At 43.6% G+C, this 70,480-nt stretch overlaps 5 protein-coding genes across 5 annotated transcripts in view; 1 reads left to right on the top strand and 4 right to left on the bottom strand.

The window, feature by feature from the left end:
• Positions 1–822: 822 nt before the first annotated feature.
• Positions 823–27,965, bottom strand: LOC138632158 (xylosyltransferase 1-like). The gene is made up of 11 exons (XM_069717497.1): positions 27,447–27,965; positions 19,621–20,152; positions 17,098–17,264; positions 16,737–16,939; positions 13,263–13,343; positions 12,941–13,157; positions 12,350–12,526; positions 9,136–9,404; positions 6,688–6,883; positions 5,963–6,299; positions 823–4,286 (listed from the first exon to the last, which is right to left on the bottom strand). Exons 1-11 carry the CDS (start codon positions 27,729–27,731, stop codon positions 3,964–3,966), a joined length of 2,787 nt encoding a protein of 928 aa, XP_069573598.1. The 5' UTR covers positions 27,732–27,965; the 3' UTR covers positions 823–3,963.
• A 3,226-nt stretch (positions 27,966–31,191) lies between these two features.
• On the top strand, positions 31,192–37,485 carry LOC138632183 (uncharacterized). Its single transcript, XM_069717531.1, has 3 exons — positions 31,192–31,301; positions 32,601–33,095; positions 35,197–37,485. Exons 2-3 carry the CDS (start codon positions 32,618–32,620, stop codon positions 35,754–35,756), a joined length of 1,038 nt encoding a protein of 345 aa, XP_069573632.1. The 5' UTR covers positions 31,192–31,301; positions 32,601–32,617; the 3' UTR covers positions 35,757–37,485.
• Positions 37,486–39,019: 1,534 nt separating this feature from the next.
• Positions 39,020–41,774, bottom strand: LOC138632155 (zinc finger protein 491-like). Its single transcript, XM_069717493.1, has 2 exons — positions 41,568–41,774; positions 39,020–40,580 (listed from the first exon to the last, which is right to left on the bottom strand). The coding sequence occupies exons 1-2, from the start codon at positions 41,755–41,757 to the stop codon at positions 39,217–39,219; spliced, it is 1,554 nt and encodes a 517-aa protein (XP_069573594.1). The 5' UTR covers positions 41,758–41,774; the 3' UTR covers positions 39,020–39,216.
• A 4,903-nt stretch (positions 41,775–46,677) lies between these two features.
• rab40c (RAB40c, member RAS oncogene family) lies at positions 46,678–57,443 on the bottom strand. The gene is made up of 6 exons (XM_069717468.1): positions 56,094–57,443; positions 49,767–49,827; positions 49,524–49,584; positions 49,361–49,438; positions 47,729–47,951; positions 46,678–46,983 (listed from the first exon to the last, which is right to left on the bottom strand). Exons 1-6 carry the CDS (start codon positions 56,233–56,235, stop codon positions 46,709–46,711), a joined length of 840 nt encoding a protein of 279 aa, XP_069573569.1. The 5' UTR covers positions 56,236–57,443; the 3' UTR covers positions 46,678–46,708.
• A 3,810-nt stretch (positions 57,444–61,253) lies between these two features.
• The window catches only part of pigq (phosphatidylinositol glycan anchor biosynthesis, class Q), a 9,230-nt gene continuing 3 nt past the window's right edge, over positions 61,254–70,480 (bottom strand). Inside the window, 16 exon segments of the mRNA XM_069717529.1 lie at positions 61,254–61,618; positions 62,058–62,119; positions 62,209–62,323; positions 62,968–63,048; positions 63,212–63,323; positions 65,279–65,432; positions 65,563–65,689; positions 66,033–66,153; positions 66,316–66,447; positions 67,332–67,528; positions 67,652–67,844; positions 67,846–67,870; positions 68,422–68,608; positions 68,959–69,150; positions 69,906–69,968; positions 70,417–70,480. The exon segment at positions 70,417–70,480 is cut by the window's right edge and continues 3 nt beyond it. Coding sequence (XP_069573630.1) covers positions 61,466–61,618; positions 62,058–62,119; positions 62,209–62,323; positions 62,968–63,048; positions 63,212–63,323; positions 65,279–65,432; positions 65,563–65,689; positions 66,033–66,153; positions 66,316–66,447; positions 67,332–67,528; positions 67,652–67,844; positions 67,846–67,870; positions 68,422–68,608; positions 68,959–69,111 — 1,812 coding nt within the window. The 5' untranslated portion in view covers positions 69,112–69,150; positions 69,906–69,968; positions 70,417–70,480 and the 3' untranslated portion in view covers positions 61,254–61,465.

Below are 70,480 nucleotides of genomic sequence, written 5' to 3'. Positions count from 1 at the left end.
TTTAATTTTTTTTTACGAAATACTGATTTACATAAATTCACTCATTACTATGAAAATGTGTTTATTTATTTGGAGCAACAACAGGAAATAATTTGAATTTGTTATTTGGTGTAACTTTCCTAAAGTTTTTACTGTCTTAAGTTTAAAATTTTCACATGAAATCTAAATATTTCCTGAAATCTAAATAGTTGCTTTCTGTTTCATCGGCAGCCGGAACTCGCTGATGTTTTGGTGCTGTACATCACCGTATGAAATAATAAATTAAACTGAAAACTCCCAAACCTGTCTAGAATAAATACTGTTCACTTGCAGACTGTCACAGTTCATTTAGAGCTTTTACCCTCGTGGTTAGAAAACCCCGCCGGTCTCCAGTTTTGGTCCCAAAAAGAATAATTTCCCATTGCATCTTCACATACTGGAATAACTTATCTAAAAATAATACAACTGAACATGGATTGTATGGAGGACAATAAATGACCTATAAATAAACAAATGCAGAATGAAATGCTTAAATACATAAATGCATTTCAAAAATAATATATTTTGGTAGTTAAAAAGGACATAATTAATGTCTTGAACTTAATTCTACATTTCCATAGATCTTTTACAGGATAAAGTGGTTGTAAATAAAGTAATTTTTTTTTCCTTTTTAATTTATCTATGTTAATAAAGAGAAGATCAAACAGGTCAAGGCCACTGTGTGTAGTTAACAGAAGGTTAACATAGCGAGCTTGTATCAAGTAAATTTAATCAGAATCGTTTGCTTACTTCTGGTTCGCCCAGCTGACCAATCAGCTTTAAGACCTCCCACCTAATTAGCATATGCAAAACTCTATCTTCGGAAATGTAGAAATAAAGTCAAAACCAATTCATTTATTATTTATTTGTGTATTGGATTATATATTTATTTATATTTAAGGCATTTTTTGTCTTCCACTGAACACCAAGGATTTGTTACTTTGAAATTACCTTGCACTATTTTGATTTAAAGTCTGAATTTAAAGATGCAGGTGAATCCACAGGTAATGTTAAATAGACACTGAGTTTGAATTTTGAGTGTAGTTAGCTTAGCTTAGCATAAAGGCTCAAAGAACGCAGGTAGCCTAGCTCTCTCAAAAGGTGAGAAAGTCCTTCAACAAGGAACTCTAAAGGTCACAAATGAACATTTATATCATGTCTGTTTAATACTTAAAAACAGAAGTTTAGAAAAAGATAATTTATAGTATTTGTAGGTTACTGTGCTGCTATATTTGTGATGCATTGACTTAAATTGAAAGGTTTTAGAAGGCTAACTGTTTCCTGCCATTTGCAGTCTTTATGCTAAGCTAAGATAACTATAACTTCAGGTTTACCAAATGCCACATTATTAGCCAGTTCAGCTGAAAACAAACAAAAAACTTCTGTCGCATTTCACACAGCTACGCTCAACTTAAATCCAGTTATAACCTAAAACTGATTTTCTCCATGTTAAACTGTTAATCAACAGGTTTAAAATGAATGTTTAGACATAAAGGTACCCGGTGGAGTTGTGGTTTTGTTTATGTTCTGTCCTTCTTTTGGCCAAACAAACATGTCAAATTAATACCCTGCCTGTAAAAACCCTGCCTAGTTTGACAACTGGTCATAAAAACAACACAGACTAGATTTTTGTTATCCTCACTGGTGCGCTCCAGATTAGATGTGAATATTTGCAGAGCCAGTTGTTTGGCGCATGAAAATTTAAAGGTGCATCTTGTGTGGCCTCCTCCCCCGCTGCTAACGCTAAAAACAGTCCAGTAAAATCCTCAAAAAGTAATGCTACTCTGGTATGGAAGGACATCTGGTTCAAAAAGTTAATGCAGCAAGGTTGAATTGCTGTCATTATTTAATTTTTTTTTATATTCTTCAATCATATAGTGCCAACTTCTTTAACTTAAACAATTTCAGATTCATTTTAAAAATCATTTTGAATGTTATATTTTTAAATAGTGTAACACATTAACTTAACCTCACCTGTGGATGATTAAAAAAAAAAAAAAATACCTTAACTGTTTCAGACAATCTCAGAAATGTGGAATAGAAATAATAAAATAATAAACAATCATTTTATCACTGAGGAAGAGGAGGCTGTTTAACGCCGCTGAAGTCCACCGAAAACGGATACAAACATTTACCATTAGCCTTTAGAAACAAAGGCAGACATTTAAAAACAAACCTCAGCTGCTGCACCAAATATCAGCATATCAAATATTAGTCACTGACTAAGAAAAGAAAAGTTTCATAAAAAGTTCTGAAATGCGTCTTTGACACAGTCACGCCTGGTCGTACAGCAGAGAGCAGATTTAAAAACAAAATGGAAAGAGGATGGAAAGAGGAGGTGGATCTCTTCCAGCATCGTGTCATTTCAGGTCTGAAGGTTTCAGACGCGGCACAGAAAGAAAACATGAATCACACAAAGTGCCGCTCGGCGTCAAAGAAAAAAGCCTGTCGATACGCTGACGATACGCTGATTTACTACAGTGGTGGAAAGTAACAGAGTACCTTTACTCAAGTACTGCACGATGAACTTTATACTTCACTACATCTATCTGACAGCTGGAGTTAGTGTTTAGTTTGCAGATTAATATTGGATATAATAAATACAACAGCAATTTATTCAGTAAAAAGTTTTTTTTAATTTTTTTATAGAATTATGCTCAGCCACAGTTAAGAGCAGAATCTGACTTTTTAACAGTTTTACCTTTTAAATATTTTTATAAATTTAGTCATTTTTCATACATTTTTAAAAGGAAAACTGTATAATATAATTTTTTAGGGAAAAAAGCAAATCAGATAGACCGCACTTCACAGTTAAAGCTAATCTGAGTGCATATAGCTAGCCTTTGCTAAAGCTAAGTATTGACATTTTTTTTGTTGCTCGAACATCTGAAAAACTGGGTATGTTTTACTGCATAAATAAAGTAGTAATTCAATATAATTATAACAGGGAGAAGTACCACTCATAGTGCTGTTAAAAGCTAACTAGCCTAGCTTAGCTGCCCTTTTTGTCCAAACAGAGAACAGAATCTGATTTTTCTCAGTTTTACAGAAAATATTTCTTTCTTTCTGTCAGGCAGAATAAACCGATAACTGCAATAATAACCCAACATTATCGACATATAAAAGGCTTAGAGGCTCCTTAGAGATTCTGTATGCAGAACTTTTACTTTTAAAAGTGCATTTCTTGTTATTATATTACAACATTTTACTTTAGTAAAGGATCTGATTACGTCTTCCACCACTGTCTTGACACATCTGCAATAAAATTGAATATATTATTTGCACAAACTCATTGAAACCGACACAGCTCTGTATGAGAACGTCTGTGGTTGCTGATAACTTTTTGGGGGCTAATTATCTATTAAGAACCTTATTGTTTTGTATTGTTTCCCTCAATGTGAGGAAAAGAGGCAGAAATAATGAAATGGAAGACCAGATGGGCCAAAACAGAAAGTCATGACGTTATTTTATTTCCTCAACGCAAGGAGAAAAATCACAATTTGAAAATCTCAAGTAAATGAAAAGAATTTGTTTCTTTTGCTTCTACTGATTCAGAGGTGTAATTTCAGCCGTAATTAAGCCTTTATACGTTTTTTGTTGTTGTTTTTTTTAAACGATGGGCCTAAAAATTAGCAACCACGTCCGTTTTCAGCGTGTGAACATGTGAAGCACCCGAACTCAGGGACACACTCGAACCACAAGAGGTAAAGAGTTCTTCTGACGCGCCTTCAACACACATTCATTCATTCACTCACTGCAACACACAGCTTTGTAGTCCTAAATAAAAGTGACTGCATGAGGACTGAAGGAGAATATTTTCTTCCGAATCTCTTCCTCCCGTCGTTTATTCTTCTGTCGCTCCCACAAATTTTAAATAAATAAATATCAGACATGTCTTCCTTCATTTATTCCCGTCCACTCGTCCTCCCTCAGTCCGTCCGTCTGCTACCTGATCTGTCCGTCCTCTCTGGGCGGAGTCAGTTCAGATTTGGGGTCGGGGCTGCCGGAGCTCCACGCCGTGAGGCGGCAGCGTTGCATGACGGGACAGGCGCTGGGGCCCATGGAGCAGACGTCTGAGGCGGACCAGTGGCCCTCCAGCAGCCCGTCCAGCCAGTTGCGCAGCGGCGCCCCCGTCAGGCCGGCGTTGGCCTCGGCCTCCTCCACCGCGCCGAGGCTCACCGGCAGCCGCAGCACCGGGTTGAGGCCGTGGAAGCTCTGCTCCATGTAGGAGTTCCTGGCCGGGCCGCCGTGCAGCCGCCGAGCGTCCTCTGGATCCCAGAGAGGAAAAGGAGAAACAGGAAAAAGGAAGTTAACAACAGGAAGGGAAATTTCACGTTTAATTTAATGGCAAAATTACAGATCTATCACATATTGCTGCAGTTGCTTTCAAACAAACAACACCAGAGACGTCTCAGTCTGGTTGTTACGTCCACACCACGGTTCTTTACCATCTTTAAACGGACCTGAGTTCATTTAACTGAATCAAACAGGTTCAGATTCAGTCTAAATAAATACATTTTAAAATATTTAATATTCTGTTATCTTAATTATAAAAGGCTTAAATATAATTGTTAATTAGCTCCTCCATACATTTTTTTCATGATTGCGAAGATAAATGTTTGATTTTAGTGACATTTTTTCCCCAAAATTTTGGAGTTCTTTACATATTTTGCAAAACTCTCACGAATAGTCTGCAAAAAAATGTTTTGCATTAACAACTCACTTTTTTCACTTTAACTTTTTTTTGCAGAGAAATTGCAGGAATTTTTTTCTAAAGTCGAAGCCACGTTAATTATTGCGACTGCAAGATTACGATTTTCTGAAGCGACTTTATAACGGATATGTATTAAATATGGAATAATTAATCATCTGGATGGTTGGAAGAGTCTTTTAAAGATCATGCAAACATTTAACATGTTGCATTTTAACATGGCGGCACCAGTTCAAGATACTTACTCGGATCAGATCTCGTCACATGTACCCAGCCAATAAAACCTGCCTGTCTGTTCATGCAGCGGTCTTTACTTGGAGACCCCCCCCCCCCCCACACACACACACACACACAGGAAACAATCCAACAGCTAATTCAGACAGAGGTGACCCTGGGAGTGCATGACAGAGCGACTGGATACCAAAACTATAAATATATGTCTGCATGGTGTTGACAGCTGTGACAGGAGGGGCCTCCGCTCCCTGTAATTCAAGTATTATCTGCTATTGGCACTTGAGCTGCAGGGACCCCTCAGAGATGTCAGACTGTCAACACTGAGTTCTACGGTGACGTTCTGAGACGTCTGAAGGAAAAAAAACAACCTGCAAAACCACCTGAAATGTTGCGCCATGGCAACAGACTCCTCCAACACGACAACCCTCTCCGCGACTTCTTTCTGTTCCACAAAATAAAAGTTCAATCTGAAGGAGTCGTTTGGATGCCGTGGAAAAGATCCGGGGCGGATCGTAGATGGAGATTGACGCGTTTTACATAACGGGGTTTCCAGGGAGCGTCGTGTCGCTGCCCAACAGGACCAGTTTAAAGGGAATGGCAGCTAGATTTAAATCAGGTCGGTTATTGTCTCTACTCTTTTTGATCACACCTCCTACTTTTTCCACACCGTTGAAGTAATTTCATTGTTTGTCAGGTATTTAATGTGCCAAAAAACTCAAATGTTTACGTTATGAACTCTTCCTAGCGGTCTCCTCCGCCACAGCTGTCCAGGAGGAGGTTCAGTTCTTCTCATGTGACCAAGATATTGAGTTTCAGGTCATGTGACAGCAGGTGTAACCTCTGTCTGGTCAAATATGGACCTCTGTGACAGAATCTGACCTTTAACCCCTCTTCTCTGGTGCCCCGAAGACCTTCGTTTAAAAGACGTGGAGGCTTAAATGTTAAATTTGTGCCCTTCGTACTGCTTTCTCGTGTTCGTGTGTGTTTCAGGTCGCCCACCTTGTTGTATCGGCTGCTGCCGGTGGAACTCCAGAGGAGCCACGACGAAGCTGGTCTGGCCCAGCGGGCTCCAGTGGTGCAGGACCCTCAGAGTCCAGACGCCGGGCCTCAGCGGGGAGGTGAGCGGCGGCCGGTAGTGCGTGACCTCGGCGGAGGCGTCCACCAGGATGTCGTAGGTGGCGGCGATGACGTTGGTGGGGTCGATCCACACCACGGTGGCCGTCAGGTTGCTCTGGCTCCGGCTCCAGTGCTGCACGGCCACCGGCTCCTCCTCGGGTCCCAGCAGACCCCCCCAGTTCCTGAAGAGACGCTCCTTCGGGTCCCAGTCCGCCCCCACCTGAGGAGGGAGAAGGTCAGCGGGACTCTTCAGGGTCAGATTGAAAGGGTGCACCGTCAGCTTCTAACACCGATTTATAGTTGATTTCAGAAGTGATTAAATACTGAAGAATACTGAAACGAGACCCGGTACGTCCAAAACTCTGATGTGACTTTGAGCCTCAGACATGATTTCCATCAGACTCGACCTCGTATATTTTTCTATTTAAGCAATTTCCCTGCGGTGATCAATAAAGTTTTTCTGATTCTGGAAGTTAAGGTTACAAGCGTCTTCTTTTATTTAAGCCACTGACGGCGATGCTGTGACGCTCACATGAGAAGTTCAGCTGTAAAACGATCCATATCTCCATTGGATTTAGGATCTGAAGTGCCGTGTGTGCGTGTCTGACCTGGACGTGCTGCAGCCGGTTGGTGCCGTGGGGGGGGCTGGTCAGGGTAAAGTGGTCTTTGTGCGTCACCCAGGTCTCCAGGTTCTCCAGCTGGGTGGAGGCTCGGTTGGTGGCCACGTGACGCACCAGGTAGCCCTGGAACTGGTCCGACAGGAAGTAGAGGTGGACAGACACCGGGAGGCTCAGGGCCACAAACCTGAGAAACAAACACGCGTTGACATCACGTCTAAAATAAACCGAATTCAAGTGAAAAATGTGTTTGATCCAGATGTTAATTATCCCCAGAGGATGAACCACAGATAGATACAAAATATACTTAACTTAAAGTGTAATACTACCGAGGGCCACTGGGGGCAGGCTCCAATGGAAAACATTTGAAACAAACAACTTGATGCTTATAAAAATGGGAGTCTATTGGAGACAGAGTCTTTTTGGAGCCAGCCCCTAGTGGCCCTCATTAGTATTACACTTTAAGGCACTTATGCATTTTCATACCCGGAAGCTACGTCTATTTATAAAAACAGATAAAGATAAACTTTTAGAAGTTTAACGGAATTTGTTGAGCGTTACTGAGTCTCTATTTTTCTTTGTGTGTTTGTGTGCGTGAAGCATCTAATAATCGAATATTTGTCAAATAGAGTGAATCTCAAGCGTATTTTTGCTTGCAATGTCCGTCCCTAAAACAAACTGCCCTCAGACAGGAAGTACCTTCTAACGTAGATCAATAACAATCTGTAACATTTCGGAGTTTCCTGAAAGTTCAAAGTGTTTCCTGTAAAAAATGAGGTTTGTTGAAAACTGCAGGAGGCTTGATATTCTCTGAATCTCAACAAACGGAGGTGGAGAGTTGAAGTCAGTTTGACCTGCAGCAGACGCACAACACAGCAGCAGGAAATGAAGCGGAATGATCCTTTAACCGGAGACAGAAATCTGCACTTTAAACTGTTTGTCGTTGTAGACGATATTCTCAGATGCACGTTGGTGTAGACGTGGTTTTACATGCTGCTGACTGAAATCACAGGTCGGAGGGAACAGACGAGTCCTGTTACCCCCCCCTCCCCCTCCACACACACACACACACACACACACTTTTCCCATAATGCTGCCCCCGCCCATGCTAGCCACCAATCCCCACCCGAACTCCAGCAACAAGTACCTCCTTGTACCTACTACGGGTCTCCACCACACACACACACACACACACACACACACACACACACACACACACACACACACACACACACACACACACACACACACACACACACACACACACACACACACACACACACACACACACACACACACACACACACACACACACACACACACACACACACACACACACACACACACACACACACACACACACACGCTGGAAGCTGGAAAAGTCCAGCCCGTGCAGGAACTGAAGCCTGATTGTACCGTGGGACAGGCTCGCCTTATCTTCATATTTAATTTGGACCAGCGCTGGTGAGTTCAGTGGAAACACACGTTTCATCTGACGGTGACCGAGCGGTTCGTCTCTCTGTTCAGACTGAATCACTCAGGACAGGTGAGGAGACACGTGGACGTGAGTCAGTCCGTTTGGTTCTAACTGAGGGAAAATTAACTGTCGTTGATGTTTAATTCTGGTACAAATACGTTATTCAATGTTTTCACGTGACGTCACATCCTTATAGCAACCAGAGACTGGATATAAAAGGTCCGAAAAATGAGGCCGACACAGAAGTGTCTTAAGCTGCAATACCACCGAGTGCCCCTAGAGGTCGGCTCCAAAAATCTCCGGCTCCATAGACTCCCATTCAACTTTAACAATTCAAGTTCTCCCATTAATTTAGAGGTCAATATATTTTTTATGTTATCTTTATTTTATTAGCTAAAGTCACTCCTTCTTATTAGTTTTCTGGAGATCCATCTGAAAATAATCCCTCATTCATTAGTTTTTTAATTTTATTGTACTCTATTAATCCCCGAGGGGAAATTCTTTTGCTACAGCAGCATCCCGAGGGGGAGCTGCTGCAGCAGGCTGCCACGACCGCGGCGCCAACTAACCTGAGGTGCATGTTTTGGGTGATGGGAGGAAGCCGGAGAACCCGGAGAGAACCCACGCAAGCACAGGGAGAACATGCAAACTCCGCACAGAAAGGCCCAGGACCGGATTCGAACCCAGAACCTTTTTGCTGTGAGGTGACGGTGCTAACCACTGCACCACCGTGACGCCCCTTAGAAAAGAAGATTCAAAAAGACCTGTTTTTGGGGGCGTGTCTGTTTGATTGACAAGTGCAGTCAGGTTACAGCTATCGGTGGGCGGGACGTAGTATCGTCAGGTTTCCAATCAGATCAGTCAGATCCACCACTGGCTCCGCCCCGAGCTCATCCAAATATGGTCACTTCCTGCTCCGAACTAGCAAAGATGGTGACGGACAAAAGTTTCCTGGATCGTACCTGCAGCTGTTGTCGTTGGGGTGACCCTGCAGCGAGCTGGCAGCGCGGGACAGTCCCATCCGAGTGAAGGCGTGGTAGTGGCTGAGCGCCGAGTCCGACAGGCCAGCGGGTCCATCCGTGTCCTGCTCGTAGGTGTTCTCCCAGTAGGCCTGCAGGCCCGGGGTCCCGGCGCCGTGTGCCCCGAACAGGTAGGCGTCCAGCTGGCTGATGATCTCCTGACTGACGCTGGCCTCAAACTTGCGGGCGAAGAAGGTCGGTCTGGAGGCCTGCTGTGGACGAGGACAGAGGAAGAGGAGGGGCTTAATCTTCAGTGAAAATATTATTATTGTTATTGCAGGCAGTTTAATAACGGTCTCTGAAGTAGAGAAAATACTGTGATTTTACAACTACAGACAACTCCCTGACATCACACACACACACACACACACACACACACACACACACACACACACACACACACACATATATTTGGACATTGTGAAGACCTTCACTGATGCATTCCCTGAACCTGAAACCAAGTCTGCTAAAAAACTACCAACACCTCTTAAAGGTCATATGTCACCACAGGGATAGATAAACAGACACACTCACATTTTTACTTAGAGAGGACCTTCATTGATGCATTTCTTGAACCCCAAAACCTAAACAACACCTTAAAGGTCATATGTCTTCACTGTCCAATAATGTCCTCACTTCCAGAATGTAAAACTTCCATTGGTCCCCACAAGGCTAGATGGACAAACACACACACTCACATTTTTACATTGAAAGGACCTTCATCGATGCAATATGTGAACTCCCATAATCAATAAAAAATAGCAACTTAAAGGTCAAATGTCCTCACTGTCCAATAATGTCCTCACCACTTCCAGATGTAAAACTGAGAGTGGTCCCCACTGGGATAGATGGACAAACACTGCTGCTGTGTGTCTCTGTGTTCTCATGCATGAGGACAGTATCTGCAGGAAGGAAGGGGCGTGGCCGATGATGTCATCAGGAGGGTGTGACCTCTCTCCGGTGGCTCCGAGCCAGGAAACCCCAAACCTAATGAGAAGCATGAGGGCGGCCAGCCGCCGAGCTCTGGGCGTGTTCCCTCCGATGTGTCCTCAGCAGAACAACAGGAGAAACCAGCGGCTGCAGAGGCGGCAACGACTTTTGTTTCCTCCGTCAGGAGATCAGAGAGAAATTTACTGTTTGTGCTCAGCCTGACAAACCTCCGGCTGGAGCTACATTCAGATTTAACACGTTTTCATCTTTTATCTTTGTTGTTATTCTGGTTTATTTCTAATTAACAACTAATGGTTATTTTTTATTATTAATTAATCTCAATAATAGCTTCTCGGAGTTCATGTTTATTTTACTAATATACATCTGTTCACCCCTCCAAATCTAAAAACTAGAACATTTACAAACAGATAAAAATGAGGAAAACATGTGAAAGGTTTTTAAAGGCTAATTATGTCAGTGTTAAAATGACAGATTTTCACATCACATGTTCTTAAACCTCAAAGCTGAAATTAATCAAACAAAAGGCATATTAAAGCTTATTTCAGGAGAATCTGAATAGAACCAGGAAATAGTCACATTTAAGAAACTGGAACCAGAAAGGTTTTTGAATCTTTACTTTTAAAACTAATTTAAAAAATCAGTTATTGGAGTTGTTCCCATTCATTTTGGTTATTCCCAAGCCTAAATAAATAAATTAAAAAAAAATTGAAAATAATAATTTGTATCGTGTGAATTATTTGTCTGTTAATATAGAGTTGTTTATAAAATGTAAATATGCAAAAACCATTAGCATTTTCCTTATCAAAACAGCTGCCACCTGGAGCTGCAGGTGAGCGGCAGACGGGTGGGTGGAGTTAGAGGCGGGGACTATTTAATAAGGTGTCCAGTTACATCTGAGCCACTTTAGGGCCTTAGGGGATTTTTTTTTTCTTGGATAAAACTTAAACAGATGAGTTTTTAGAGGTTTAATCGACAACATCAGAGGAACTTTAAATACCAAAGTGTGTGTTGTCCTGTACGTACTGTACATGAGTGCTCCTGACCTTTACATTAAGGACTCGGCGCCGCCTCCTGAACCCAGACATTATAATAATGACAACCTTGGAGACCTCGAGCTACAAAGCTCTAAAAATACGTTCTGCCCCGAGTGCACAGCTGTTTCCAGGATCAGCTCTGCTTATAGAATCCGTCGGCCGCCCCGCCACAGACGCTGTCCTCAGGTCTGTCCTCACGGGAGCCGCCGGCCTGTTGCACGTATAAGCAGCACCGCTAATTTGTGAATACGAAACTATTCTGGTCCTCGGCGACGAGGAGGTGGCCGAGCCGGAGGAGACCTTAAAGGGCTGTTTTATCACATATGATTCAATACCCCAAAAAAGGACACGTCGTCCAAATCCACATTTTCTGTAATTTTTCTAAGAAAGTCTCATCTGAAAGAGAAAGTGAGAGTTTAGAGAATTTCTTCCCTCCACTGTGGTTAAATTAAATTACTTCTCAGTAAATCTTCAACCCGACATACAGAAGATCTATAAAATCAGCACAGTTTCAAGGTGGACACCCAAGATTAGTGTCACACATTCAAGATCTGACCACATGATGAGTATGGTCACAGTCTCCCGTTCTGGTACTCAGTTATGGAACTGAATTATCCAAAGTTTGTCGAAGAGTAGCCAAGAACTGGGATCAAAACCAGTCGAAACCAGTCTTAAACTAGTCAAAAACCAAGTCCAAAACCGGTTTAAGACTAGTCCAAACCAAGTCCAAAACCGGTTTAAGACTAGTCCAAACCAAGTCCAAAACCGGTTTAAGACTAGTCCAAACCAAGTCCAAAACCGGTTTAAGACTAGTCCAAACCAAGTCCAAAATCAGTCCTACACCAAGTCCAAAAACAAGTTGTCCTAAACTTGTCTACAACTGACACGAAGTTGTTGCCATGACAACAGACGATGCTTCAAATCTGGACGTTGCTGTAAAGAAGCTACAGATTGTAGAAGTTGGATGTTTTACACATGTTGAACCTGACACAGAATCAATCAGCACAGTTTCAAGATGGACATGAAAAGTAGTCTAAAACTAGGTTTAAAACCAGTCCAAAGAGAGAGAGAACAAATCGAACGTATTTTGATATTTGATGAACGACAGACACGTCCGGATGTTTCAACTGTTGATCATCCTTCTGCACATTGAAGCCGAGCTTTAATCTCACCTGGAAGCGCGGCAGGTCGGAGGGCTTGAAGTCGTTCGGCGAGCAGCCGCACCAGTCCACGATGTGCTTGTACTGGCACTTACATCCCAGCTTGCGGTTCCAGTTGGTGATCCTGAGGTTGTTGTCTACCATCGTCCCACAGAGGGCGCTGTTCTCCAGTACGGTGTGGAAAAAGGACTGGAGGACAAATAAAGAGGTATTTAATGTCTGTCTTGGAATAAAACATTTTTTTTTTATCAATTGAAGTGTTTTTGCAAGCGCAAAGTCAGAATATCTTAATTTAGGATGATTAAATGTTATTTTTGCTCTTTAAAGATGAATAATCTGCTGCAGCTGGAAGAGTACGAATGTCTAAAATTGAGTTCTAAGGGTTTGTTTTTTCAGGATTTTCAAGTTTTTGTTTGAAGATGTTGAAATAAAAAACATTCGGCAGCTTTACGTTTGAGTATTTTCCTGCTAAAGTGACTTTCCTTACTCGTGTGGCAAGTCTGAGGGGTTATTTAAGTGCGTGTGTGTGTGTGTGTGTGTGTGTGTGTGTGTGTGTGTGTGTGTGTGTGTGTGTGTGTGTGTGTGTGTGTGTGTGTGTGTTACCTCGGCGGGCAGCAGTGTGTAGGCGTAGAAGCGCTTCATGCCGCCGACCAGCTCGTCCCCAGAGTTCACCACGTAGTCCACGAAGGGCCGGTTGAGCAGGAACCAATCGGAGCCTCCGTCCACGGCGATGCCCTCCGGGATCTTGCGGTCTCCGAGACGCCACATGTGTGTGTCGCACTCGTAGAAGAGACGGTCCAGTCCCTGTTTACGGATGAAACTGAGAGGACACGAGATTATTCAACCAGAGATAATGCCTTCATTACATCCGTTAAAGAAACACATGGCTGAAGATAAAAAAAGAGGAAGACACTCCGTTTCTTACCGTGCGTTGTCTCTGCCGTGAGACTTGATGAAGTTCATGTTGCGGTATTTGGACAGGAAGCCCACCAGCTGCTCGTTGGTCCTGAGGAGAGATGGCAGCTGTCAATCATCAGCTCACACGATCGTCACACAGCACAGATCTTATCACTTTTCAGTTGGAGTCATCATCAGGTCAACATTTAAATCTGTGGGAGGAGCTGCTGGTTTAAATCCTTAATGTTACTGAACGCAGAAACACAGGACCGGCACAAACCAGGTCCACATCCAAGTCTTAAACCAGGTCCACATCCAAGTCTTAAACCAGGTCCACATCCTAGTCTTAAACCAGGTCCACATCCATGGAGTCAGTCTGCTCACATGAAGAGACAGAAGACACTGAAACAGAAAGTGACTTAAAAACCTGTAACCAGGTGGACCGACGAGAACCGGAGTTGTTCTGAAGTACAAAATATTGATCTGATTTAGTTTTATTCTCTTTAATTCACTTTAAATAAATTAAATCTGTTCATGCTGTTATTTTTGAAATCATCTCCCCTTAACTTTTTTTTACTTTTCACTGAAACATGTCGACTTTATAAATAAGAAGGAAAACCCACATCAACCCTGTAAATAGACTCACAGAGCTTTTCTTTAATCCATCAGTGTTTTGTCCTTTAATGGAGCCACGTGTAAACAGGAAGTAGTTACACGCTTGAACAATGTTTTTAAACAGACTTCCATTTCAGGGAATCAGAGCGACTGTTTGGTTTTCTTCAGCTTCCTCCTCCGAGCTCAGCATCAGTGTGTGGCCTGAAGCAGCATCCAAACAGCAACTCCCAGCATGCAACACCTGGGTCGGCCCGGTGTCGGCCTGAGTGTTGGCAGGCGGGACAGCAGACAGACAGGCAGACAGACAGGCTGCTGTCATTACGTCTGATTACAGTCGTTAGGTAGAGCCGCGGGCATTCATGTGGGCATGTTGGTGTTGCTGCTGCGAGTTTGCAGCCACTTTATCATCAGCTGGTCGTATATCACTTCTCATGTTTCTCATCTCAGATTTATTTTGTGCAAATTATGATCTTTAGGGACTTAAAGGAACAGTTTTGACATCCTCTGCAGTCGTCCTGAAGTCGTTTGAGGAGTCGAACTTTCTCTAAACGCCCCTAAAACAAGTAAAGATGAAATCCTCACGCCCGACGTTCATCACGGGGAGCCGATAAGACCGGGTACCTCGGTACGTCAACGTTGTGCTCCACCATACGCTCAAAAAGGACTCGGTAAGCTCTAAGACACATTACAGAAAGGGCTTTTCAGTGTCAAGAAGAAAAAAAAAGCTTTAAATGTTCTACTGTGCTTTTACTGATAATGTCCTGCTGGTTTGGAAATGATGCTGAGGCTCAGAAACAGGTCAGAGGAAACAATAACCACAGAATATATCTACAGGCAAACAACATGCTGAGGGACGAGAGGCACCTTTACCTCTTCATTTAACTCTGTTGCAGCCCTTTATTTACCAAAAAGTTTCATTTGTCGCACCAGCTGTTAAGTTTTTTTTAACAAAAAGACTCTTTACAATTTGTTTATAAATCAGAAATTGCAGAAATATTAGTTACTATCTCAAAAGCGTCAAAACCTGCCCATCGTTTCATGTGTCGCTGATTTATATCTGATATTTAACTCATTTTTATCTTATACAAAAGCTGCGGTGTAGAAACAGCACGTTGAGATGTTTCGGGAGGTTGAGCTGCCGAACATTTTCTTTTTTTCGTCTAACCATCATGATGAGCGTTAATTTCATCAATTCAAACTACGACAAAAGTTATCTGCTCACAACCTGATTTTCGCGACAAAAATGAAAATAAAAAGTAACATTTTGACAACGAAAGCAGTGATCAAATGTTTTGCATTTTACATCCAATAAAAAAATGAGTTCAACTTTCCTCTGCTGCCTCAAATATCTCATATTCAGGAGGAAGATTTCTGCTCTCCTTTATTTCTGCTGCATCTGTACGTGTTCGGGGATCACCTCTCTAACCGAGTGTTGGTAATAAATGGTCAAATCTTTGATGTCACCGTGTCTGACTGAGTAGATAACGCCTGAGTGACCTCCTCTGGAGTTCCATTGACTCATCCGGTGACGTCGCAGCTATTGACGGATGGAGAGGAGCTAATGCCGCGGCTGAGCTATGGATCGTAGCTGCGAGCGTGTTTGAGCGGTCACATTGAACAGATCGGTGTGTGTGTGTGTGTGTGTGTGTGTGTGTGTGTGTGTGTGTGTGTGTGTGTGTGTGTGTGTCTCGGTGTTTCTATATTTACGAGGAACAACTGAAAGGGATGGAAAGACTGAAGAAGAGCTCGACGTGTTCCGTCAGTCTCAGATGGTGTTTTTCTATAAACTCGGACTTCTGACATGAAGATTCAAGTTTTTAGGGATAAAATCTGAATGATGCAAATAAACTTTATTCTAACTGGAAACTGTTTCAGGCCAGCATGTGAATCTTAAAATGCCGACTTGGATAAAAACTAATCTAGGCTGCTCAGCTGTGCACCAAAAAAGATTCAACAACCCGTCGTCGCCTCTAACTCTCACTTTAAATGCTAATATGAGTGTATCTGCAGGCTATTATTTTGAAAGACTGATATACTGATGTACAAAATGTCAGATACGATAACATCATTTACAGGTGGTGATAATGATGAGGAAAGAAAAACAACAGAAAATGGACAAAAGAATTAAGTTTAGCACCAACGAAAAACAGCAAGCAGAGTAAATTATTTGAAGAGCTAACGGAGCTAACGGAGCTAACAGAGCTAACAGAGCTAACGGAGGGAACAAAACCAAAGCTGCGTTCAAATGGAACTCGGGAGCTCCTGGTTACAACATGGAAAGTCGTGTGCGCCGTATGCTTGGCGTGCAATTGGCTAAACCATAAAAACACAAGGCAACGGCAACGTGGACGACAGAGATGCTAACAATTCATCAAGCTAACGGGGGGCGGGGGGGAGTTCAAACATGAACTTCCATGACCTCTGACCTTTCTGTAAACGCCAGCAATCACGTCACAACTTGTGAATTTGAGGCTTGGACAAAATTTTGAGTGCCAGTCCGGTCTGAGTCGATGCACTCGGGGTTCATCGGTAACTCGATCCATTAAGACTTTAATCAAACCGAAACGAGGCCTGCAGGACTCAGCTGACACGGTGCTTTAACAAATCCATGGCACAACGGGTAATCACTCCACAGTCGCTTGCAAGCGGTATACTCGGAGATCTGTTCCTTCTTCAAACACATCTGGGACGTTTTATTGACCAAAAAGTGTGTTTAGATCTCCGTAAATCAAATCATTCTTCACAGCCCAGATTCAGACCACATTTAGGAAAGTCTTACGTTGTCACCAGATCTCCTGAAGGAAACCCCAACTGGCACCGCCCTCCTGCCGACTCAAGCAAGCAAACCCAACGAAAAGCTTCCGCTCCTTTGAACCCAGTCTCTCACCTGATGGGGTAGTCGGCGGCGCTGAGGTTGATGAAGAAGTCCCAGGACCAGTCGGCCATGCTGAGGAGGTCCTCCATGCTGCGGAGGTACATGGTCAGCAGGCTGGCGCCGCCCCAGATGGTGGACATCCTCCAGGACGTCACCCGAACGTTGGGATACCGGCCGGCCAGAGACAGCACCTCTCTGTGGAGGTAGTTGGACCTCTGAGAGGGGACGGGGAAAAAGGGTTTTTACTTTCTAACCACCTTTTAGTAATATTTGGACATTTTGAACTGTACAACTGTAATGTGAAACGCTGCTCGTACTACCGGACTCACCGCAAACTAATGTCTAAGTTATGATTGACAGGTGGCGGTCTCACCTGGTCCACGTGGATGTAGTAGTAGTGCGAGGTGTGGTAGATGGCCTTGAAGAGGCGCTGGAACTGACGCGAGGCTCGGCCGTGGACCACCAGGACGAAGGCGATGCGTACTGGCGGCGTGGCGTCCGAGGCATCCTCGTCCCACTGCACGTTCACGTTGGCCTTACCTGGACAGAGAGGAGGTCAGCTGATTCAACAGGAAGTGGCTTCGTCAAAGTTCAGTCAACACGATAGAAATGGTTTAAATGATGCTTTCAAGTCCTGTTGGAAACACGGTTAATATTAGCGGCAAGCAGCAACCCACTATAACATGACCATATTTGGACGAGCTGGGGAGGAGCTGCGGGACAATATGCCCCGCCCACATATACAGGAAACCTGACTGCACCTCGGGACTGTCAATCAAACAGACACGCCCCCAAACATTGCTCTGTTTGAGGCCTAATATGTAATAGAATGGGAGTCAATGGAGGGTTTTTGGAACCAGCCCCTAGTGGCCCTCAGTGGTATTACACTTTAGGACACTTCTGGATTACCTTCACTTTTCAGACAATGAACATTTATATTTATAGTTTTTCTTTGTGTCACATGACAGAAAAAGGAAAAAAATTTTGGGTTCAACTAATCTATTTGAAAACAAATATTTGCTATTTTCTGACTTTTATTTGAAAAAATTTGCATACTAAGTTAACTGATCACTGGAAATAATCTGTAGTCCAACTATGGTGTATTTATTTTTAAAGAAAATAGACCTGATGAACTATTTCTAGTTCTACTATTTCTAGCACTACTTGCTTGCTTTTTGGCCCTGACAACCTTTTGCTCTTCACTCCAGCTCTCCATTTTCATTTCCGACTTTCCTGGAAACACTCCGTGTGTGTGTGTGTGTGTGTGTGTGTGTGTGTGTGTGTGTGTGTGTGTGTGTGTGTGTGTGTGTGTGTGTGTGTGTGTGTGTGTGTGTGTGTGTGTGTGTGTGTGTGTGTGTGTGTGTGTGCAGCTGGCTGAGCTAAATCCGCCTCTTGTATATACAAACCCGCCTGACAGCCTAATGCTCCTCCATCGTCACGCTCATCCCTAAAGATGCCGCTGAGTCGAGGCCTGCTTGGCCTAATTACTGACCTCTCCGGGCGGTGGGGCATGCTGGGATTGGAGCTCGAAAGGGGGGAATGACTGTAATCAGGCGGCTCAGTCGAACCTAGAGGGAGCGATGTATGTCGTGTACGCCCAGCGACGTGCTCAGAAACTCGAGCACACGTCCGTCAAGCTCCAAACAAACTGCCGCCCTGCTCCGGTCTCTGGATGTAATGAGTAGTGTATCATGAAAGAAACCCATAATCATATAAATCAGACCTCAAACGGGCCCCTGGGTGGTTCTGAGAGCACAACGGTGAGTGAATCATTAGTCAGCCTTTCCAAAAATAAGACTACAAACTGCTTGGTTAATTGGGGTGTAATTAGGCTGGAAGAGTATCATCCTCTCCGAGTTCATTCATGCTTCACATCCCTGAAAATAGAACCCGGCGACCACAGGGAAGCCTCCTCACATCGATGGCACGTGCTCAGTTAAAAATGTTCCTCAAAGGGTAAGAAACCTTTTGGACTTTCAGAAAACCTGCCACTTCAAAGCGTGTTCGTCCTGTTTTTTTTTTTTTTTTTTTCCGACGTGTCAGCCGTTCATTTGCTGAAGAGCAGAAATCACCATGTGAACACGGAGCGATGGTTCAGCCCTGAAATCACAGTTCGATACGTTTAAACTACGTATAAATTTAGACCATTGATTCCCGGAGCAGATGTTGTGCTGCGTGCCAACAGGGATGATCACAGCACCGCAGGCTAAAAACTACAGGAAATAAAACACATCAGGAAATAAAAACCTGCCCTACTGCACCTTTAAAATGCTTTATTCTATATTTTATTTTATTAAAGTGTTATATCTATTATCCATTTCATTTTTAAATTACCTTTTAACACGTTTTTAATGTTCCTTTTAGTTTTGTTTTTATGTGAAGCGCTTCTTGCTGTAAAACACTTTGAGCTGCACTTCTTGTATGAAAGGTGCTATAATAATAAAGTTTCCTCTGATGTTTTAAGGTTCTGTTGTCAGAACTTTACTGTGTTAAGTGCCCTGATGTGACTTGTGTTGTGATTTGGTGCTAAATAAATAAAAATTTATTGAATTTAATGGATGTTTTTGCCGTCTAAGGGAAATAAAACAGGTATGAATAAGATAAAATGATCAATTAATAGCAAAGAAAGAACATTCCCCAGATGTAATCAAATTTATTTTGGATCTCCCCCAAGATTCAGAAGAAATATGTCCAGAAAGTCAATTAAAATGCAGTATAAATTTTTATTTTTATTTAAAAAAATTATATTTCTGTCTAAAGAACAGTTTAGTTGCAAATCATTTGAGTTTGATCTCAATATAAATGTGAGTTTTCAGGATTTATTTGTCTGCAGATCAATAAGTCATATAAGCAGGGATGAACTCGTAACACTGAGGTTTGTCGTTACTGATCTCACCTTCTAGGGGGCAGTAGCGAGGCACCTTCTCGGGCATCAGCGCTCTCTCTTTGTGTTTGCAGTAGACTTCGGCGATCTGCTGCCGACACTCGCGGGTCTTGGCCCTCGACAGAGCCGAGATGGCCTCCTTCCCGCTGATCTCGCACTGCGGCTGCTCCTTCCTCGACTCCGACCCGGCGGGCAGCGAAGGAGAGGCCGGCTTCCTCGTCTGGAAGAACGGCGGGTGCCGATTGGACCCCAGCGCCGGGGCCGGGACGGTGGGCAGCTGGGGGTGGGGCTTATGGATGTGGGCGTGGCTACGATTGTGGCCCGCCCCTCTGGTTTGGACGGGAGGGTGCTTGAGGACGTCGTTGGCGGACTTTTCCTTCTCCAGCCTGCGCTTGGCGTTAGCGGCGGGCGCCCGCTGGCGCTGCGATCGCGCTCCCAGGTTGCTGTTACTGTCGATGGTGTCAAAGTCTTTGGGCACCGAGTTCTCGTTGTTGTTGCTGTCCGGGCGGGGTTTTTCTTTGGGGCGGTGAGAGTGGTAGACGTCCTGTGAGAGACAGGAAAGACGAGTCAGCACAAACTGCCAAAATAAACTACAGTTAGATATTTAAATATTCATGTTCCCCTGAGGATGAACCACGTTAATGGCCAATCAGACGTACGTCAGCCATGTTTGTTTCTGATTGACAATCCGTATGTGCCCACCAGAGTCCAACAGTGGTGTGTGTGTGTGTGTGTGTGTGTGTGTGTGTGTGTGTGTGTGTGTGTGTGTGTGTGTGTGTGTGTGTGTGTGTGTGTGTGTGTGTGTGTGTGTTTCAGCTGCAGAGCCACATGACCTCAATGGCTATCTTAATCCCACAGATCGCACCATATCTGTCTTTTCCAGGGATAAACAGTGTGTTTCTGAGTGTTTGTGTTTGTACATAATGCACACACACACACACACACACACACACACACACACACACACACACACACACACACACACACACACACACACACACACACACACACACACACACACACACACACAACCTTTCATTATCTCATCTGTAATATCAGTTTAGAGGAATGTGTGTGTGTGTGTGTGTGTGTGTGTGTGTGTGTGTGTGTGTGTGTGTGTGTGTGTGTGTGTGTGTGTGTGTGTGTGTGTGTGTGTGTGTGTGTGTGTGTGTGTGTGTGAATATTTTCAGCTGTCCTGCTATCATTGTGAGAGTAACCGTATGAAACCAGGAATAAACCCTTGCAGTGTACAGGCAGAGATAAACGGCTCACACACACACATAGAAATTAATGTACCAAAGATTTATTCTTCTTTTCTTGAAACTTATCAAATAGTGGAGCCAAAAAACTGAGCGTCTGACCTGAGGACAGGTTTTCTGGAAATCTGGTCAGTTAGCTGTAAAATGTGTTTTTCTTGACCAGAGTCTAAAAATTCTGAGATTCGGAAGCTAAAAGTTACACAAAAAAATACCACGAGGACACAACAGGACTCCAAACAAGAAACCATGAAGAGACACAAAATAACCACAAAAAGACACAAAATAACCACAAAAACAAAATAACCACAAAAACAAAGTAACCACAAAAAGACACAAAACAACAAGAAGGAAGACATAAAATAACACAGAGAAAAACAACAACTTGTTTTAAATTGTTGAGATTCAGGGTTCTTCTGCCTCGTAATATTTTCACACCTGGACTCAAAGGAGCAGCAGAAAACCAGAGGATGATTTAACAATTAAAACACAACTAATCTGCTAAATTAAGCTCCAATCAGCACTTGAGCTTCACAACAACGAATGTTTGTCTCTCGCAGCAAGAAACATGTTTGTAAATGAAATGTTCTCTTTGAGGAAACAGTTTCGAAGTTGTTGTTTTTTTTAGATAAAACGCCTGAAAAAACAAGCGACCGTCTGTAATTTGTTGGACAGAATAACACGAGTTTCTTTCTCCTTCACCAAAAGAGAAGCTGCACGTTTTTTCCCAGAAGGCCGTGCATTCCATGGAGACTGACCGCCGCTAAAATACCACCGCTTACCTACAAAGACATCATTCTTTATTCTCTCACACACTCACACACACACACACACACACACACACACACACACACACACACACACACACACACACACACACACACACACACACACACACACACACACACACACACACACACACACACACTCACACACACACTGAGTCACTGCTCTGTGCTCCTGAGTCAGTTTGCTCTCAGCCTCTCCTCCTCAGCAGGTTCTCATTGAAGTCGTCCTCGCTGCCTTCAGACCGCCTGCTGCTCCGCGATAAAGGCGACAGAACAGAAAAGAGACCAGAAAGCCCCCCCCCCCGCCTCACCCCCCTCCCCCGCGGGCATCCGGGGCCAGAGACAGGAACGGAGGTGAGGGGAGGGGGGAGGGGGAGGATACTTGTTGCTATGACAGCTGTTGATTACAGGCCTTGTTCACACTGATGAGGATGAATGTGAAGATGCTAGTTTTATGTGGGTTACTAACCCAAGACCTGTGTGATACTATAGAGGGCCCCCGCTTGCTTGATTCACTTCCAACTTGTTGGCCCCGCCCCCCTGATTAGTTTCACCTGCCCCTCGTTGTCCTTCCCTCCCCACTGTATTTAGTCTGTGCGCTCCTCTTCCGTCTTTGTCAGTTTGTTTCAGTTGCCTGTCCGTTACTGTTACTTTTGAAACCCTTATTACCGTTCAGTCCGTCTACAGACTCAACTGAGTTTATATTCAAATGCTTTGATTTGAATGATTCTTTTTGGTGTTGATTAGTGAGGTGCAGTTGATGTTTCTAAATGTACTCTGTAAATAAAACTGACTTTACTTTTTGCATTAATCTGTTTGTGACCGAATCTGACATACAGTGAAGGAAGGGAAAGGCTGTCGTCTTTTAGCAGCAATTATAAAGTGTGTCGTACGTGAGAGAAAAACACCTTCGTATGAAGCAAATAAAGAGCTCCTTCAGCTCACTGCATCAGTACACAGCTCCACATTAATCAAACACTTGTGTAGGTGTGTTTGCTCTCAGAATACCTGCGGGAACGAGCAGACCGGTGGGCAGTGAAAACCGTGTTAAAGAAAAACAGCCTTGTTTCACCCGTGTTTATAAATCCATCCGTGAAGCCAAAAAGGTCGGGAAAGAATTTGTACCGTCGCACCCACAGACGGGACATTTTACATCCCATTAAAATTCTATGTGGGCCAAGCAGATACTTTTATTTTGGAAGGTACTGGTTTCCTGTTTTACATTTCCTATTTTCTTTCTAATGGTGCATTCAAACGGGGTCGTGTTTACCGTGTTCAAAAGAAGTGTCCCTTTTCGGAGATTTCCCAAAGTTGTGATGTAATTTTAGTCATATCGAGTTTTTCTTTGTAACTTTTAAAATTTGTTATAATAATAATAATAATAATCCAAAAAATGGGAAGCAGTTTTTTTTTTTTTTTAACTAATGTTTGTTTATCTTAAATTCGGTGTTTGGCTATCAGCAGTTTCGTCTGAAGTGTGAGGAAGGAAACTCGTGTCTTAACTGTCAGTGATGATCATCATAAAAAAAAAACAGTTTCCTGAGAAAAAACAGAAGAAGAAGAGCATCATCTCCAACAGGAAATGAATGAAGTTGTCAGTCTGGACAAAGTGCTGAAGACAAAGGAAAAACAGAGCCAGATGGACATAAAGAGAAATGGACCATATGAGCGTCGGGAGTGATGGATGCTGCGAAACCTGTCGGAAACCGTCCAGGCTCTCGTTGGACAATCCGAGATTACAGCAGGGATTTATGTCTATCTATGGCAGATTAAGAAAATAGAGAAAAAATGCATGAAACAGCTTTCTGGTTTTATTGTCAGCGTGTGGTGTCGCAAACAGAAACCGATTTTTAAAGAAAAATCTGGTCCACAACCAGCCTATAATCTAATCCACAACCCGACCAAAACAAGTCCAAAAAAGAACAAAACAGAGCCACGATCTCAACATCACGGAGTCAGAAACAAAATCCGCAACCAGTTTAAAATCTCATCCATTACAGTCATAAAACAACATGTTGAAGTCAGGAACCAAGTTCAAAACCCGCCTAAAACAAGACCAAAATTAGAGACCTAATCTCAGGAACCAGGTCCAAACCAGGCTGAAACCTGGTCCACAACTAGTCCAAACCAGGCTGAAACCTGGTCCACAACTAGTCCAAACCAGGCTGAAACCTGGTCCACAACTAGTCCAAACCAGACTGAAACCTGGTCCACAACTAGTCCAAACCAGGCTGAAACCTGGTCCACAACTAGTCCAAACCAGGCTGAAACCTGGTCCACAATCAGGTCCAAACCAGACTGAAACCTGGTCCACAATCAGGTCCAAACCAGACTGAAACCTGGTCCACAACTAGTCCAAACCAAGTTCAAAACCAGTCTAACACCCGCCCTCATCTTAACATAATGGTGCGATGATTCATTTCAATACTGATTTCTTCCAACTTCTTGTCATTTTGAAGCCCACGCCGTCACATCACAATTTATGGTGCATTCAAAAGCCCACAACTCTGCAGGGCGTTGGGAGGGTTTCAGCCCAGATTCATCAGTCACTTCATCTGAACATCGTTTCAGCTGCCAGCTGTTGCTCAGATCCGTCATTACTTTTTGCCAGTTCTCTCATTTTTCAGGATTTTTTGTTTTTTAAGGCACAAAAATCGTTCCCATCTCCTCTCATCTCCATTACAACCCACCCAGCAGTTCAGTCTGGAAATATTCAGAAACATTCTCACACTCAGTTTCTAAAAAAACGGAGATAACACACACACACACACACACACACACACACACACACACACACACACACACACACACACACACACACACACACACACACAGTATTTAGGGATTATGGAGTGATCTAAACTAGATTAGAAAGTATAAATCCCATCAGAGAAACCTGATCCAAACCAATCCTCTAATCTGATCTGACCTGGCTGTTAGGATGTGAATCCGCTCCGACACACATGTGGTCAGCACTCAGCGCTTGTGTGTGTGTGTGTGTGTGTGTGTGTGTGTGTGTGTGTGTGTGTGTGTGTGTGTGTGTGTGTGTGTGGTGAACGTTGATATCCAGCTCAGTGTGTTTGCTGCAGCCCTGCTCGGCGCCACAGTTGCACAACTCTCGCATTCATCACACCTTTAAAGAGATAGGCACACTCACAGAGGTTCATCTTTCTACACTAGCGAGGACCTGAGTACTGCAGTTACTTTAAAGTGTCCTGTTGTGGTGTTTGAGCATGTAAACAAATAAAAAGAGGACCAACAGTCAAAAATCCAATATTGAACTTCATCTCATAAAAAAAGAAAGAAAGAAAAGCAGCAACACATCGTAGTTTGCTCGAGTAAAACTCAACGCTGAAGTCTTCACTCTCAAACTGTCCTCACTCCTTCGGTCTCAAAGATAAACGTACGAGTCCACACACGCAGGGTTAAAGGTGTGTGTGTGAGTGGGGGAAGTGTGTGTGGGGGGGGTGCTTCTGTTTTTATTGACCTCCTTCAAATGATCTTTTATTGGAAATGGGATCTTCTTCATGTCAATAAACACACCCACACACATGTTGTTTATCACAGCAGACATCCCCGAACACAGCAGGTTTCAAAGGAGGTGCAGAGTAATCTGATTACTCAACAATCTGTTTTGTAAATAACTCACGATGCAGTTAATTATTGATTGAGTTGATGAAATCTGCTAACTTTGCAGTAACTTTTAGCGTGTCTCCAATAGCCATTGACTTTCACTGAATCTCAAATACAACAAATTTAAAAAAATTTGGACTAAAGAACCGTTCTGGTGGGTCCAAAAATTAAACCCAGTGTCACAGAAGGCGAAGGAAACCAGCAAGAACAATTTTAAAACTCAAGTAAGTAGCAAGAAAGTGAAATTTGCTTTCCTGAAATTATGAGCTAGACTTCATTGACTTTCACTGAAAGTACAAAAAAAGGGCAAATGTACAATTCCCACCGGTCAAAACCCACAAAGAAATTCAGTGTAGTATCACAGAGGATAAAGAAAAACAGCAAGAACAACTTCAAATCTCAATCTCAAGTGAAGTTAAGCAGACTTTGAAGAAATCACGAGCCAGTCTTCATCACTGACTTTCATTCAATTTCAAATACAAAGAAGTGATTTTTGAATTAACAGTTCAAACCATAATTTCCTAGAACCACAACTCATAATAACATGAAACACTCTTCCTTCACACCTGAGACCGAAACTGATCTGTGACCAGCTTCGTGCCCTGATCTGTCCAAAACCAGACACACAGACTAATAACGCTCAGCCACGTCTTCCTCACTGCTTCATTTCATCCTCTTTTATCTCTCGTCTTCCTCTCGCTTCCCCTCCTCCCAAACTCGTCCTATAATAAGCTCTGGCATGTATCGCCACGGTTTTAAAAGCCAATAACTGTCAGAACACACAGAGGGAAGATCACAGGGCATCCGCTTAACTGTAATGAAAGGACGTGAGAGTGGATCCCTGCAACACAACCCACGTTTTTCCCTCTCTCACACACACACACACACACACACACACACACACACACACACACACACACACACACACACACACACACACACACACACACAGCAGCAACAACAACAACAACAGCAGCAGCAGCACATATACAGTATGTCCATGTCGTGACAACATGCGAGAACACCTGGATCCCTTCACGGTTTCCTCCAGATCAGAAACGAGCACCGCGCGGTGATTACACATCAGACCGGTATAGAGCCTGACAGGTGATGAAGAGGATGCACGCCGGGATGAAGCTGCAATAAATCGCATCGCGTAAGAAGAGACGTGGATGTGGGAGGATGGAAAGAAGAATTTCGGGCTTCAGCTTTGCGCGCGACGTGAAGTTTTTCCTCGTAAATATTAAAATGCCAACGTCATTTTATTAAATAATATCACAGGGGAGCAGTTTTGTTTTCATAAGAATGTCTTAATCTGCTCTTATTTTTCCTTAAATGTCAGTACAGTCCCATGACTTCACCGAGAAAAAAAAAATAACATCACAAACCTGAGGACATTAAACCCCTAAAGTAACTTATTCTTTGTAAAATTACTTAAATAAGAAATGCTAAAAACACATGTCAGCGTTTAGATTCAAGGGGTTCATGAAAATATGTTGACGTTTTACCTTAAAAGTAACAAAAATGACCTTTAAAAGCAGATACCTCCGAGCTGAGAGGGGTCACACCAAACTCCATTAACAATTTAGCCATTTTTACATCGTCTCGACTGCTGACAAACAAACTTACACCGGAGAACGTGACTGGGGATATTTTAATGAAATATCTGCGTCAGTCTTTCATTCAGCGTGGATATTGGCAATAAGCAAGTAAACAAACGTCAGTATTTCTGTGATAATTCTCATCATCCACTGCCTGAGTGTTGAAAACGGTTTGAAACAATCAACATAAAGTTCCCATTTTATCAACAGCTGCTGGCACACTGGAGGTCAGCTGGACACAGACGGACTGTAAACTGATATTTGTGGTGATTTACCTGCGTAGTAGCCGTTAACCGACACCTTAAACTGGCGGATTTGGAATGAAGTTTGGCCTACCGACCATAGACTGAATGCTACCGACGGAGACGGTGTTTGATGCAGACGCTTAAAAAAAAACAAAAAAACAACCAGGCAGCAGCTGCAGCCGCTCGGCAGCATCTTCTCCGCGGCTGCCATGCGGCTCCCCCCGGGGACGGACGCTCACGTACCCGTCGGTGGAGGAAACTACACGTTTAAAAAAAAAACCCCGATTAAAGCAGCACATATCATTAAAAACTCACCGCCTGCAGCTTGTGTCGAACGGCCGCCTTCCCGAACAGCGGCGGCGGTGGGTCGACCTTCCTCTGCAGCCCCCTCCGCGGGGGCTCCCTGTCGGCTTTGTTGAGCCCCCCGGTCCGGTCCTCCCTCTTCTCCCGTCTCCTGGCGCCTCCGTCCCCGCCGGCGGAGTCCAGGCTGCTGAAATTCCACACGATGAGAGTCTGGACCAGCAGGACGGCCAGAGCGGCGACCAGCAGGGCGGACCGGGAGCGGCGGGCCAGCCTGCGGGCACACGGGTTACCGTTCATCGTTCTCCTCCTCCCTGCCTCCGGTTCAAGCTGAGCCTGGCAGCCCCATCCGCTAAACGCCGACAGCGGGGTGTGAATGCTCCCCTCCGCGGCCTGAGAGGGGCTACTGGCAGGCAGAGAGGAGGAGGAGGAGGAGGAGGGAATTTGGCACAGGCTGGAAATGAGGAGAGAGATTTGAAGGCGGCGGAGGACACAGAGGCCCTCATGTGGCCATTAACGAGTCAACAGTTCAGAGAAAGCGTTTATTTTCTCATTTAAAGGACGTCCCTGCAGAGCCGGACCCACATCTCTGCAAGGCCGGGTTCCCCCTTCTGTTGGAGGGGGGGGGGACAAAGGTCCCCTGATAGCTGATTTAAATGTTTAAATACAGGCTCACTCATGTTCATTTCCAATTTCTCTACAATACAAAAGAAAAATGGTTTTCTTTTTGCCTGCCATAAAAAACACATTTAGTTCATTTTACCTGTGAATTTATATTCTCTTATATGTATTATATTTATATGTTCTCTGTGGGTTACCAGGTGTGTACCCAACCCGGTGCAGGACTCCGATCTGGGAAATAATAGAATAAAATAATAGAATAAAATAATATAAATAAATAAAATGTTCACTGTTGTTTTGATCCGCTCCCGTTTGCCCTGTGAAAGTTCTTGCTTCAATACAAACTCAACACTTCCTGCATCCATTTCAAATTAAAAGCTCTCTGTAGCCTTTCAGCAGACAAAAACCTTTGAATTCTCAAAAAGGCTTTTATTCTGAAACATTTGCAGGAATGTGTTGTGACTTAAATCAGATCATTAAATTTTACATGATCACTTAAAGTGATAGAAATATTAATTATTGACTATTGTATTTAACATATAGTCTTCATCCTCCATCTAATTTTTTAGAGGTGTGAAAGTTTTTTCAGTTAATATTAAGATAATTCATTTCACCAGATTGCTTCCATTTTTTTCCACGTTTAAATTCATTCACACATAACTGAAGATAATTATTTATTTTAATAATCAATATATTTCCTTAATGTACAAAATGAAAGAAAACACACAAACATGTTTTATTATTATTCCCTGAAGGCCACATGAACACATTTAAATGTCTGTAACTCTTCGAAATCTCTAAACTTAACATTTTTTTACTCAAACTATTAAATAATTACATTTGAGACGTTGGAACCAGAGTATTTCCTGGTTAATGGGGGAAATGATGAAACTGATGTATGTATGCACATTAAACTCTGAGTTACGTGTCTCCAGCCATGCAGAAAACACACTCACATGCAGCAGCTTTGCTCCGTCACTGCTCGCCTTCCTGATACACTTTCCACCGCATTAGTCTGATTTCATGCATATTGCAGAGAAGTGATCTAATTGAATCAACGTCTAAAAATAGAGATTATTTCTTCTCCCTTGCCCTCAGTTGTTCTCTCCAGACGTTTTGAGGGAAAAAGCTGCATTGCTAACCAGGCTAAAGCTCAGAGGCCCCGGGGCAACGGGGGCCCCAAAAAAGTTCACATCCACTGGGTATTTTTTTTAGAGGGGCCCTGTGGTCATATGGGTCACATCAAATAATGCTAACATGAACAGTAATGCTAAGAACAAGACTAGATTTTAGCTGTAAAAAGTCATTTGATGGGTGCGATGACATCGTATCACCAGCAGGGTGTGCTGAAGGACCCCAGCAGCTCAATTCAATACTGTTAAAACTAAAAGGAACCACCACATTTTCCAGGTCTGACAAGCGAAGCTTATGAAAAAACAGCAGTTTAAGTTTTAAGTTTATCTTTATCTTTATCTGTATATATAAATAGACGTAGCTTCCACATATGAAAATGCAGAAGTGCATTAAAGTGTAATACCACTGAGGGCCACTAGGGGCTGGCTCCAAAAAACCTCTGTCTGAAATAGACTCCCATTGAAAAAGCATCAAGTTCTCTCCTGAAATACAAAGACAGTAAAAGTAATTATTACTATTATATTAATTGAAGTTACTTCTTGAAAATACTTTCATCATTAATTAGATATTAGGCCTAAAAAAAGAAAGAAATGGTATGTTTGGGGGCGTGTCTGTTTGATTGACAGGTGCGGTCAGGTTTCCGCTAGAGGTGGGCGGGGCATCGTGTCCTCGGGTTCCCGGTCAGATTGAGTCAGATCCACTTGCTCCTCCCCAGCTCGTCCAAATATGGTCACTTCCTGGCACCAAAAAAAAAACCAAGATGACGACGGACAAAATACTGATTTTGAATCATCAGAATGGCGGCTCACAAACCAATGTGTGACGTCATGGTTGGTACAAAAGACTGTTTGTTTCCTGTTCTTTTCTTTTGTATATGTTCTATTATGAAGAAACATGTAGTGTCCACATACTTTTGCACACCTACACTTAAGTGCTGTGTGATTTTAAAGCTACATCTTCCACAGCTACATCTTTCAATGTTGACGTAAAACCCACTCAAATTAAAGCTGAGACTTTGCACTATTTTGTTGTCCCCATTATTTTTATTTCAAACTGAATGAGGTGAAGCTCAGAGCAAACACAATAAATTACTGCAGCTGTCCAAATACTTTCGGTCTAGACTCTGTGTCACCACGTGAACATATTAATCAATAATTAAACCATTTGAAAGGGAAACCTTCCTATCTGTGAGTAACATCCAGTTCACCATGAAGTCACAGCGCCAACTGGACACAACAACATCCATTAAACACATCAGTGTGTTTATTCAAAGACAGAAAATGTAAACATTTTGACAAAGAGCCGCAAAATAAGAATAAAATAACACTCAAGGCCTCAAATATGAACAAAATAACAACAAAGACACACAAAATGGCACGATGAGCCCAAATAAGTACTAAATATCTACAAAATGATGACAGAGCTGGAAGATGACTATAAAATAACACTAAAGGCCACAGAGACGAAGAAAATGCCAACAAAAAGACACAAAAGGACATTTAAGGCCAACAAAGTGGGACAATAGGAGCCCAAATAAGAACTAAATATCTACAAAAAGACACAAAATGATGACACAGAGCTGGAAAATGATTATAAAATAACAGTAAAGGCCACACAGACGAACAAAATGCAGACAAAGAAACATAAAACGGCCATAAAGAGACATTAAACAACAAATCGAGTCACAACATGGACACCAAGGACACTATCACCACGTTTTACTGTAAACACACCCAGCTGAAACAAGGCTGAATCTTCCTTTAAGTTTCGTTATGTCGTGGGAATGCAAAGTTCAATAAGAACCTTAACAAACATGTCAGGAATGTGATCGTCTGACAGGTTTCATGTCTTTTCATGAGTTACGCTGCTCGGCTGAAACACTGAACATCTGAGCAGAAATCATTGTAATCATGTAAAACTGGTGCTGCTGGTGACCACACCTCTTAAATACCTTCCTGTTATTAAAGGACAATGAAAAAAAAGCAACAGAAGAAACGAAACTTAAAGGATTACTTTCCTATTGCCTTTTATAGAATTTCCTGTTGCAGTTTGGAGGAGTTCATCTGAAGCCAAACAGAAGAAGAGCAGCACTCGTAGAGGAGCCCGGACAGAGAGGTACGTGAACAGGACACACTGCATTTATCTTTCTTTAAAAGTCTGACTTTTTACAGGAAATATTATCAACTGTGACTTCCTGCATGGTGAAAGCAGATTTCTGTTGCTGTTTGCAGAATGAAGCAGAGACTTTATCAGAGCCTGAACTCGTAGTGAAACCAAATGTTGCCGTGTGATATTTGATTTACTGAGAAACAAAAATGAAAACAAAAAAGCCAGAACAATTAACTTGAAAATATTTTCCTGACAACCTCCATGAATTCGGTCAGCAACAGCTGCATCACTTCAAAGCCGAACTTATCGAACGTTGTCTGCAACAACTCTGTTTCTGTCTGAGTGAGGGCTGAAAAACAACAGCCGAAATTTAAATTGTTTTTTTTACTTCCGGTTAGTCAAAGTTCGACATTAGAGAGGAAATAACAGCCTGAAAACAATGATTCAACCTGCAGCTCCACCAAATCTAATGCAATGGAAATTAAACGCAACATTTCTTTTTTTCAGCACAAGATTCACATGACACACAATAATTTAATATCAGGCATGATTAAAAAGTCTGTTCCTGTTGAACGCAGCACAGTGATGCACACGGAGCAGGAGGAAACTTAAAGACTGAAATCATTTTTGGGGGCATGTCTTCTGCCTTCAGCGGGGCGGGGCATAGTTTCAGTGGGCGGGGCATAGTTTCCTATCTTCTATTCCAATCAAATAGTCAGATGCACAGCCTGAATATTAAAAAAGTGGACGTAGCTTTTAAATGAGGCCTCATGCTGCAATACCAGCGAGTGCCACTAGAGGTCGGCTCCAAAAAGCCTCCGGCTCATAGACTCCCATTCAACTTCTCTCATCAAATCCAAAGTGAATAAAATGTGTCCATCAGTTATCTCGGTGTTGTTAGCTAAAGTCACTCCTTCTTCTTAGTTTTTTGGAGGTCCATCTGAAAATAATCCCTCATTCATTAGAAAAGAAGATTCAAGAAGACCTGTTTTTGGGGGCGTGTCTGTTTGATTGACAGGCCTGTGGTGCAGTCAGGTTACAGCTATCAGTGGGCGGGACGTAGTATCGTCAGGTTTCCAATCAGATCGAGTCAGATCCACCGCTGGCTCCTCCCCCAGCTCGTCCAAATATGGTCACTCCTGGCTCTAAAATACCAAAATGGCGACGGCCAAAATCCGAACTCGATGCTTCAGAACGACTAAAATGAACCTTAAACACGAGTAATTCTTTATTTTCAGGTTCATTCCTGTCATGTTCATCGTTTTCTTTGCGGTGATGTCAAGTGTTTCTGATTCTTTTCTTCAGGGATACCCGAAACTAACATGAGCCAGTACAAGTGGGCTGAAGATGACTTCCTGCCACCGGGGGTATTTCGACTAGACGCCCCGGTACCGGTCAACGGCAAAACCTACATCATGTACCACGGCACCACCAAGAGGAACGCTCTAGACATCAAATTGAATGGTTTTCACCAATCTGCAGACGGGATGCTCGGCCGCGGGGTCTACCTCAGCAGGGACCTGCAGAAGGCGAGCCGCTACCCCCTGGAACACCCCGAGTTCGACAAGGTCGTCCTGAAGGTCAGGGTCAACGTGGGGAACGTGATCGCCATCAACCGTCAGGGCCACCCGCGCCAGAAGACCTGGCACGACTCCAAGTACGGCCAGGTGTTCGACAGCGCCTGGGTGCCGCCCAACTGCGGGATGGTGAAAAGCGGCCTGGAGGAGAACTGCATCTGGGATCCCAAACAAATCACCATCCTTCAGGCCATCTCGCCGACCAAAACCTGCGCCTGCAGCGGTTGGAATGGCTGATTTATTCTTAATTTTTTCAGAGGTTGTTTATTCTGAATTTTCACATGTATTTTTCTACATTTTCTACATGAAACATGACGTTGCGTTTTGTAGCCATGTCTTTGTGACCTTGAAAATACACGTGTCATAAATCTGTGAGTGTCCGTCTGGTTTGTTTGTTGAAGCAGAGTTTATATTATGTTGGTGCTCAAAAACACTGGAAGGTTCATCCAAAGCAGGTTTTACTGATTATATAACAGAATAGTTTGGTTTAATTTTTTAACAGTTTGAAGGTTTCTGTTTCTGAGTCAGATTTCCAAAGTTACTATTCACTAGCTAGGACCCCGCCTCGGCTGGGGGCGAACCTTCATTGATTGGGGGAGATTAAGCCAGGGTGAGAGTTTCGCGGTTTGGGGGAAGGCTTAGTCGAGGATCCACTGCGGCTCCGGGCCTTGCAGATCCCCGAGATCTCCGTGTGGGACGGAAGGATAAAGGCTATGAAACATGATAACCATAAGTGAAACGGTTTAACAAGAGGGAGGGAGGGTGGTATGCAGAAAACGTGGACAGGCCGAGGTCTAGAGTGGGTGGATATTTATAGGAGTGTGGCCAGAAGTGGGGGAGTGATTGAGGCGTGGTCTTGCTCCTGAAATTCAGCTGAACCTTTATCTCCAATAAAAAAAAGTGGGAAAAATACTGGAAAGTCCCTGAAGTCCTGCGTCTGGTCCTGCAGCTGCTCACTAGATACACAACATCCTGTTTGGATTAGACTTCACAAAGGAATGAGACGCAAGGTGAAAGTGAAAGAATCTTTCTCCGTTCAAAGGGCTTCCACTCTGCATGTAAAACCATTGAAGGAGAAGTTTATCTGAAGCCAAACGAAAGAAGAGCAGCACTCGTAGAGGAGCCCGGACAGAGAGGTACGTGACCAGGACACACTGCGTTTATCTTTCTTTAAAAGTCTGACTTTTTACAGGAAATATTATCAACTGTGACTTCCTGCCTGTTGAAAGCAGATTTCTGTTGGTGTGTTGAAGGAGGTTGTGTTGCTCATCGATTCCGGTGCGAGACCACAAAATATGGCGGAGGAAATGAAAACATGGGGTTTCAGTTGAACTGTCATCACTCTCCTCACCAGCTACATGATCACCGAGATAATCTGGTTTCTTCCTCACTCTGGAAGGGTATCGTTTAGGCTCGTGGAAGGTCTCACTGGTCTGTTTGATTCTTCTTCTCGGAGCCTGGCTCTGAGTTTGTTCTGTGCTGGAGTCAGTATTTTGCCTGGTCCTGTTCGTCCTGATCTGCACTACAAAAATCATCGTCATCAGATTGTCTGTCAAGTTGTGTCTGCCTCTCTGCACGAACTCAACCAGTCTCTCACTGTCAGGATGGTAACCCATGTAGGCGGCGCTATCCTTGTCGTACCCGACAAAGATTCCCTTCTCACGTCTTGAGTCCAGTTTTCTCTTATCCTGCTTGTAACCCTAACACACAGACCCGAACGTTTACATCCTGGAAAGGTTGGGCTTTCTTCCTGACAGCATTTGGAAAGCTGTGTGTTTTGTGTGATTATTAAAGCATCTGTTCCTCACTTCAGCTGCTGTCTGTACTGCATCAGTCCACAGCTCTTTTGGAAGTTCACTTTCTATTAGCATACACCTCCACATGTCAAATAAGGTGCACCAGTTTTGCTCTGGAGTGCTCTTCTGGTGTGGCGAGGATGGCGCCGAGGTTTCATTCTTCATTTTTGCTGAGGCATGATTGGTCATTTTTTCCCCATGAATTCAGTCCCTTTGTTGGACCTGATACATTTAATCTTCCCAAAAGTCTCATGATCTAAAGGGCTTTTTGACCGGCTCTAAAATACCAAAATGGCGACGGCCAAAATCCGAACTCGATGCTTCAGAACGACTAAAATGAACCTTAAACACGAGTAATTCTTTATTTTCGGGTTCATTCCTGTCATGTTCATCGTTTTCTTTGTGGTGATGTCAAATGTTTCTGATTCTTTTCTTCAGGGATATCCAAAACTAACATGAGCCAGTACAAGTGGGCTGAAGATGAAGATGACTTCCTGCCACCGGGGGTATTTCGACTGGACGTCCCAGTACCGGTCAACGGCAAAACCTACATCATGTACCACGGCACCACCAGGAGGAACGCTCTAGACATCAAATTGAATGGTTTTCACCAATCTGAAGACGGGATGCTCGGCCGCGGGGTCTACCTCAGCAGGGACCTGCAGAAGGCGAGCCGCTACCCCCTGGAACACCCCGAGTTCGACAAGGTCGTCCTGAAGGTCAGGGTCAACGTGGGGAACGTGATCGCCATCAACCGTCAGGGCCACCCGCGCCAGAAGACCTGGCACGACTCCAAGTACGGCCAGGTGTTCGACAGCGCCTGGGTGCCGCCCAACTGCGGGATGGTGAAAAGCGGCCTGGAGGAGAACTGCATCTGGGATCCCAAACAAATCACCATCCTTCAGGCCATCTCGCCGATGGAAACCGTCATCACCGCCGCCATCGACGCTGCCATGGACACCGCCACCACCGCCATCGCCATCGCCATGGCCACTGCCATCGACACCGCCGCCGCCGCCATTGCCACTGCCATGGACACCGTCATCGACGCCGCCACCATCGCCAGCAAAAACCCTCGCCGCCAGTGATGCCGCCGAAGCCGTCAGCACGGCCATCGGCGACGTCGTCCTCAACGTCTCACCCTTCAGACGTCTCAGAGGACGTTTATTCTGAATTTTCACAGGTATTTTTTGACATTTTCTACATGAAACATGACGTTGTGTTTTTTAACCGTGTCTTTGTGACCTTGAAAACACACGTCGGGAAAAACACTGGAAAGTACCTGAAGTCCTGCGTCCGGTTCCGGTGCTGCTCACTGACGTTTTACAGTCAAAATGATCAGCACTGTGCTATTTACCGGTTTGTTCATTGGCTCTGGATTACTTTAGATATTTTTGCTTCATTTGCTTTATTTCTACTAGATTTTGATGGTATTTTGTTTGTATTTTTCTTTTCTTAGTTATTTGTTTAGGCTGGACTCTCCTGGTGCATCAGTGGTCCTCCTGTTTTATATTTGATTTAAGTTTATTTGAAGACAAACAGCTGCTACGAGTACTGAGACGTTTAAACTCAGCTCCCTGACTGATAAAAGCAGATTTATGTTATATATGACTGAAAAATAGCGTTTAATTTGTGTCGCCGTTCACGACGACCTCCAGCTGTGTTGTTTCGGTTTAGTTGAGAGGTCAAACCGTGTTGTTCTTAGGCTGCGGCGCAAATCACCTCTCGACATTTATTCACATAAACAAGAAAAAACAAACATAAATATTTTCATGAAAATAAACACAAAAAGCAAAGAAATATTTTAGATTCTGCACTTTTTTTCGGTGATCTATCAAACTAAAGCAGATCAGTAGTGTTGCTCATGTTAAATATAAAGTATATAAACTGGTCCTGGAATATCCTGGAATAATAAAAAAGTCTCTTCCAGAATGTTTGAATTAGATCAAACTGTAATATTCTCCCTACAGTATTTTATTTTTTCTCCTTCCTGCTTGTCAACAATCACTTCAGTCAACATGTGTTTTCTAGATTTTGTTCCTGTAGCTGCTAACGAAGGCAAAACATGCAGGAAAATCAACATTTCAAGCGCTTCGGCTCAGAAACGACGACTCGAAAGAAAAGCCAGATGTAAAGTTTGTAAAAACAAACTGAAATGGTTTAAGTAGAATTACGTGTCAGACAAACGTCTCTCTTCATTCACTTCAGACTTAAGAAACAAAATTAGAGCGTGACGACTTTGTGGAGAAACAGAACAAGTGAAACAGATCAGTTGTTCACTTCGTGCTCATCGTTTGTTTTCAGGGTGACGAAACCTGCGTCATCTACCGGAGTTCATGACGCAGATATAAACACGCACTTTTTAATTCAAAGAGTCCAGCAGCGGCCTCGTGGATTAAACTCAGAGAAAAGGAACATTTGCTCGAACCATGTTTTCGCTTTATTTTCCTTGTTTTATTGAGTTATTTCGTCTCCCTGCTGCAGTCCGCTTCAGTTCACGGCAGATAAACGATGATGAAAACCAGCCAGACGAGTCGAACACGATGTCGGAAGTACGGACGAAGGCTCGACTTTAAAGACGCGTGAATCTGTGATGAAGTCAGTTTAAAAAGAGACGGATGATCGAACGGTTTCCTCCGACTGACGACACATGAACGTCTTTGTTTCCGCCTCAGTTCAACGCAGCAAATGAACTTAAAGGGGTGAAATGACACATCGTGAGTCATCGGTGACGAACTCGCTCTTCTTCCACGACTTTCTGCTGCTCCTCCGGTCGTTTGGGATCTGTGTCGTGTTTGGCTTTAAAATCCCATCAAACACCTCTTAGAAAAAAAAATCAAAATTATTTTATTTTTGCCATTAATCTGTATTTCTACACTAAATGTTTCCCTCTTATGGAACATCAATCAAATATTAAACAATTATAAACTTTTCTTTAACATCTTTTTCTATAAATTAGCGCTGATATAAGCTAACTAGCCAGGTTTAGCAAAGTCGTAGTAATTAAGTTTATATTTGATTAAACTACATTTACTTCATATATTTTGATTTTTTTTTTTTTCACAAAAGAAAATTTGCTTTATCGCAATAAAATGATCAAAAACAATGCAAGAAGAACATTTTATTTCGAGGTGTTGCATCTTTCAGTGCTGTAGTAAAATTGTATTGACAATGTTTGTGACAGTAATTAATAATAATCTTTAAAGAACATGAACCATAAAGAGTATAACGGTAATTGCTGCCTCTGATTCTGGTTAAATATGTGATTAAAGTTCATTAAACTCCATTCAATTATATGTCTATTATTAACGAGAAATGTATTAAACTGAAGGTCATCATTAAAATAATCAAAAATCTGCATGTTTTTTGTTTTTTTCCATCTAAGAAAATTTGCTTCATAGCTTAGCATAGCGAAGGTAGTTGTCATCTCTAATTCTAGTGAAATACAAGTGTTTATATTTTTGTCTAGAAACGAGTGTTGTCCTGAAATGTGTTTTTATAGGTTTTTTTTAAGTTTGTGGCATTAATCAATTACGCTGGTTTATGTAAATTAGCACTGCTATCAGCTAACTAGCATAGCTTAGCAAAGTTTGCGGGAGGTGCGACGTCTCTTCTGGTGCAGACTTTCTGCAGCTGCTGCAGTTTTCAGGTCTTTTCTCCGGAAAAAGAAGAAGTGGACTCAAACATCAGTCATAAAACGAAGGCTTATTAAAACTCTTTTATTCTCCAACTGTACGGAGTCACAGCTCTGCAAACGTCAGGAAATCTACCGCAGGCACATCGTGAGGTCACGTTTTCAGAGCGCAGATTTACAGACGACACCAGAGTTCACAACCGTTAATAAAGTCACGTATGTAGAAATGAGCGATGAAACGGCGTACGGAGCGTTTTAAAGACGACCGAAGCCTCAATTTAATCCAACCAGATGAATAAATGAATAACAAAAGTGAGGGGGGGGGGGGGGGCACCTACCAGAGGTGACAATGGAGTTTGTGTAACGGTTGGAAGAACAGGTCGTCTGCGTGAACGAGCTCTCTGGGCTCCTATTGGTCAACGTCACGGAAACGCAGCGGATGTCGTCACGTGACGGGAGAGACGCTCGTCTCCGTTCAGGACGCAGGTAAGATCTGATTTTTGTTTCTCAGGACAGACCCGTCCACACTGATAAGATTTGATGTGTCCAGACACCACCAACCTGCATGGGGTTGCCGTGGTAACGACGTAGCTACTCCGCGTCCAACGCGGAAGAAAAAGCTCCGCGTCCACAGAGCGCGGAAGAGACAAAAAAAAAAAACCCTCCGCTTTCTGCTAGCGTCAGACTGTCTCTGAAAATGATGTCATCATGCGTGATATGAGGGACTTTGGCTGACGGTGAGACGTAGATGATGTCACGATAGACGACCAAATAAAAACAACCAAAGAGTTTCGAGTCTTCGCGCCGCTGGAACGTGTTTTTAGCTCCTGAAAAATCGGGCCAAATAAAAACGGGTAAATTGTGCGCTGCACGTGAAACCCTCGTGGGCTTCGGAGCGTCCGTTCGCCCGACAGTCACTTCTCGGTCGCGTGGCTCTTCATGTGAAGCCTGACGTACGTCTTGCGGTGGAAACCTTTCCCGCAGACGTCGCAGCGGTGCGGTTTCTCTCCGCCGTGCGTGCTGCTGTGCTGCTTCAGGCTGGTGCGGTCGCTGAAGCGGCGGCCGCAGACGTCGCACGGGTACGGCTTCTCGCCCGTGTGCGTCCGGATGTGGCGGATCATGTTGTGGCGGCAGTTGAAGGACTTCCCGCACTCGCTGCACAGGAAGGGCTTCTCGCCCGTGTGGATCCTCGTGTGCATCTCCAGGCTCCTCCGGCTGTCGAAGCACTTCCCGCACACCTCGCACACCTTCCCGTTCTTGTGCGTTCTCAGGTGGACTTTCAAGCTCTCCTCGCAGTCGAAGCGCGTCCCGCAGACGCCGCACAGGTCGGCGGCGTGCGTCTTGGCGTGATTCACCAGAGAAACCGTGGAGTGGAACATTTTCCCGCACACCTCGCAGATGGTCCGGGACGGCGGCGGCGGCGGCTTCTTCCTCGGCGGCGACGCCTTCTCCTCGCCGTCGTCGCGGTTCTCGGTGCGGACGTGAACGCGCAGGTGGCGTTTCAGGGTGGAGTAGTCGTTGAAGGACTTCCCGCAGACGGTGCAGGCGTACGGTTTCTCCCCCGTGTGGATGCGGATGTGCCGCATCATGTTGTGGCGACAGTTGAAGGACTTCCCGCACTCGCTGCAGTCGAACGGTTTCTCCCCCGTGTGGATCCTCATGTGCGTCTCCAGGGACGCGCCGGTGCCGAAACACTTCCCGCAGACGGCGCAGATCTCCGCCTTCACGTGCGTCTTCAGGTGAAGCTGGAAGCTCTCCTCGCTGTAGAAACGCTCGCCGCACACGCCGCACACGTCCTTGGCGTGGACCTCCATGTGGTTCACCAGGGAGATGTTGGCGTGGAAGGCTTTCCCGCAGACTTTACAGCAGATTCTGGATTTGGTTTTTCTGGTCAGGTGGCGTCTCGGAGCCGTCAGAAGACGAAGCCTCTTCTTCTTCTTCCTCTGCTTGCGGTCGCTGCTGCTGTCGTCGCTCTGAGAGTCCACGCTGGCCCTCCACTCCTCCTCTTCCTCCTCCTCCTCCTCCTCGCCGTCGTCCTCGACCTTCACCTGGTCCTGCTCGGCCGACGTCCTCGGCAGAGGCTCTCCTCCGTCTCCTTTAGAGCTCAGACAGTCCGACTTGTTCTTCACGTACAGAGGCGTGAAGATGAACCTGATGGTGCCCTTCTCCTCCTCCTCCTCCTCCTCCTCCTCCTCCGTCTGTGGAGGATCCCGGTTGTCCTGGTCCAGACTGGAGCTCCACTCCGGCTCACACCGGCGCTCTTCTTCCTGCGGCTCGTCTGCAGGAAAACACAGAAGATTACAAAACAGAATATCAACTCAGAAAACAGCAAACAGGAGCCGCGGTATCGTTTACAGAACTGCTCTCGACCACCTCGGACATCAACAAACTATTACTGTCAATACAGATTAAGCTGAAAATAACTTTTACCAACAAAAAAAAAATCAACTAAGACACAAAATAACACTTAAATACAAGAAAAGAGACGCATGCCGCGACACCATGAATGTGACATATTGAATATTGTTTAACATTGTAATTTGAATATTGTCAATTTATTTATGTTCCAAATAACTTGAGTGAAATCTGTCAATCATCAGAGGTCAAATCTGGCGTCAGGACAGCAGCCATCCATCGACATGTTTGTGTCTGTATGTAAAGCTGCTCGGTCGGTCACTTGTATGCCGAATGTAAAAGTATACTTTAGAAATTAATACTATGTTTTTACATATCAGCCTGTCAGGTAGATAACTTCACTGATAAATGACCAAACTTACATCTTTTAAATGTTTCAATGGAGTTTGGCGTCATGAAGGCCGCCTGCCATCGAAATGTGAAAAACAGCGACTAGACACAATAAAAGTTGATTTAGTTCAGAATGTGGAGCAGCTTGGTGAATCGGTTGTATGCCGAATGTAAAAGTAGATGTTCTTCGAGCAGGATATGTTTTAAATCGGAGCCTATGTCGTGTATAATGTTTGCACATTAACAGGAAAGATTAAATTTGGAGATATTTTAATGGCGTCTTGACATTCTTTCCATCGGGCAGGTACCGTAGTGTCCCGGAAGGGCCCGGTTAACGAACCCGCTTTAGCATCAGATTTAGCCTCCATTTAAAAAATAAAAAAAAATGTAATTCGTATTTATGATTTCATGGCAATAAACACCACAAGACAAATATGAGTGACACTGAATGTTCGGGGACGTGGGCGGTCACGGGACTGGTGGTGTTCTCGACCCGGGACGGAGCCGGCAGCTCACAGACCTGCGGGCTCGTGAGTTTCGGGTTCGGACGCCGCCTGCAGCATCCTGCGCTGCCGGCTGATCTCCCGCTTCGACAGCTGGAGCTCCTCCTCGTAGCCCGCGATGGTCTTCTTCACCGCCTCGAAGATCTCGTCGGCGGCCGCCGCCAGCCGCTCGTTAACGAGCGCCCGCAGCAGCTGGACGCTGGACATGATGCGGGCCGACCGAGCGAGCGGCGACCCGGCGGAGACCTCTCTGGTGTTGGACGCTGATTCTGCGGTAAAAAAAAAAAAATTAAATAAAAAAAATAACGGTGCCCGAAGCGTGAAGGTGGCGCGTGTTCACCTGACGCGAATATTCCCGGTTAGAGGTAAATCTTTTCAAAATAAAAGCTTGATTTCGACGAATGAACAAGTTAAAAATGTCAAATATTTGCTGGTGAACCATGTGGCTTTGTTATCAATTCAACTACAGAACAGTAACGACAAGTATAGCTGGAACCAATAGCTGATTTATTGATTAAATAATTAACAGGAAGTGATCATTTTTCATGCAAAAATGCCTCAAACTTGACTTAGTGAACATTTGTTGTATTTCCTTTTCACTTTGATTTTTGCTGCAGTATTTTTACAGTATGGTTTTAAGTAAACAATCTTCACTTGTGAAGAAAATGTAATGCCTCAATGATGAACTCACGTTTACTTTTTGATTCTAAATAAATGTACAAAATTCAATACCTCTTGACTGTGTTGCTGTTTTTCTCCAGTAGATGGCAGCATAAGCAAAAGAAACCACACCAGAGTCCATCGAAGAAAAGGACTGATTTACAAACATTTTTGTCTTGTTGACATGATATAAATTATGTTGTAAAATCAAAGTGAAGGTTTGAGACGTTGTTGACTCCAACATTCAATAGTTTTATTGTGAAAAAGTCTCTTCATACACGTCGCCTTGAACTGTACAATCAATAATTTAAAAAAAGAAAAAGGAAAGAAAAATGTTCAGCTCGGTGTTTGAAGAACATCATCTCTCTCTCCTACACACACACACACACACACACACACACACACACACACACACACACACACACACACACACACACACACACACACACACACACACACACACACACTCGCTTCAGATTACTCAGCAGCTTCAGCTCAAAAACAACAAGAGTGTTCTTTTCTTTTTTGTCCTTTCCACAAACACAACCGGCGATATAAGAGGGCAGCCCTGAAGGGGTCCTGAGTCCAAGCTTCCCACAATCCTCTGCAAACATTTCCACGTTTAAAAAAAAAAATAGAAACTCGGCCCACAAAACTGAGGAAGAACCAAAACGTGGAGGAGGTGATCGGATGCTCAACACTACACACAATCATTACAGGCTGGCGGGTATTGTGTTGACGTGTGGGAGTCAACAACAACAACAATAATAAAAGCCTGTCCTGTCCGTCACAGAGAGGGGGCGCTAAAAGGTCGACGGATACGTAAAATAAAGTAAATCAGAAGATAACCGAAGCTGAGAATTCATCCTCTGGGGAACATGAATGTGTGAAATTAATTTCATGCCGAGAGTTTTTGAGATATTTTACAAATAAAAAGTTAAATAAAATTTAAAAATAAAAAAAATAATAAAATAAAAGTCGCAAGAGTCAAAAAGACGAACACCAGAATCCGTCGGGTTCATCCTCTGGGAACCGTGAACGTCTGCACAAAATGTCGACTCGGGCAGTTTTCTTTCTTCACTCAGCAGAACCTTCGGGTCCACCATCACGCAAACTTTTTTTTTGTTTTTGTTTTTTTTTAAGCAGTAAATGGACATCAAGTTAAACCCAAAACCAAAATGTGGAATTTGTATCGTTAACCTGCAAAATTTTGGCATCTTATTGCAAAATATTGACTTCGGCCCAACGGAGTTACGTGAGCCAGTTCTGGATCTGAACTGTGTTTTACTTTGTATTTCCCTTTTAAAGAAGCCACGCCCACTGATGACGTCATCACATTTTGGGAAGCACATTTTTTGGGGGGGGGGTTGGGGGGAGGGGTTCAAATTCATTCGTTGAAAAACATTTAATTCCTTCAAAATAAAAGAACCTCATGATTTAGGTATTCATGGGGAGCTACAAATAGAAAATAAAATCTGTCCTGCGTTTGGCGACTCGCATAGAAGCTTAAAATTTGGCGTTTAATTCCAAAAAGTTTAAATCCCGAAATTGAAGGAATTGTGAGGTCAAACAGCAGCACAGGATCGAAGTGCTGAAGAGTAAAAACCCCGGGAAAGGTAAAAACCTTCATGCTGCGGTGAACTTACTCCCGGTCGGATTTAAGAGGGCGTTTCCACGGAAACATCTGACGAGACGCAGCTGAAACACAGTTAAAAAATACAGAACGCCTGCCGGAGATCCAGTCGTCTCACCGGAGGGAGACGAGGACGAAGAAACAGCGAGCTGAGAGGAGGATGAAAGACGAAGACGAGGCCCTCCGTAGATCAATGAGAGCACAGCATTTATTATTCAGCAGCTATGAATCATGGGACGGCGTGCGGAGGCGGCCGTGCAGATCAGGGGAGGAGAAGAAGAAGAAGAAGAAGAAGAAGAAGAAGAAGAAGAAGAAGAAGAAGACGGCATCAGATCTCCTGGGAGATCCAGGCGGAGAAGGACTCGGAAGAGTTCACGTGTTCGAACTCGTCTCCACACGAGTGCCGAGCGGCTCAAGCAAGAACGGCCGTCTCTCCCGCTGGACTTGAATGCAGCACAGTGAGAACAGGAAGTTGAACTGTTCACATCTTAATTGATATCATCTGGACACACTCGTGTTTTTATTCTAATTGTCAATTCTGATGAAAACCAACAAAGAATAAATCCTGTGTGTCACGAGAGAAGTTACAAAACTGAAGTCAAATTATTTTCCAGATCAAAAAGTTTTCCCTTTTTTTCGTACGAACCAATTAGGCCAAAAAAAACAACCCAAAAAAGGAGGTCAGTTTCCCGTTTTGGTCAGCAAAAGTTCAGAGACTGTTCCTGAACGCAGCACGGCGATGCGGCTTTAAGAGGCGGTGGAACCAAAAGACGCAGCTAAAACAGAGGAAAGACGCAAACAGGAAGCAGCTGTTCGAGAGAGAGAGGGGATCAAAAAAGCTCACCGTGTGTCCCTGAACGCAGCGCGGTGATGCGTTCAACAGGAACACTCACAACTCAGCAGGAAGTCATTTAAAGAGCTGAAACCGTGGACCGATAAACACGGGTCTCCGTTTACTGTCAATACTGAGAATGAATTCCACTTTAAAGACGACTCGGACCGGTTTCTTGTTTACGCTTTCATCTGAGGACAGAAACCCGCTCCTTCGTTTACCTCCGAGATTCATGCTAAAATAAAAACACGTTAACGGAGCTGTTCCAGAACAAAACCGTCTGTGGACTCTTGATGACGTCACAGCAGCTTTAGACTCGAATAACGTCCACTATTTTTCGGGCGGGAACATTTTTTTTTTAACGTGAGCACAGAAACTTTTCAACCTGCGGCGACTTCAGCAGCTTCTTGAGTTTAGAGTTGAAATTAAAAAGGATATTTTAAGTCGTAAAACTTTCCAAAAACAAAAAATACTCAGTTTAAAATGACACAAAATTATTTTAAAAAAAGCTGCAAAATGTGAACATTTTTCCTTAAAAAGAAAATGACACTGTTTACGTCATCATGCTGCTGGACTCTGGGTGGAGCGTCGCTGAGGAAGAGGAGGAGTGAAATGAGAGTAAAATCCATCTCTACAACTCTGAAACTACAACTCCCAGAAGCCCTTGGGGCAAAAAGAAAAGGTGCATGTATTTCTTTTTTTTATCCAAACAACAAGCGTGAGCCTCCGTCCTGCTGCCTGAAGTCTCCATTACAATGGAGATCAATCCGCCGCTGAAAATAGATCCCAACAAATTCCCTCCTTTTGTGTTTTAAAGAAAAAAAAAATTGTATAAATTTATGTATAAAGAATAAAAAATAACAAAAAACAGCTTTTCTCTTTAAAAACCTGCATAAAAATCCGGTTTGTAATCAGGAAACTTTTCATGATATTATTCCTTAAGTGTCTCTGATCGACAAATTAGTTCAGAAATAAAGTCCATAAAAGACGAAGGGAACTTTAAATAGGCTGTCTATTTCTGCATGGTATCCATGGCAACAAGCATCACTGGCTCCCCGTTGTCGGAGCGGGAGGCTCTGCACCCCGCAGGATGATGCTGATGATGTTTTAATCTGCTCGTTCACTCTCCGTTCACAGAGGGAAGTTAGACTCAAGGCACACCCACGGGTCTGGGTCTGGACCTCGGACCTGGTTCTGGTTCCGGTTGCATCGTGGACCTCCGACTCGGTTCGTCCTCGGCAGGCGATCAAATGAAAACTGTCACAGGCTGCCGAGGACGAACGGTGAAGGACTGAAGAAGGACTAGTGTCTTGAACGTTAGCTTATCAAAACAGCAAATAAACAGAGGCAGGAAAAAAAATGGAGGCGGACAGAAGAGAGGAAGAAACGAGGGAGATGAAGGTGGAGAAGAGATGGAGGTGGAGAAACGAGGGAGATGAAGGTGGAGAAGAGAGGGAGAAGAGAGGGAGATGAAGGTGGAGAAGAGAGGGAGATGAAGGTGGAGAAGAGAGGGAGATGAAGGTGGAGAAGAGAGGGAGATGAAGGTGGAGAAGAGAGGAAGATGAAGGTGGAGAAGAGAGGAAGGTGGAGAAGAGAGGAAGATGAAGGTGGAGAAGAGAGGAAGGTGGAGAAGAGAGGAAGATGAAGGTGGAGAAGAGAGGAAGGTGGAGAAGAGAGGAAGATGAAGGTGGAGAAGAGAGGAAGGTGGAGAAGAGAGGAAGATGAAGGTGGAGAAGAGACGTGACGAGCGGCGCGTCGTGCGAAGGAAGTAAATACGAGCTGGTCGGGGATTTCTGTACACGTAGTGAAGACTCCGCCTTCGTCTCTGATGTAGTGACAGTTTGTTCTCTGATGTCCTCTGAGACACCATCGAAGCTCCGCCCCCCTCTCACCTGGAAAGTACTTTACACTCTGTGGAGGCGGGAGATCTTTCATCTGTCCATCATTCCCACTCTTCAGGTAACATCACCCTGTACACCCCTCCCCCGCTCCCTCCCCCGCTCCCTCCCCCGCTCCATCCCTCGCCGCCTCAGTTAGGAGATCTTGCAGTTGTTGCGGGTGCAGTTCTGCGGCGGGCTCTGCGGCGGACGGATGGACTTGGAGCGCTTCAGGCTGTTTCCCTTGGAGCCGCCGGCCGGGTTGGCCAGCGAGTACGAGCGTCCGTGCATCATGACGGCGTTCATGCCGTTGGCCATGGAGAAGGACTTGAGGTGCGACTTGATGGCGACGGGCAGCGGCAGCTTGTCGATGAGGTGAACCGGCGTGCACGACACGATGGCTCTGCAGCAGAGGTCCTGGAGGCTGAACACTGGGGGAGGACGGGGGGAGGGGGGGGCGATATGGTTATCACAGCTTTGATCGCTTTATTGTCTTTTTTTTTTTTTTTAAATTATTATTTTTTTTTTTTTTTACTTTTTTCTACATTGTTTTAAAATATTTTACAATTATTTTTAAGTAATAATTTTTTCACTCTTACCATATTGTTTAAAAAAAAAAAAACTAATTATATTGAGCTTTTGTTGTTGACATTTTGTTTTGGTGAAAAAAAAAAAAAAATTTTTTTTTTGCAAAATTGCAAGCTGTTGTAAATATTGCGTAGATTGCTTGAATTAGCGTTAATAATTGTATCGTGATTTCCTGCAAGGATTGACAAAGTCAGCGATGGCGGCAGCCTCAAAATGCTCAGAAGATATAAATATAAACAAACAAAAAAATGAGACCGTGAATCAGATGTTACGGGAGAAAACTCGATTTTAGCGACTAAAACTTTCCGACTCAGTTTCAACATGGAACACGTCTGAATAAACGTCGTACGTAAAGATACGTTCGGAAAAATACGTTTCATAAAACAAACTTCAGTTCAGTTTTAACGATCTAAAACCATTTCGAGCTCCGAGTTATTTTTGCAGAGCTGCTTGCTGCTCATTAAACATGAAATGAAGAGTTTCAGCACATCGAGGACGAGCAGCTGTAATTACACACCACGCCGGGAGAGGGGCGGAGCTAATCAGAGAGCAAAACATCCGTCGTCCAATCGGAGCCGGCCCACCCACCTCTGTTGGGCCTCCAGAACTTCTCCATGCCGTGCCTCATCAGGACGATGCGCGACAGCTCCGTGAACGACTCGATGACGTTGAAGTTGCAGAGCGGGCTCACCTCGAAGAACGTCATGCCGTTCTTCTCGGCGTACGCTCTCGCCTGCTCTGTGGGAACCTGACGTTTGAAGGCCAGGTGGAGGCGGTTCCCCACGAGGATCCGAGGAACGCCCGGAGCGTGCTGCAGAGAAGGAAGTTACTCGCTGATGATTGTTAATATTTAAGCTTGAAAAAAAACAAAAAACACCCACAATCAAACTAAAGGTTCATCGAGCAGCTTAAAGTCCTGGAAAACTATTCAAGGAAAACTTTCTGGGAAGAAAAAAGAAAAAGTCTCTGAACCAGCTGATCTGACGAGGTTGATAGTACATGCAGGTAAAATATAAAAAGACACAGATGAATTTGAGCATTTATCTACCGGTGTTTGATAGAAATTCACATTTTGTTTGAGTTTCTGAGCCTGCAGGAGATCTAAACATTAAACACACAAAAATGAGTTAAAACTCAAACTTTTTTCAGCTGGTTTTTACATTAAATGACTCGATATTAGACTCACAGCACATTAATAAGTCCAACACATTGAATATTCGTAAATAATACATCATTTTAGCACACTGAAAAAAAATAAAGGAAGAGAAACAAGATCAGTAATTTAAGTGGAAAATGACTTCATACTGGTGGAGAAGTGACTTGAAACAAACCGAGTGATCTCACAATAAACCGGATTAATAAACAATTAATTTGATACAAGACCTTAATCCATTTTTTGCTTCCTATTCAACCATCAGCACACACAGAAAACAACCTGTCATCATCCCGAGATTCAAGCGGAGGAACCGGGGATCGAACCGCCGACCTTACAAACACCGAGCAACCGCAGAAACTTCGTTTACCACAAATTCAAAGACAGAAACTCAAACATGAACTTCTAAAACGAGAGGATTCATCTCATATTTCCAGATCTGAGATGTGAAAACTTGCCGAGCACAAAACAATTATGCAGTGAAGCATTAAATGAGACATTCTCGTCACCAGATGATCCATTTCTACTAAAAACTATATTTTAAATCTTAATATAAGATTATTTTACAGGTTAAATTCATTAACAGACTAATCAAACTGATGTAGATGAAAATATTCACACGAAAATAAGAAACACTTAAAAGCAGTGATTGGAGCTAAACTTATTTAATCATGTAGAGATTTTTTTAATTCATCTCTGATTTATCTGTTCTTTAAAAAAAAGAAGTGTGCGACCGTGTCGCTGCTGTGGAGGCAGAGCAGGAAACACCGGCGAGGAACACACATTCCACAGGCCCAAAATAACACACACACACACACACACACACACACACACACACACACACACACACACACACACACACACACACACACACACACACACACACACACACACAGAGCGGACATCCTCTTTCAGCAGGACGGACATGAAGCGAACACTCACACGTTCACGGGTCGATTCAACCATTCATGTTTTAAAAAGCAAAAAAACATCAAATCAAACTGCAACAAGAAACAAAACAAAAACATGAAAAATATTCCGTTTTTCCAGTTTTTCTTTGGACTCACCTCGTCGATCTCTCGGATCCACCTGTCGATGCCGTCGAAGGACCAGCGGTTGGTGATGTCATAGACCAGCAGGATCCCCTGCAGAGAGACAGAAACACCAGGTGGAGGTTTAAGACGGGTTTTTACTTCCCTTCGCTGTCGTCTGCAGGTGTTGCTTCCTCACCTGAGCCCCGCGGGAGTACGAGCGGAAGATGGTGCAGAACCTCCCCTGTCCTGACGTGTCCCTGCAGACACACAACCACCAACACTCACATCAGGGGAGAGTTTATGAAACGAAGAGCAGCGATTTAAAACAGGTGGGACGTAAAGAAACGGAAACATGGCCGCCCTCCTTCTGCTCCTCAGAGTCCTTTATAAACTTTGGGGTTTTTATTACAGGGCTTAAGAGGACGTGATGCGTTCTTACCAGAGCTCCAGCTTCACTCTCCGGCCGTCCAGCAGAATCGTGGTGGTTTTATAGTCGATACCTGAACAGAGAGAGAAGAAAACATCAGACAAAGACAAGGCGAAAAAACCTGACAAAATAAAAGCCGATACTTTGCTCCGAATGTAATATTTTTTTTACTGTTGTTTTTTGGAGCCAGATGTGATCATATTGGACGAGCTGGGGAGGAACGAGGACACTATGCCCCGCCCCCTCCCTATGCCAAAAACCTGACTGCACCACGGGCCTGTCAATCAAACTAGACACACCCCCAAACATATCTGCGTTTGAGGCCTAATATCTAATTAATGATGGGATTATTTTCAGAAGGACCACGAGAACACTGATCAGAAGGACGGGATTAATCTAATGAAGCCCCTGGTGGCGCTGAGTGGTATTGCACGTTGGAAGTAATGTCCACTTTTCTGTAGTCTTTGAACCGTCAGGACGTGAAGCGCCTTCAGCAGCGAACGGATCAAACCTGTCGGATCGCTACGCCTGCCGCGTCGGGACACGTTCACCTGCGTGCTCGCCAGGTTGCCGCGGTTTCACCGGAGCGTTGTACCACCTGAGGCCGAACAGGTGAACCGCTGACTCATCAACCTCCGACAAGATCTTTATCTTATACGTCAACGTAACGTAACTTTGTTTAAATCTGCGGTGGTTATCAGCTACTTTACACTAAGAAATCAATAATGAAGACATCTAAATATAATATCTTCAGATGAATTTCTCTTTTTATACATCTTAAATTACTGACTTTTTGATTGTTGTTGATAAATCTAATGTTTAACACTATATTAATGTTTACATGATGCTTTCATTATCGTTTAACCTGCTAAATCTACAGGTTTTTTTTTTTGAGGAATGATGTTCTGTAAGATGAAGAAAATAAAATCGCATCTGTGAGACAAATAAGATAAAACTTTCCCAAAATAATTAGCAACTTAAATCCACAAAAAACCCATCATCATTTCTTTCAGCTCTTTCGCTGCCCTGAAACCTGAAGCTCATCATAAAAATTCCTCCACAGCCTGTTATTACGTTCAGATATCTACCGGCAACTGTCTGGAAAACCTTCCCATCATGCCCTCTGGCAGCTGCGAGCTAACAACATCAACGGTATCGTCCAGTGTTTTGTTTTTTTCCAGGCGTCATAAAGCTGCTGAGTGCAGAGCTCAGTGGACTAATTGAATCGGAGAGTGTTCGGTAGCGAGCGCTTCCTTTTCCTCCCGCTGCCGAGGCTCACTTAGATTTCCCGGATAATCGATAGCTGCTCCGATGCTTTCGCTGAAAACTGCTGCTTCTATTCTGGGAGTCGGCCGACTGCGTTTCTACTCCACTAAAGCTGTTGTTGAGAGTCTGAGAGGTGTCGGTTTAACTCCCCGGATAATGTTTGACATGTGAGATGGATATATGGATAAATCCTCTCTGATGGTACGTTAGAAATCACAGCGCTGGTATACATCATGGTGTCATTTATAAATTCACGTACAGCTGTCTGTATTTGGTTAATCCGCTGAAATGTCTCGTTAAAAGAGTTCATTTAAAAAAAGATACCGTTCTGCTCATTCATTCGTAACGTCGCCCACAAAGATGGAATTCAAGCAGACGTATTAAAGGCAGAACGACATCAGCAGGACCGATGTCACTAACTCCCATTCAGTCTATTTTTGACAGAGATCGAACAAAGCAGATCGGACGGGCAGGAAGTCAGACGGAGGAAAACGAAGTGAAATTTTCAAATTAAAACACCCATGTGAAAAAGCCCCGACCCGACAACACATCACGACATCATCGTCTGTTCCCGCGGTCTTTCAATTAAGACGAGAAATGCGTTTTCCTCCTGCTACTGACACGGGATGCTGAAACGGTTTCAAAAACAAACACGTCTGCAAGATGCAATATCCAGATGACCTGTGGGGGCGCTATGGAGGCGTGACGGGGTCAGAGGCCGTTACGAAGGAGCATTACGAAGATTTACAGGAAGCAGCAAGCTGGACACGAGGACGACGTTTTGGTTGTTTTCAGCCTCTGAACTTTCAGATCGCACTTCGTACACATTTAGGGTGGGCGAGCAGTAAGAAATTATATCTGTGTATATATATATATATATATATATATATATATATATATATATATATATATATATATATATATATATATATATATATATATCAGCGGTAAAGAGCCTGTAAATGTGAAGACAGAAGTGAAGTAATCTGACAGCAGTGAGGATGAGGAGCAGCTCAGCTCTGTGGGTGACGCTGAACATTCGGCGTCTCGTCCAGGTTCAGCTCTTCATCCACCTTCTCCGTCTTTGTTCCACAGACTAAACCCTCCCTCTCCTGCAGGAGGGTGGTGCGGGTGGGGGGTGGAGAGGGTGGGGGGCGGGGGGGATAATGTATGAGCTGGCTTGCATCCAGCGATAACTACTGTCAAACCAGTCTGCCGCTCCAACGCCACCTCGACCCCCCGGGGGAATTATCAACTGTTTCTTGCGCACTGCGTGAAAAAAATAAATTAAAAAAAAAAAGATTTAAGAGCTTCACTTGTCAAGCAGACGCACCGAGAATCTTTTCAGTCTGGATCTGTATGTTAATTGGCTCTGCTGCTTTCAAGACTTCTATTATCTGATGGCGAACGTCAGCCGCCTGTGAAATTCAAAACCTTATCGCAGTGTGGAAAATTAATCTGGAAAAAATACTCTGTAAGCCCCGAACACTGCCAAGTAAAACCCAGGAAACTCGGAGACGATGAAGACTCGTCGTACCGTCATCATGTCGTTATAAGCAACATTGGAAACTCATACTTTATGGTAATCTGGGATTTAGAAACTTTGTTCGTTCATGGTTATTTAATCTACAAACGGTTTTTCAAAGTAATTTCTACAAAGTTCATGAAACAATTTCGAGCTGATTTTGTCTCCATAAAGTCTGAATTTATAGTGTTTATTTCGTCCCAACTAGGGATGGATTATGATTTATCTGTGAATTGAGAATATTGAAATAGTCATTAAAATATTTTTTTTTAAACTTCAGTTTTGTAGCTGCGCCCGGCTGTAATGTGTTACTCCCGTCAGGAGGAGGCGGTAATGCAGCTAAAGCTTTCTTAGAGCCCCTAGTGGCCCTCAGTGGTATTGCAGTTTAAGGCACTTCTGCATTGGCATTTTTTTTCTTCAGATTCAAAGACTACGTTCTTCTTTTTACATTCAGTCTATGATACGACCACAAAAAAGAAAGAAAAGCAGCAAATCAGATGATGTTCAGAATTTCTGCTTGAAAACTACTGAAACAAAGAATTTATTATTCATGAAGCTGCTGAATAATTTGTTCAATGTCACATCTTTTAAAAGTATTTTTTATTTTTCGGAGGATCCCAGAGATGGTAAATATATAATTGCACAGCTGGAAGCTGGACTAGATGGTATGTTTGGTTCTTATGTTTGAATGAATACTGAAATAATTGATTTCCATAACTTATTAATCTGATGTCTGATGTCTCTCCATGTCCACAACATCCTCATGTCGGAGCCCTCTTGTCTCTTTCACTACTCGCCAATAAAATTCCCCCAAAATGACAATGATTAATAAGTAAAACAATTGATGATGAGTTTCCTGTCAATCATCAACTCAATTAAAAACGAATTGATGTCAATTATACAGCAAATCCACCTGAAACGAACCCGAGCGCCTCATTCTTCTGAAGCACAGACGTCTTTTTACAATATCAGCGGAATTTCTTACTGATGAATTTATGATCAATCAGCAGTCTATCCAACTGGCACCCGCCCAAAATCCTCCGGCCAGCCAATCACAGCCCGAGGACGGCGTTATCCAATCAGACTGTGTCCTCGTGTCCTGATTTTTCCCTCCTCCTGAAATATTTAGGATCCTCTTCGTCCCTCCACGCCAACCTCTCCCTGCCGGAGGGATGGAAATCAATAGCAGCGCTTCTGTCTGCACAAACATCCCCGTCGAGGCGCGTTTCGCTCGGCGCTCCATATTTAATGAGGCCGTTTGAAGGCTTTTGATCTTTTCTCGTGTCGGTCGGGACCGCGTCCTCTCGCGGAGACCGTTTAGGATCTGGCCCGGCTCGCCGTTCGGCAAAACAGGGTCGCAAACAAACCTTTGATTAATCAGTCGATTAGGTGGCGACACAAAGAGTCTTTTTAACTGTTCTGGGATCAGACGACACCAGACGTTTGGATTTGTCTCTTTGCTGGTATTTAATGCATTAAATGAAAAACTGATGAATCGTGGAAATATTCAGATTTAGCGATAATGAAAATGAAGCCTTTTTCAACAGGAGTATTTAGACAAAAGACACCAGTTTTTAAGTTGCATCCACTTTAATCCTTTACGATGCACAAAATCAACATCGTGATTGTCATAATTACCTCAACAACGATTCATTTTAACCGTTAATATACCTGAACGGCTGCTCTCCATTGATTTGTTCAAAGTGAAGACAATTAAAAGCAGCTGAAGAATTCCTCCCTCGAACACGGTGACACGGAACAAACTGGACCAATTGGAAAGCCACAATGTCGATTTATTGATTCACCCGACTTCAACCACAAAGCAGAGAGTCTTATCAACTGCTTCTGCTACTGCCTCATCATCATCATCATCATCACCGTCAGCTGCTGAAACTGTAGATGTCTGTAAACAGAGGGTCTCCGCTCCTTCGGCAGTTTCACTAAGATACGGTGAACGCTGGTGAAAAGGCGTCACGGATTCTGCTGACTGATGTATTTTTCATGAACACTTGCTGTTATTGCAGAGAGGGCGAAATCTTCATCTGAAGAACGAAGCGGATACTCGAGGAGTCATCGGAGGCAGAGGACGGTTCGCTGGAGCCGATCGCGTCGCTACGAACGCACGTTTTTACCTGGAATCTGTCAGTAATTCAACGCGGAGGGGAAATCGGCCGTCGGCACGTTTTCACTCATCGGTTTCCTCACAAACACACTCGAGCCGTGTTGGCAGCAGAAGTCCTTCCTGTGATAAATGATTCATTCACTACAGTTTTTCGGCCCTCTGCGCTGCTGCTGGTTTCCACATCGTTCTAGTAGACGGGTTAAAATCCACCTGCAGGCGTCACAAAGTTGTCTTTAACAGTGTTGTTGTCACTATAATGCAGCGACTTTCACCACACAACTACAACGGCGGGTTTAATTTGGACAATCCACCCACATGGATTTAAAAATGTATTCTTATATTAAATTATTTCTATTTTTAGTTGCCAGTATTTGACTTTTGAAGCAGTCCAACAGCCTCTTGCAACGACTCCAACGTAACCGCGCTGGTTCAATACGACTTATTGGAGGTAAATATAAACAAAATCCAGTGAGGTCACTCAGGTACCACTTGGTTTACCTTTACTTTGAAAAAAGGAAAATCTGTGTTTATACGTTGGATTGAATTTAATACGCTTCATGAACTTGAAGAGTGCAGCTGGATTATGAAGGAAATCACAGCTGTTGGATCGACTCTGTATCAGCAGATAATCTAATAATAATTACATTACTTGGATTTAGAGGAAAAACTGTTTATTGGGACGTTCACAGGCACTGTTGTTCTTTAATCTAGTATCTTCCAAAACCAGGATATGTCAAATTTTAAGAGTTTTAATAATTAAAAGTAGATTCACTGTAAAAGAAAACACAAAAATAATGTTCTAAAGAAAATAAGTCTGTTAAATGTGTTGTTTTATGAGGATAAACCACTGAAGTAGGAGTTAACCGTTGTGATACCGTCTGCTCTTGTTCTGGAGGGAAGTGTGTGAGCGTTCACGGGGAGCGAAGCTGCGATCAGATAAGAGGCCGTCAACCCCCCCCCCCCCCCCCAGAGCAACAGCAGCGAGACACCCAGCTGAGGGCGGGGGGGGGGGGGGGGCATCACCTGAACGCTGCTCGGATCCATCAACCTCAGATCACCGAGGAACAACCATCTCATCCACTGAATCTCCTTCATGAGTGTCAGGTATCATCGTCTGAAACCTCGTTAGACTCTGATTGTTTAGCCAGTAAAATTGTATCCACTAACACAACAACAACAACAACAACAACAACAACAACAACACAAAACATTGATGCCTGGTGTTTGACTGAACGCTCTTGTGTTTGTGAAGAGAGCTCATTGTGTTCTCCACCGTCAACACGGCTCGAAGGTTCAGGACTCGCGTGTGTGTGTGTGTGTGTGTGTGTGTGTGTGTGTGTGTGTGTGTGTGTGTGTGTGTGTGTGTGTGTGACACAACACTGAGGTGTCCATCATCATCATCAGTCAGCTGAGAGGACCGACTCACCACTACTGTAGGCGTAGGGGGACTCGGCCGATCCGTCCTGCAGGCTGTCCAGGATCTCTCCTTTGCCCACGTCGCTGTCGCCCACCAGCAGGAACTTCAGCAGGTAGTCGTAGCTCTTCACCGGGCTGCCCTGGCTTCCCATGACGTCCTCACATCTGAGCCCGAGGGAAGGCTGGAGATGGGGGGGGAGGGTGGACCGGACCGGACCGACACCCTCTTTCAGACCCTGTTTATCCTTCTCACGTGATGTAAAAACAAGCTTCTGTTATGCCATGAACTCAGCGGATGGAGGTCCGGCAGCAACACAAAGTCTTTGTTTGGTTGGGTTTTCCTCTGAACTGTGCAAGGAGGTAATTTTCAGACTAAAAATAAAAAGAGCCGCAGATTCAGAGGAATGTCCGACTTGGAAAACAACGTGGAGGCCAAAAATGTGGTTCTGGAAAGTAAAACATTGTTTGTGCTGAAAGATAAGTTTGGTCCAAGGTGGTGATTAATGGGAAAGAAACGTAAACAACCCTGACAGCTGACACACGGAGACAAACTGTCTGTCGGTGCCAAAAATACACAAATCCCTTATTTTCAGTGAGTTTAAGGTGATTTAAAGACTAAAAGCACGAACCGGATCCGAACCGAACCGGATCCGGACGGGATGAAACACAAACCTGCTTATTGTTTGGAAATCATCCAAATAAACTCCGCAATTGCACAAATTAAAAGCAGATGTATGTGACAACATATATTTATTGGTCAGCTACCGAACTACCGAACCGAACCGAGCCGAGCCGAACCCGGAAGCTGTCAGTTGGTCTTTTTGTTCCCATTTAGGAGCTTTTTTTTTTTTTTTTTTTTTTCAGGCTAACGAGAAGCTAGCCTCGCAAGCTAGCTTAGCGAGCAACGAGCCGAAAACACAGAACCAGAACCGGAACCGGTCCGAAGACGCGGTCAGCGCGGCGCCATGTTCAGCACACGCGTCCTTCTGCTTTATGAAATCTCGGCTTTATGAAATAACTTCTCGGCGAATAAAAAGAGAGTCGCGCTGTGTCGCGGCGACGCGTACATCAACTCCCACCGACGTCCGTGTGGCTCCAGGCCGCCTGCGCTCCGTCTTTATCCCGGTGTGTCGCAGAGGTTTCCCGCAACTTCCCCGCGTCGCTAAATGATCCAGAACATTCCGAAATCTGCGGCGGAATCAGGCGGACGTTGGAGTTTTACGTCCAGCCCAAACCTCGGTGGGAGTCCTCGGTAATCTCAGTTCGCGGCGTTTCCATGTCTCTCCATTATCCTCGCTCATAATCGCGGCCGCGGCTCCTGAACGCAACACAACAACCCTGAACGCAACACAACAACCCTGAACGCAACACAACAACACTGAACGCTGCGTTGACAGATCCGCCGCTCTCACCCACAAGCCCCGCCCTCAACCACAAGCCCCGCCCTCCCGTGCAAAACAAACCCGCCCATCTCCCGCGCGGCGGTGGGCGGAGACCAAATGCGCGGGCGTCTATTGGCTGAGCAAAACGTCCGTCGACGTTTGCTGTCAACAACACGCAGATGGCGAAGAGAAAGTGGACAACAAAGATGATTCATTTCTGTCTGAATGTACACAGAACAAAAGGCAAAACGAACCGCAGCGAGTGGATGAAACACGAATAACTTAAAACTCCATTAGAAAGTGAAATTATCACACTCTTAGAGGGCTTTAAGACCAAATTAAAGACATAATAGGGGGTGGGTTTTAGGGACATCTTGTCCATATTATAATAATAATAAACAAAAATGTATAATTAACTTTATTTAAAAATGAATTTTCAAAATAAAGTTGTTTGGTTTTTTTTTACGTGGAATCAAAATCAGGGAGAAATCATGTACAATGAAATTCAATTATAAAATCAATTCTCAAATTTACTGAAGAGTGTCTGATGTGATCTTAAAATAATAATAATAAAAAAATAAAAAGCATTGGATGTCCTTAAAATCAGGCAGAGAGAGAAAAGATCTGAAATTATAAAACACTTTTTGGCAGAAAAATACATCACTTAACCACATTTGAAATTTAAATGACAGAGCACCCCATCAGTTTAATCTCTGATCATCAGCAAATACATATAAAAGTGATCTTAAAAGATGGAAATTACATGAACACTTCCATCTAATTAATTAAACAGAATAATTCCCTAAAATGTAAATGAAAATCTTCAAAACCATAAAAAGCTACTATGAGGAAGAAAAAAATTCTGCAGTGTCATAAAATGGTTTAAATTGAGCTTTTCTATCGGAGGAAAGCATCGCACTTATTCCTGTTGCGTAAGTACAGCATTTATATTACGAGGTGTGATGTACAGTAGTGGGCTGAGTGTGCTTTTGATTTGTGTTAAATCTGTTCTCGTAACATCGTGACTCATCTCTCCCTTCAGGTGAGCCAAAACGATCTCTCGAGGACGAAAACACAATGAAGAACAAATGCCAACTTGTGCTGCCAGCAACAGCTTGAATGACATCATTAAAGGTATAGTAAGTAAAGTGTGCGGAGAGTGGTAACAGGTCTAATGTATATCGTATTCATACTATTCAGGCATTTAAAATAACCGTTGCCTCATCAATGGGTGAAAAGAGGCTTTCAGTCTTACAATTATTACCCCTAAAATGTTAATAATTTTCAGTACAGAACATGTAAATAGGATAGATAGTAAATTAAGGTGAAAGAAACTCCAACAAACACAAAATGCCAGCGTTGGAAATAGAAAAAGATTCAAATGTATTTATGATTTAACCGAATCCAGCATAAGGATCTGCTTTTATTCTGAAAAGCTGCAGATTGTTTATCACAGGGTGGTGTTAATTGCTTTCTGGGTCATTATCAGAAAAAAAAACATGGCAAAGCCAATTATTTCTACCATAAAAACTCAAAAAATTAACTCATAAGCACCAAAAACTGGATATAAAAAGACATTAGAAGCCCAAAAAAATAAGAGAGACTGGATTCTACTCTAATTGTTTTATTTGCAGTTAATCAACTGATCATCATAAAGAAAACACACCAGGACAGTAAATACTTAGGAATCATTAGAGCCCATCAATGGAGGGTTCTATTAAATTGAAATTAGAGATAAAAATAAGAATTAAAAAAGACAATTCACATAATTAATTTAACTTTCATAAATGAAACGTACAGAGGAGGCTAAAAGGCAGAAAGTAGGAAAAACTCACATCAAAGTAACAGTCTGACATCTTGGGAAATGTTTTCGCTCGCTGTGTGATGTGAGGACTTCCAGAAATAGGTCCTCGATGTGCTTAGCCTAGCTTAGCACAAGCACTGGAAACAGGGGGAAACTGTTAGCATAGCTCTACCGAAGGGAAAAACTAAAAGTGCTGCTGGGTTGTTTTGTCTGTTAACGAGAGCTCGTTCAGGTACCAATGAGGCACCGGAATAATCTGTCAAATAGTTTGAATGTTTACAAGAAATATGGCAACAAAAATAAGAATCATGTTATTCAAATTAGAAAACAGTGTTTTTAATTTAAAAAAAATATATATATATATATATATATATAAAATCTTATTTTAATTTGTCCAGTTAGCATCATTCAACAACCTGGTATCACACCGAATGCGGTGACCGGCCCCACCAACAGATTTGTTGTCTTTGATCTTTATGCTGTTCTTGTCTCGCTCTGCTCACTCCAACCAATCGAGGCCGACCGCTGCTGGTTCTGTCGGGTTCCTCTCTATAGTGTAATGTTCTGTTAAGTGCCTTGAGATGAGTAATACACCCGATTGTCCATTAGAGGACGCCGTGGCAGTGTCACGTTTGGTTTTGCAAAGGTCTGAAAAGTAGACGCATCCGGAGTAGGCACCAAAAACTGAGAGCGAAAAATTGTAATTTTGAGTGAGTTACTTCACGTACATCGTATGGGTTTCTTTACGTACGTAGTGTATTTTACTTCATGTACGTTCTGTAAGTATTTTACATACTTTGTGTAACTTACTGTGTATGTAACTTTATGTGCGTTGTGCAAGTTAAATGTGTTACGTTATGTACGTAACCAAAGAAATCAAAGTTGACTTTGACCTGAACGTCCGGTGTTTTGAGTGCGAGAGCAAAGCGTCACACTGACACAGTGTCCTCTAGTGGACTAACAGGTGTATTACACGTTTTGGCGCGATACCAGGCTGCTCGATTCGTGTTAAGCTTAATCATATAATGTCTAAAAGATTTCAAGTTTTTACATAATCAGTGCAGTTAATACATGAATGCCTGACGTCTATTTAGCAGACTCAGGTTTTAAAGGAGTAGTTCGTCTATAAATAAAAATCTAATTCACTGAACCTCGTTTCACCCGCGTTAAATGATTCAAGTAAACAAGGTCAGGCTGCTAAAAGTTTAAAGACTACGTAACATTTCACCTCATCATCATTTAGAAATTAAAAAAAGTTATAAAACTTAAGTTCCATGAAGCTTCGCTGCTGCAGACTCCCAGTCTGGCATGATGACTTTAAGACGTAGAAAATTAAAGTCCTCCTGATCTACGAGCTTCTTCCAGAACTTTCAGCTACAATTTGGGTTTCCGTTAGAACAAAACCAAATGAAAAGAAAAGAAGCTTGACCTTGTGTTCACATTTTAAATACTTTTTCCGTCTGTTGAGTTTCTTTGCTGTTGTTGCTTTGCTGTACGGTACTGTAGCGTTAGCATTTAGCTTCATCCCGTAATTGGCACATGTGGACGTCGTGGCTGCAAGGATAGTTTTCAGGGACTTGCTATAACAACACTAAAACATTTTTTTTCCATTTGTCTTGAAGGAGGTGTGAGAATAAAAGGAGTGTGAACTAAAGTAAATGTGTGTTTGCTGGTTTTCACTCACATTAAAACAACAACAAAAAAGGAGGTCAGTTTCTTTTTCTTGGATGCAGCAGAGCTTTAAAAACACCTTTAAAGTGTAAAATAAATCAAGTAAAGATTGTGAAGATTCAGCTTTATGCTGCATGTATCAATGTAAAGGAACAGTTTTGGTCCTTTGTTGCCTCCTTGGATAAACATGATGAGTTTATATATATATATATATACATATATATGTATATATATATATATATAACAGACAAGAACAATTTTGTCGAGTAAAAGGAATGTTTTCGCTTTAAATTAAGTAAAAGACTTCCACAGCTTTTTAGACTCAACAGCAGGACGTGACTACTGTGCTCGTATTTATCATTCACCTTCAAGCTGATCGGAAAATTACAAACATGATGATTCGGCAGTTCCAGTCGGTTCTCTCTCTCCCTGATGTTCCTCCCGTCGAACATCTAAAAAGGTCTTCTGTCTGCTTCCGTCTCATTAGTCATTCAGTCTGTTCCCTTTTCCTCTGCGTCACGTCGCTCAGTCGGTCTTGGTGGTTTTGTGTCTCCAGGGGTAAACCAGCTCCCCGACGAACAGCTTCTTGACCAGGGCGGCCCACGAGTCTCTGGGGTAGCAGCTGTACGTCGGGGTGCGGTAGGTCTGGACCACGGTGCTGCACGTCAGAGGGTTAATCTGAGGAGGGAAACGTTACAATCATCACTTATCGTGTAGAAATAAAAGGAAAAAGGTGGCGAATAATTTTTTTTTTAAATAAATGATAAAAAAAAAAAAGACGTAGGAAACGACAAAAGGACATAAGTTGTTGTAGAAAGTTCTTTAGTGAGCTCACAAAATGACATCGTGAAATCAAAACTAGCCGGATCAAATGTTTCACCGGAACAAACACATGAACCACGGTTTGAACTTTCAGGTATGAAAACGCTCTTAAATACACATCTGGCAATTTGGAACAAACAGCTGGAAATCTGGATGATTTAAATCGTGAATAGACCTCCTGTCCCCAGAGACAAAAAAACGTGCATTAGGAGGCGGGGCTTCTGTCAGCTGACCTCCAAAACCCACAAACCTCACATGTACGAGCTTTAAACAGGAACAAAGTGCGACGCCTCACCTCCATCAGCAGGTGGAGGGCGGTGCCCGGCTCGTCACACAGGACCCTGAACTTTACACCTTCTGTAAAACCAAACACACACGAGAGCCCATTCGATTATTTCACATTTCTACGTAAAGACGAGGCTTGTAGAGACGTAACGGTGGATCACCTGCCAGCCGGTAGGAGCGGCAGACGCGGAGGCTGACGGCGAACAGCGGGAAGGAGTTGATGAAGTCCACGCTGAGGTGGAGGACGCCCTGGAACAGCACCACCACCAGACGCAGCTGCACAACACAGGGACACACAGGCGTCAAAAACAAGCCCACCCCCGCAGGAAATGGTCAGGTCGGAGTCGTATTTACTGCAACTTTCACTCGTTTCCTGCTAAAATTCTGAACCAGTTCGTGTTGACGACTAAAAAGCTTCCGTAATTAATCATGTTCGAAGTTTGCACCCGAGCTGTCCAATCACATCAAGCGAACGCCGAGCATTCGTTTCATGCTGTGAGGAGATGGTGCACCCAGAATCTATTTATAACTATCAAACACACCCATGCTGCTTCACAGAAAACAGCAGCTCTCTGGATTTACTGTGAACGACGTTACACTGAATTAAAATAGTGACAAACTGGTGTCCAAAAAATACAACCAAGAAACAAGAGAGAAAAATGACAAATTTGTGGCAATATTTCTTTTTTTGTTGTCATCGTTTGCTTTTCCTGGGTTGCTAGAAAACAAATGCAAACACATTTATTGACTTTGTACTTCAGGAGAGAACTTGATGCTATTTGAATGGGAGTCTATTGGAGACTGAGGTTTTTTTGGAGCCAGCCCCTGGTGGCCCTCAGTGGTATTACACTTTAAGGCTTTGGCTTCACTTCTCAGACAGCTTCCCTGTCAGAGCGTCCGTCCTCTGTGACTCGTCTTACCAGAGTGAAGACCAGGTAGTAGAGCGCCGTGGTGGGCAGCAGGAACAGCAGGATGGTGAAGAGCAGCGTCCCGATGAAGAGCTGCAGCAACAGAAACGCTGACAGTAAACACCCCAAATCTCTGTGGAAAGGATGACGGAGCTCTGTGTGTGTGTGTGTGTGTGTGTGTGTGTGTGTGTGTGTGTGTGTGTGTGTGTGTGTGTGTGTGTGTGTGTGTGTGTGTGTGTGTGTGTGTGTGTGTCACCTGGTCGAGGTCGTAGGAGCAGGAGTCGACTCTCTGCCGCAGGACGTTCCACTTCTTCCCCCTGAAGAGCCTCCAGAGAGACGAGAGGCCGTAGATCTTCAGACAGTAGAGCCTGGCGGAGACGAAGGGACAGACGGCAGTTAAAAGGACGTCTTCCAGCTGCCGCGTTCATCAGTTTTTACAGGTAGAGATGATGCAGTCCTACGTGTTGTCTTTTTGTTCCTCAAGAGTGTTCTGCTGTCGGAAAGGGTGAGGGTTAGCCTAACCCTCTTCCACCCAGCCGTCATGTTTCTACAGAAGCCCAGAAGGGACAAACCAAACTGCATGTGGATCTAGAGGAACTTTTAAGGTTTTTCTGGAGGTTCCTGATCAACCGTAGATTCTCTTACACACTTGGAAGGAAAGGCATAACCTGTGTATGAAGCTGAATTAACCTTTAACTCTGGTGTTTTATAGTTCCAGCTTTAGGAAGAGGATGGTGGTTCGTAAAATGGAAATAATATTAAAGATGTAGCCACAAAAAGAGCCACTGGATGTTTTCCCGAAACAGTTGTTGATTCGGTGTTCGGTCGACATCATCCTGCCTGAACAGCGACAGCTCACTTTGAACATCTTCCAACTTCAGCAGAGCTGCCGCTGAGCGCTGATCACAGCAGGAGGTATTTTTAGGTCCATAAAGTACTCCGACAAAAGGTTTGAATTCAAACACACCGAGTTCCTGCAGCATAAATACGTAAAGTGGGTAATATTTCATTATGCACCACGGGCGAGGCAGAGCTATCTTTAGAGCAAATGCATAATTTAGTCAATCCTCTCTTCTCCAGCGTTCAGACTTCCATCACACTTGGTTAAAACAGGACTGAATGGAGGCCGAAGGAGGTGAGACTCAACCGAACAGCCCTGATTTAAGAAAGTCAAGAATGTCATCAAATCAAAGAGGATGAAGAGAAAATACTTTTGCAATCTGAAACTCCATAAATAAAAAAACAAATCCAAACTATATTTAGGTCTTTCTGGTTCCAACGAACCACCAAAATTAGTTTTATTTTTGCTCTTTCACACAGAAAAAGACGGTTTTGCGTTTGTCTTGTGGATTTAAGAGGTAGATGTTCCTACGGTGGCCCGGAGAGCTCAACACACTGCAGCTTGAGAAAACACGCTCATGAAAAACTATTCATTTCTTTACAATTAATACATGTAAACGGGACTAAAGTCAGCAGGTTTGTTCGTCTTCTGACCTTCTGTTAAACAGAAATCAGGTGCAAATGTCCTTTTTCTACACTGTAAAAAATATCTAATTCTATTGGACCAGATTACTGTAGTTAAAGTGTTTTCAGTGAAACATCAGAGAAGTGGGAAGATTTGGAAAAAGCTGCCCCCTGCAGGTCATCAACAGTAACATCACATAAATAGGATGTAATGCTGGGAAATTCGATTTGAATTTGATTTTATTGACTGCTGGTGTGTTGTTTTGGCTGAATATTGGTTTTAATTTAATCCATAAGCGCCCACTGCCTGTCTGTAACTGTTTCAACCGATTTTATTGATAATTATTATTGATTTTGTTGTTGTTTTGTGTTTTTTGTGTGTAATCTCGACATCAATGAGGGCCACCCTCTCAAGCATCTTAAATAAAGGTTGAATGAATGAAATTAAATGTCTTTGTTTTATCGCTTATTTAAGTCTTTAATGCCTTCAATGTTTCAAGGCTGATTGTTTAAAAACATTTTTTTAATCTTATGCAGCACTTTGGTCAACTTTTGTTGTATTTAAATGTGCTGTATAAATAATGTGCTGTCACATAACAGAAGAAACGGAGGATCTCCTCACAGCAGTGCTGACTCAGCTCCAGAAAGAAATCGTAGAAAACAGCAAGTAAGCCTTGCAAGGTGTGCGTGTTTGTTTTCCTCACAGTAACTGCTCAAACAATGTACCATGATGGTTATTATACTGTATAGTTCATACTGTATTAAAACTAGTATATTGGATTTGATACAGCTGCTGTGTTTCCGGTTATACAGGAAGGTCTGAAACTGAAGCAGCCGATGAGGATTAAATGGAACAGACCTGGCTCCGTAGACGTAGAAGCAGTAGATGTGGAAGGTGAGCAGGGCGACCATGTCGGAGAGCAGCGAGAGGGCGAAGGTCAGGCCGAGGCAGGCCGACAGACCTCCGTACCACAGGATCCCCTCGATGAACGGAGACATCAGGTGGATGTAGCCTGCACGGAAACACCACATCTGATGGGTTCACTGACCTCTGCAGCCTCTAGGGGGCACTGTATCAGATATAAACATAGAAAACTCCCAACTCCCATAATATAAAACCTTCTATGTGTTCATGTGACTCACTGATCCAGAGGTGAATGTGGTACAGGAAGAAGCGGCCCAGAACCTGGTCCAGGGCCCGGTTCATCTTCAGCCCCGCTGGAGCTCCCATCAGCCACTGCAGCAGCTCCTCCAGCTCTTTAGCCACATGCTGAGGAGGAAGAGCAGGAGGTTAAAGGTGGGAAATAAGAAATCTGAAATTATCTCCAACAACAAGTTTCTGTTGCACACGGTGAACATTTTTTTTTTATACGACTCTAGTTTTTGTTTTGCGAGTTATTTCTCGAAGCCTCTTTGGGTTACTGACCACTGGAGGGGCAGGAATCGCCATAGCAACCAGGCACTTAGCAGGTGCAGCCTGCTGAGTGTTTAAAGGTTGTTTTTTTTCTTTCATTTTTGACAGTGTAGAGACAGCAGTTACTGTCACAGCTGGTATTTTAACGCACACGCACATTCACATGCACATTCACACGCATTCACACGCACACGCTTACATCAGCTGCAGGCACCAGCGTGTTGGCCAGCATGGCGATGTGGTCGTCCCTGTAGAGCCACGACATGAGCAACAAACCGAGAACTACGTCCACCAGGAACGACACCACGATGTTGGCCTTCCTGCCGACAGACATGAAGGAGGGGGACACTTTTAAAACACGTTTCTTGAATTTATTTTCACTTAAATACGTAAATAACATAAACATGTTCAAACGAGACACAATAAACCAGTAAATGACGGTCACATCTTCGGATACGCTCACGACTTCACCAGATGCCCACCTCATGAACTGCGCGTGATCGGCGGCCGGTTTGGACGACCCGATCGTCCTCATGTGTTCGGTCCGGTAGCCAAGCTGCACGCACGTGGACAGCTTGGTGGACAGGAAGCGCAGCGGGTAAAGACTGAAGATCCTGGAACAAAGATGACAGCTGCTCAGTACAGAGTCAACACGCCTAGAGGCACTTTAAGAATAAATGTGCAGCAGAAATAACATCAATCTAGTTTATGAGAAAAAGGAAAGATGCTTTGAACCAGATTTATTACGAGCTAATTTCAAAAAGCTTGTCAAAGCTTCACATTTTAAATCTGGCAACAAAATATCTGCCTTAGAAAAATGCCTCTTGCATGTTTACGTGTGTGAATTAAAAGAGTGAAATCTAGTTCATTTCATGTTTTCCTAGTAACATGGCTCAATGATCGACAGAGAACCAGGACACACCAACAACATGGATTTACAAGTATATCAGAGTTTTGTCATCTGTGTACGACAATAATTCAAAATAATATAATCCATCAATGTCTCCCGGAAGCAATTTAGTGGCAGAAAACTGACAGATTAACCCATTAAAATATAATAAATGCATTTAATTGATATTTTTCCCATCATGTTTAATCACAAAAGACTCAGAATATTAAAATAATAATACAAAATTTGAGAGACTTTAAAACCTTTATAGTCTTTTTTTGAGGGAACTGAATTTATTGTTTAAATATTTTCAAGCTCTTCAGACAGATTTATTGACGAAGACTTCCTGTTTTTGGAATTGAGTGACTCCTCTCAGCACGTCCTCATTTACCTCAGAAGTGATTTTTTTTATAACCCGAGTAAAATATTTTACAAACATTTCCAGAATCCCTTTAGGAGTTTTCCTGCTATTAAACACCTCCGTTGAATGAAAGACTTGCGGTAAAAGCTTTCTGCTGCTCTTCTATTCGAGGTAATGACCCTGTTTGACGTGTATTTTTATTTTTTTCAGGTGGAGAGGGTCTCAGTGTAATTATGACATGTTCTCACCTCATGTTACAGATCCACGTCCACACGGACAGCAGCCAGCTGACGAGCAGGCAGAGCGGCACCGACGCCTGCTTCAGCAGCTCCACGATGATGCTCGCCTCGCGACCTTCGGACTGCCAGTGTGTCGACTTCAGCGGCCCGTCATCGTAGCGGTCCAGGAAGAACAGAGGCTGGCTGAGGGAGACGGTCCGGAACATCTGCACGGGGGGAAGAGGAGGAGGAGGAGGAGGAGGAGGAGGAGGAGGAGGAGGGTGTTAGAGATAAACGAGGAGCAGACTCGGAGGCGAAGAGTCACACGCCTCGACGTCCTTCGTCTCTACCTGTCTCAGCTCAGACGGGGCGTCCGCTCGGGGGTCGGGGTCTCCGCTCTCGACGGGGTGAAGCTGCGACAGCATCACCTTCCTCTGCTCGTAGTGGACGAAGATCACCTTCTCTTCATCATCATCTTCCTCCTCCTCTTCTTCACCACCATCGCCCCCATCCTCCTCTTCCTCCTCCTTCTTCTTCTTTTTTTGTGTCCCGTTGAACTGCTCTTCCATCTGAACAGAAGAAAATAAATAAATCCTTATGAACTCGAGACAGCTTTCTTTATTCTCAACAAAAAAGTTGGGACGCTGTGTAAAATGTAAATAAAAACAGAAGGCAATGATTTGCAAAACGTGTAAACCCATAGTAGTGAAATGCTGGAGTGGAAATCACTGCATGGGCTCAGGAACACTTGTGAAAACCATCATCTGTGAACACAGTTTATCGCTGCATCCACAATTGCAGGTTAAAACTCTCCAAAGAAGAAACCAGATAGAAACAGAAACACCGCCGCCTTCTCTGGACCCGAGATCATTGAAGATGGACTGAAGTGGAAAACTGTCCTGAGGTCTGACGAATCAGACGGGGTTGTATGTTTTCATTCCTCTTTTTCCAAGGGTTTGTAAATAACTGATTTGAATGTGTTGGAGAATTTATAGTTTTGTTCTGCTTTTAATTGCCATTTACGTGCGACATAAATATACTATTGTGATGATCAATAACTTGGGTATAAGAAGAAGAGAAGTCAGTCTGTGTTTGGTGAATTTCAGCCTGAATGTCTCACTCTCATCGCGGTGGAGGACGTCGCAGGTGAAGCCCGTCTTCCCGATCTCCCGGCTGACCTGGAGCCAGCGCTGCTGGGGGAAGATGGTGCTGAGGTCCCTGAGGAAGCTCTCCATGCCCTCCTGGCCCTCTTTGGGTAAACTCCAGGAGCCGAGCACCGTCAGCTCCACCCCGCTCTGCGCCTGCATCTGGGAGAGAACGGCGGAGAAGTTTTTCGTTTCACTTCATGTTGTACGAACTGGACAAATCTTTCTTTTACACCGATGGACACATGTCAGTCCAACTTAATAAGTCTTAAGGTCCCATAGGAGGCTGTAAACTAAACTTAAAGCCACTGACAGGCTGAACAAACAGCAGTTTACTAGTGTCCAGAAAAAAAGTCCCAACTTTGTTATTCTGGCTTTAGATTGAAAGTTCATCACTTAACGTTTCAATGGTCTCTAATAATGTTCACCCAGCATCAAGCTCAGATCGTCCTCATCTTCCTACAGAAAAAAGGCTCCTTCGGGGGGCCGACATGACCTGCTGCAGCACCGACCTGCTGGACGTACTGCTTGACCTGCCCGGGGATGAACGGGTAGTGGATGACAGCCAGCACCACGGCCGAGTCCTGACCCGAGGTCCAGCGGCCCACCAGCAGGCCGCTGTCGGCCCGGTTACAGCACTGCGGGAAGAAGATCTTCATCACCATGACGACGCTGCAGCTCAGCCTCCAGCGGCTTCCGACAGTCTGAGGGGGCAAAGTTACAAGTTACCACGGTGACGGGAGAAAATGCAGACTTTATGCACAAACTTAAAAGCCGGGTTTTATTTGTAGGTTAGAACTTTGTGATGGAGGATGAAGACGACTGCCATCGTTTTAATTCTCACCTGCATGAAATTTTGATTACTGATCTGAAAGTGATGCAGAACAAAGAACTCGACTGTTTAAGTGTAAACAAGAATATTTGTTTCTGTTCTTGAGGTGTAATTTTCTTTAAAACAGTTTCTGGTTTGTAAAATCTTTAATCTAGTAGTAAAAAAAAAAATTTACATTTCACTCAGCAAATCTTGGGTATAGTATATAAAGTATATGAAGTATATAAAACCGGTTGTGGAAGAAGTGTTTAGCTACAAGACTAAAGTAGCACTTCAACCGAGTAAAAATACTCAGTTATAAGTAAAAGTACAACAGTATATGCGGTAAAATGTATGTTTGATTCATTCATGTGTAAATCGGTTTAATGCTGCAGCTGGAGTACTTTATAGAGCTTCATCTATGACAATACGGTAGAATTTCATAGTTGACTTCATAGTAATATTCTGTGAAATAACACGCAGCCAGCGCTTTAAAATAAATGTACAAATACAACGTTTGCCTCCTAAAAATAGTGGAATGGAAGTAGAAGGTAGCATAACAAGGAAATATGTATTGTACATCAAATGCACTGTGATATTCCTCCACTATATAAAAAAGAAGAAGAGCTGTTATAAAACAGATTCTACCTGCCGAACTGAAGATCGGATCCTTGTTTTTCATCAAAGATCGTCCCGTGTTGAACTCGAGGTCTACGGATGAGAGCGTAGAAAGAAAACACGCTAAAGTTCCCGGTTTTTGAAGGGAGCTCGGAGCAGCACCGGCCGGCCTGGCCTCCTCTTCTGTCCGTCAACCACCGGGTTTGCGGCGGCTCGTTGTGGCAGGAAGCCGGAGGCGGGAAGCACATCGATTTATTTATGTTTTTTAGAGGCGATGGTGTCAATCAGAACAGCGGCGGAACAAAAGTAGGTCAGCGGTGATGTTGGCAGACGATCAAACAAAGAGGAAGCGCGGGACAGAAAGCAGCTGTGAGACTGAACGACGCGATTTGTTCTAGTTTACAAACCGTCGCTTCACGAAACGCGTTCAAATGAACCCAAATTAAACTGAAGCTGAAATCAAACAGGGAAACGGTCCGATTGTGTCCCAGCAGTCTGGACACGAGATATAGATGTAAAAAAACCAACATAAACGTGTTACCTTATTTTAACACGAACACCAGCGTTCACCTTCCATCTCCGACCGCAGCCATTTTATTTGTTTA

The sequence above is a fragment of the Brachyistius frenatus genome, unplaced genomic scaffold (assembly GCF_029030835.1).
Source record: "Brachyistius frenatus isolate BFR_SWC_R1_liver_20210118 unplaced genomic scaffold, ASM2903083v1 Contig_176, whole genome shotgun sequence".
NCBI classification, from domain to species: domain Eukaryota; kingdom Metazoa; phylum Chordata; class Actinopteri; family Embiotocidae; genus Brachyistius; species Brachyistius frenatus.
The sequence above is the reverse complement of the archived record's forward strand: the minus strand, read 5'-3'. Positions and strand labels throughout refer to the sequence as shown.

What these genes read in the sequence shown, in the direction of transcription:
- LOC138632158 (XM_069717497.1), bottom strand. Translation starts at nt 27,731, where the DNA reads ATGAACGGTAACCCGTGTGCCCGCAGGCTGGCCCGCCGCTCCCGGTCC. An exon ending in TCGCTACTGCCCCCTAGAAG is followed by an intron (nt 17,265 to 19,620) that starts GTGAGATCAGTA and finishes CTCTCTGTCCAG; the next exon opens with GTAAGGCCAACGTGAACGTG. An exon ending in CCCAACGACAACAGCTGCAG is followed by an intron (nt 6,884 to 9,135) that starts GTACGATCCAGG and finishes TTTGTTTCTCAG; the next exon opens with GTTTGTGGCCCTGAGCCTCC.
- LOC138632183 (XM_069717531.1), top strand. Translation starts at nt 32,618, where the DNA reads ATGAGCCAGTACAAGTGGGCTGAAGATGACTTCCTGCCACCGGGGGTA. An exon ending in CAAAACCTGCGCCTGCAGCG is followed by an intron (nt 33,096 to 35,196) that starts GTTGGAATGGCT and finishes TGGACGTCCCAG; the next exon opens with TACCGGTCAACGGCAAAACC.
- LOC138632155 (XM_069717493.1), bottom strand. Translation starts at nt 41,757, where the DNA reads ATGTCCAGCGTCCAGCTGCTGCGGGCGCTCGTTAACGAGCGGCTGGCG. An exon ending in CGAAACTCACGAGCCCGCAG is followed by an intron (nt 40,581 to 41,567) that starts GTCTGTGAGCTG and finishes GTTTTCCTGCAG; the next exon opens with ACGAGCCGCAGGAAGAAGAG.
- rab40c (XM_069717468.1), bottom strand. Translation starts at nt 56,235, where the DNA reads ATGGGAAGCCAGGGCAGCCCGGTGAAGAGCTACGACTACCTGCTGAAG. An exon ending in AGAGTGAAGCTGGAGCTCTG is followed by an intron (nt 49,585 to 49,766) that starts GTAAGAACGCAT and finishes GTGTGTCTGCAG; the next exon opens with GGACACGTCAGGACAGGGGA. An exon ending in GGATCCGAGAGATCGACGAG is followed by an intron (nt 47,952 to 49,360) that starts GTGAGTCCAAAG and finishes CCTTCTCTGCAG; the next exon opens with CACGCTCCGGGCGTTCCTCG.